This window comes from Botryllus schlosseri, chromosome 12, assembly GCF_051294905.1.
Source record: "Botryllus schlosseri isolate E-star chromosome 12, Bs_hap1, whole genome shotgun sequence".
In the NCBI taxonomy this organism is placed as follows: Eukaryota; Metazoa; Chordata; class Ascidiacea; order Stolidobranchia; family Styelidae; genus Botryllus; species Botryllus schlosseri.
In genome coordinates, this window is record NC_137247.1 from 3,581,147 (window position 1) to 3,653,235 (window position 72,089).

Below are 72,089 nucleotides of genomic sequence, written 5' to 3' on the forward strand. Positions count from 1 at the left end.
GATTACGATTACTTCGGAATCACGCGATTACGATTACAGCAAAATCAGGAAGTAGTCGATTACGATTACATTGGAAAAGTAATCACGATTACTCACGATTACATTTGTTTTGCTTTTTAGGACTATAATCTTAAATGATATATTGGAAGACAATACCAGGATTGCGATGAAAAGGCTTAATGAGATATCAACTCTCTTCATGCATCGTGCGTCATTTGCCTATTACGTCATAATATACCAATCGCCCAACTTTATAGTGGATGATTTATCGCATCCAACGATTTGCATTATTGCCAGGTCTTTACCTGCCGCACCCCAAATTCCTTAATAGGGTGGGGAGCGTGCTCGAAGGGGACTCAAAAGTATTTGGTAAACCAACATAAATTTTAGAGTATTTTCGAGAATTAATTAATTCTTGAAAATGTTCTTCGAGCCTTGCGATTCAAATGTCTCTATCCAAATGAGAAATTTGAAAGTTGAAGCTAGTTTCATATGAGCAGCAGTTGAACATGGGTCGGCCGACCCCAAGGAACATACGAACGCAGTCGCTCGGGGCATTGCTTGTCTTCGCCCGCACGCGGCGGCTCAACGGGAATCTATAGTTAATATTCCCGAGTCTCGACTCGGAGATTGGCGCTTCGGCGCGCACTGCAGCAACGCAACTGAGCCCAGAGAAGCTGGTGTGAGTCCCGGCGAGTGAGCGTTTTCTGTTCTTGGTAAGGGGCGGAAACCCGGCCCAGTGCTCTGTTTGTCTTACTCTAAGTGAAGAAATCCAACTGAACACGGATAAACGGCGGGAGTAAGCGGCAACCCGTTGGTCGTCGCAATAATCAGTACACACTACACAAGAAGTAGCTTGTTGTTTCAAAACGGTTGGTGACCCCTGCTCCAGTAGATAGCTGGGTTTGAAATGCATACCTCTTCCCCTCAAGAAAAAACAAACATAGGCTATTTTATGGGAGCAGGCATTTTGGAGCCGGTCATTACCGCGCCACGATCCCACAACACACCAAAAGACATATGCAGTTTCGGCCAACACGCAACTCCACGGGATATACCTTGGCCGAAACTTAGGGTATTCGTCCATTGTCACTAGCCGCACTGGGTGGGCGTGACTAATAACTCCTGTCCTTCCAATCTGGGCCCACAATGCAAATGCCACCCGGCGCATCCACAAAGGAATAAAGCCATGACAACTTGTGTGTGCGTCTCACAAAAGATATTGTTTTAGTCTGCTACGTTTGGGCGAGTACAATATCTTTTGATTATGCAACAGACTGGACGTCGCGAATTAACAACATACTATAAAGTAATTATAACAACATACCAGATGCTATGATTATGAATTACGTGCCCCAGCTCTACAGTTAAATCTGACACTCGGGGCTCAGAGAGGTTATAAATGAATAGTAATATAATGCAATTACCAATATTATTGACGAAATTCAGTTTTGAAAATTGACCAACGATTGGACAGGGGACGAATTGCTGTTTTGGCTGAATTGCTGATTCTAGCTACAACCCACGCTAACATGTCAGGCTATATAAGCGGATGGTTATGGCGGCAGGTCCAAATGCTAAGTAACGGACTGTGAAATAACGATTGACGCCCGTTTCAAGTAGTTATATGAGAATAAGATATAGTGAACATAAAAATTCTGCCTTCAACTTAATACATATACTGCGAGCTGCTGTTACGAGAAACGGCTAAGCACGGCTCGGTTATGATGTATATCAGCAGCTGTTTATTTGTAATGCTTCGTTGTGGAAGCTGCAATGTTTTATTCAACGAGTAAAAAATTACGGATCTTCGTCAGGTGCACGTGCGTAGTGCGTACGTAGGTCACCTGCTTGTCAAGCAGCAACGGTAAACTGCGTTTAACTGAGCACAACCAAACATCAATACATAAGGTAATATTTGAAACTATAGGCAGAGTGGTGATCAATATCCTGCTGCGAGGTAGGGGCTTCTGTAGTGTATTGATAACCTGATATACAACACGGGGGGTGTTCTTACAATCACACTAAAATGTCCATGTCCATCGCATGTTTGTTTACGATGTGTGGATACTTCTTACGCAATGACGAGCGGAGCTAATACTTCTGACGTAATAATGAGTCAGTGGCGTTTGAAAACAGACGTTGTGCTATCGCTAACGTGGTATATTATCTCATTCTTGTTCACGAATATTCAGTTTATGTCAGTCCTTGTACCAACAAAAAGTAATCGTTCTTTCACAAAAAAATCGATTAGATATGGGAAGTAGTCGATTACGATTACGATTACTTCGGATTTTTTTCGAATGTAATCGATTGCGATTACGATTACTTCAAAATGCTGTAATCGTCGTAATCGATTACGATTACTAATCGCGATTACTCCATGTCTGCTACCATCTGAAACATAAGCTACTGTATTCAAATAAATGCCGGGTTTCATTGAATATCCTTGTCATATCTAAAAAGTAAACACTGCGCGAGATCGATGTAATTGGAAAAATACATCCTTCCAAATTTGAGTAGGCTACTATATATTTAACATGTCATACAGCAGTGGTCGGGAACCTATGGCTCCCGAGTCATATATGGCTCTGACACATTTTTAATTTTGTACTTAATTTAGCAATATTGCAGCAACTTGATAGTAGATTTTCATAACGGTCCGAATAAATATTTTAGTGACAGCATAAATTTATGTCTTTGAGAGGTCAAGGCAGTGGGGTAACCAGGGTTAGGGACTCGACCCCCTGAAAATACTGAAATTTAAGTTGCTGTCGTGCCGGCAACTAACACCACTGACAACTTCGATCTAACCGCCATTGCTCCTCGAAATCTTGGATTGCATGATACCTTGACATGGCGACGCTTGTAGGACAATGCAGTTCAAATACACATTTTCTTCCTGATCTACGTCGATAAATAAACATCTTGAAAGTGACATTAACAATTACAAATTGAAATTAAAAACAACGCATAGCTAAGTTCTGGATTGGTACCGTAAGTAGCTTTCTAGAGCCGCCGAAAAATTAAGTTGCGTAGAGTTATGTGACGCCGAATACTTTAAAAGTCGATCAATATTAAGATTTTCGGAATCAGAGCGACAATCTCATTTGAATCATATCAGTGATAATAAATTCCAAGGTGTTTACAATGAGTTGTGCCGGTCTGTGCCTCATTTGTGCCTTAGCTTTCCTTTCGCGCCTTATTTTCGAACGATAAATATGAAAATTCTATGATTTTGGGAATAGAAATGTTTAAAATCTAATCATTCATAAACATCTATAAAACGTACCAATAAATCATTGAAGGTTTCACAATTTCCCCTCGCTCATCCCTGACGACATGTGAGGCACTGCCTCATTTCCTTTCCTAACCCAACGTCACTGATGTATCACACCCTGCAGTGGATACTGGGTATGCTGCTGTGGTGACTATGTTTGGCTCCCTCTACGCATGTGGGCACAAAACATGGTGCACACTACGAGTCCCATAGAATAGTGCTACCAAAACGTCACGAATTTTTCATTGGGACGTAACAGTTGATTGACATATATGGATCTTTCAGAGTTACAATTGGAAATATCGGGTCAATATGGCTCTTCGGTCGAGAAAGGTTCCCGACCCTGTCATACAAAATGCAATAATACGAGTTACAAATATTGGATGAATGGATGTAGAGCCAAGACTTAACGTTATAGCAAGTATGGCCACTAAACTTGACTAAAATCTGGTCTATATTATATTAGGGTTACCATACGTCATCTTCTAAGAGCATTTGCCCTCTTTTTTTTGAAAGCGTCCTCGGAGGACACCCTTTTGTCCTCTTTTTTGAGAATTTTGGTCAAATTCGCGGCCAAAGTCGACTGAAATGCCGTAAATCAGCACCGAAGTACCTACCGGCGGGTATTTCGGGAGCTGAGCCGGAAAGTTGACCTATTTTTAGACAACCGACCACGAGGTGGGAAAAATTTACCATATTTTCAGAATCCTCCACCGGATTTGCAAGTCTGAAAATGTATCCTCTTTTCAGAGTTCCATAATATGATAACCCTATATTATATTAGGGTTGCCATACGTCCGGAATTTCCCGGACGTGTCCGGAATTTCACTGTTCAAACTAGCGTCCGGAGGAATTTCTAAAATATGCCAAATGTCCGGAATTTTGAAGACTTGACGTAGGCTCATAATTTTTTCGTAAACCAACATAAAAACATTATTTCAGGGAATATTTATGCTGATGCAAGATATTTTTCTTCGCGCTACGCGCGATTTACTATCACATTTATTGATTTTAATGTCGGGACTACCAACCTCGCAAAACTGTAATAGAATATAGATAAAAACATCCTTCATTTACTGGAATAATCCAAATTGTAATCGCAATTATAGGAGAACGGTATATTCCTAGAGATCGTTAAGGCCGTTTAAATGCTTTATTCAAAGATAGTGGCTCCTCACGTGGGGGTCGTTTGCCTTCATTCTGGGGTTCACGACATATGTTGAACGTAATCAGCTTCCAAAATAGCCCGTGAGTAAGTCTGGGCGAAGGTGCTGAATTCTTGTAGTAATCAGCTCGTAAAGTTTTGATCTGGGCCATGGAACATTTTTTCAAATTCGAAATGGAGTTGCGACCATAAAATGTTGGGAACCACTGGATGTGGGGTGTTTATAAAGCTCCGTGGTGCGCACCAGCGTAAGGATGATAAACCATCTTATCGGTGGGACATGAACACGATTTAACGATGTACAATTACGCTCCCAGTATTTTCGAACTCATTATCCTCCACCAGCTCTACCGCTAACTCTGATCATGTGGGCGGAGAGTAGTAACTATATATAATAGTAATATATGGAACAACCAGTATTATTGACAGAATTTATTCAAAAAATTTAACGACCAGATGCATATAGAAACCAGATTCATTTAGCAAGTTCCCTCCCCCCTAGAAGTTGCATCGATTACCCTATGGTGGACTCAAAATCATTGTTTAATTGGGCGGGAATGGGCTGAAAAATGTGGTTCCGGTCCCGGTTACACAACACACAGCCACATACTCCTGAACCGGATCGTGGCCACCTCTGGTCTATGAGGAATGCTTTGCTAGTGTGACGTCATATTTTGAAATCCGCTAGTGGGCACTAAAGAGTGTCCGGAATTTAGTTCACAGAAATATGGTAACCCTAAAATTCAGGGTTGCCATTGTCATGGATTAAAAAATAAGGACAGTCGAAAAAATAGATTAACAATGAAGAACGTTTTCGTAATACTTTGTATTTATATGAGCCGTGGCATATCACATTCCATACTTTTCGCAAAAAACAACCTGCTCCAGCAACTCCTTGTTATTAGGAGGTAGCCTACTTCATGGATCTCACGACAGCTCAGGTCTATAGGTTACCTTTACTCGGGGCCTTTCGTCAGCCCCCTCCCAAATAAACGTTGGTCCGGGGCCCCCATAGGGTGATAAATCGGTCTTGGGTGATAAACCAAACTTCTTCACCTCGTTCTGATTATAGCCGTCAACCAAGATGGAAAAAAGGCTGTACATCAAGTTTAGACAAAATCATTTTCTGAGCGTATGGAGCAAGAACTCCAGGAACAATACTTGTAGTCTTGGTCCTGGCCGAGGAAAATTTCTTTGCCATGTTGGAATCGGGGAATATAGCTTTGAACGATTGAGATGTGCAATCGTTGTAGAGGAACTACTGTTGGTGTTTGACAGTATGCAATGCCCAGCAGCTGCCTTGCAGTCTGTGATCTTTGGTGCTGATCGACTTGTGGAAAAATTATTCATCGACTCGCTCGAATGAATCATTATGGCATACTTTTTGTATTTTAGGGTATCAATGTGAGTTGAAATAGCGGTCCTTCCTATGGTCTCCAGGTTAATATCACAATCGCAGATATTGCAATGTGCGAGACACTCGCCCTTCAAGCTTCCATTGATACCTTTAAATTCTTTCTCATAACTGTCACGAAAAACGTTTTAACGCCTGCTCATTTTAACTAATCAGATTTAGCCTTATTAGTAGCTAAAACTATATGTGCAATATAATTTATATTAATTTATCAATGATTTACAGCTTTACTACTTTTTAACCCAAGTGTCGACTGCACTGCGCCCTTTTCCAGTACGCAATAAATGATGCCCGCCACCACGGCTTATTCTGCTGTAGACTAGACAGCAGAAACCTGGTGCTTCTGTTTACTGCTAAAATGATGTCCGCTGCGATAGCTTGGTACAGTCGAAACTGCTATACTGCCCTAGCTATCTCACCACCTAGAAGTCAGATCCTGTGGTGTGTACCAGACTTGGACAACTAGAAAATTTTCAGCTTTTCTGAATTAGATTAGAATTAGAATTAGAGCTCCACAGTTTTTTTCAAACTAGATTAGAATTAGAATTAGAGCTGCACAGTTTTTCCAAATTAGATTAGAATTAGAATTAGAGGTACACAGCTTTTTCAAATTAGATTAGAATTAGAATTAGAGCTACTAAGCCTTTTCCAGATTAGATTAGAATTAGAATTAGAACTATACTTAGTTCCCAAAAACTTGGAAATGGAATGAAATTGTATATGGGAAATGAATACAGCAAAATGCAGTTCACATCAAATCACAGTGCGTGGTGCAAAAGGCCGTGAGGCGATAGGCGCCACATATTTTTGTTTAATAAACAACAACAATAGTGCATTCCCATAAACATGAGAATGGTTAACTTCTGTACACCAAGCTTGGCTCGATTTTTGCTATACTTTAATAAAATATTACTTCTTTTATGGTAACCATGGGCATCGCCCATGTTAGTCAGAAGGGCAATGTACTAACGTAAAGTTTTAGAAACTAGAATGCTGTTCGCAGACTACAAGCTACTCTAGCAGGCTATATTCGTCATAATATCTACTATGACTGCACGGTGTAAGTATTGCGATGGCGGCTTGGCACTGGATTTCCCTGCGCAAGCGGGATATTCCTTTTAACTCACTGCAATAGTGCAATATGCCTCGAACAAAGAGGCATTTTCAGGAAAACAATAATTAGATTAGAACTAGAATTAGAGAATACGGACATTTCACAAATTAGATTAGAATTAGAATTAAAGCATACGAACATTTCACAAATTAGATTAGAATTAGAGCATGGAAGCATTTCACAAATTAGATTAGAATTAGATTACTGGCATTTCGCTCTAATTTAGTGAAATTAGACAACTAGAATTATCTAGTTGTCCAAGTCTGGTGTGTACGCCACAGGCGAGCTCCTTTCATTTATGATGTCATAAAATCTCGACGCAAAAGCATAATTTTAGAATATTATGCCACACAGATATACCAGAGGAAAATGATCGAAGTTCTGTAGTTGTTGAAAATAAGACAAAATAAGGACCCATGTCGAAAAGAAGGACATTTCTTAGAAATAAGGACAGTTAAGTTTTCGAAGACGTGGCCTTTGAAAATAAGGACAAATCTTAGAAATAAGGACGGTATGGCAACCCTGCCTATATTATATATGCAAATGTTAAATTACGTTTGGCGTTACGCGACAGTGGTTGATCTTTTCAGGCTTCAAGTGGGGTCAGGCTGTGACAATTTTCATGAATATGAATTAATATTCATAACGCGATTACGTGCTAATTGATATATTCTTTCTTGAGATCAAATAGGATATATATATAAAAAATCAAATTCCTTGTTGCCTTTCGGTACATCAGCTTGACATTTGGTTGGGCCAGGGTTGTAATGACTCGACTCGAGTCACGATTTTTTGGTGACTCGACTTGTACTCGAGTCGTTGTGCGTGACTCGAACCAAGTCATTTGACTCGAGACTAGGACGGCCAAGACATACATTTCAATGTAACTTATTGAAGAATAGTAAAGTCACCACACTATTCGTATTTCGTCTATCAGTCCTGATACTTGAAAATAGGGCTATAAACTGTTAGGACTGAGGAAATTACGATTTACGAATGCGAGTCATTCTATATCACTAGAGAAGAGTTGAAAAAGTGGGTTGAACCGGATTGAACTCAAAACTCAACAGTGCACACAACACTATGACTCGGGGTCGAGCCTCTACTCACTGACTTGGACTCGGGCTTGACTCGGTGGTGAATTTAAAATGACTAGACTTGACTCGAGGGGCAGCTATAAAAGTGAGATTGACTTGTGACTCGAACCTTGTGACTTCGTTGCAACCTTGGGTTGGGCGAACATCAAGTAGGGTATAAATTTTTTTTTGACTTGTGATAATTATACGAAGCAACATGCGTCATCATTTAATGTGCAATGCAGAATGTAGAATAATGCAATGCAATCGTCGGTGGAATTAATATTCATCTGCTCAAAGCACACAATGTACATTGTACAGTGCGATACACACGACAAACAGCGATGTATTGAACAGATAGAATAATGTTGAAACCACCAAGTGAGGTTTCGCAATCGACTATCCACCTCGGCCTAATGCAGGCAGTGTTTGAGCTTGATCTTTCGGCTGTCTACTACATCATCATCATCATCAGCTCTTCCCTGAGTAAGAACGGCGACGAAGGCGAGGAGTAGTCCAGCTAATCCTTCGATACGTGTTACTGTCGAAACTTTAACCGGATTAACATATATTATATAAAGCCTATATGTTTAATGGGAATTTCCTGATCAATATGGAATCTGCCCCTAACCGTAAGTAAATTGAATGAGACATTTTTCGATTCACGAGGTTATGGTGAAACTTCGGCAATGCTATTTTAAAACGCAAGGAGTTTTTGAAAATATTTTCTAAAATTGGCTCTTGTGTTTTTAACAAAATACACTCTATCATCGATCGCTAGTGGCTACTCAAGTAGAATACTGTAATATTTCCTGGTAGAGTCGGGATAGTTGTCGATATTGACAAAGTAGGTACGCCCTACTAACAGTAAGAGCAGAGCAAGAGCACTAGCTCCCAGAGATGGCCACAGTCCGGTTCAGGAGCCGGAGCAGGATTTTGATGAATTTTACTGTGGCCGGATCGGAGCCGGATTCTGAAAATGCCATATGAGCCGGATTTGAACAGGATCTGATATTCATAGCAAATATTGGGTAATAAAGGTTCAAGATATCTTATATTCAATGAAATAATCCGCTTCGATATTATTTTCATAGTTAAATGCATTCATTGCTATGGATCAAGCCCAGGCTGGTTCCGACAATAAATGACAACGTTGAAACCGCTGATAGCGGTCCCGTCGTTGAAATGCGTAAGCAACATAAGTAAAGTTTCTGCAGTGATGAGATTACTGACTGCTGGATGAGATGAGGACGAAGGCAGGTTCCAGCAAGCGTGCTGCAGAAGTGTTTATTTTCGAATTCAGTTGTTCCTCAGATATTGATTCTTATGCTTACTGTTCATCAGCCATTAGGGTACTTGATATCAGTTGTCAGGATGACAGAAAAGCGGGGTGTCGGTGCTGTTGCAGCAGTAACTGGTGGTTCTGATTTCTGATGTCATTTGGAATGATTGTGTAGTGTGATAATGTATGAATATATGCTGGCATGGTCAATTGGTCATTTTTATGATTTCGGAAACACTAGAACTGAAGTACCACCGGTACTCTCTGATTGATTGTGCACATCATCATGCTGATTATATAATATTATATATTTCCTATTCATTGCTGCTCATAATCATTTTGATTGATTCATCCATTTTGTTTGATACATGTCTGTTCTGTGACTATGCCACTTCTTGTGAAAATTTAGTTCCATTCTTCAGTAGTACTATTGGCCTGGTTGTCTTGGTCACGTCACAATGCACAATATCTGATTTTGTTGTTGGCATCATGGCATGCCTGGGTTACTATGTTTACCCTCTCCGTAAAGCAACTAATATTGCTTTCTCTGTTCTAACAGTCTTTTTAGCTAATTTCTCCTGGCTAGTTCCTACTACCCGTATTTATATTCAAGATATATACCGTACCTAACATTATTGATTCGAAATGTGATATAAATAAACCCTTGTAAGGCATTACTTGATACTAATTTGTTGATTATAATGTTCATATCTGTTTTGCAGGCTATATTTAATGTGAAATAGCACTAAAGCAATAGCAGGATTTTTTCGGATCCTAATTTTGTTGCTCAACTGTCGGACTCCGAATACCTATTTGACTGTCGGATCAGGACGGATACGGATTCCCAAAAATTTGGAATCCGCCCATCTCTGCTAGCTCCTCGGTAGCAGAGATGAGCATGGATTAGGATTAGGTTTTGAAAAAACAGGATTTGTGAAATTTTGTCGGATTTGGAATGGATTTGGATTAGACATTTTTTTCAGAACGGATTAGGATTGGATTGACCTATTTTCTGGGAGATCGAAATGTCGTGTGGCGAATGGCGACAAACTTTATTCAGATCAGTTATTATGGCTACCAAGTTATCTTAAATCAAGTGAATCGGTGGTTGTGAAAGAAAATTTTCGAGTCCCTCCATTGCATAAATTAGTATTTTTTCTGAATTTCCAGTTGGAATCGGATTAGGATTGGACATGGACTTGAATATGTAAAAGTTATGGATTAGGATTTGGATTTGAAGGTTCGGATTTGGATTGGATTAGGACATAGAAATTTCAAATCCGCTCATCTCTGCTCGGTAGCCACCAGAGATGAGCATGGATTAGGATTAGGTTTTGAAAAAACAGGATTTGTGAAATTTTGTCGGATTTGGATTAGACATTTTTTTCAGAACGGATTAGGATTTGGATTGGATTGAACTATTTTCTGGGAGATTGAAATGTCGTGTGGCGAATGGCGACAAACTTTATTCAGATCAGTTATTAATGTACTTATGGTTACTAAGTTATCTTGAATCAAGTGAATCGTTGGTTGTGAAAGAAAATTTTCGAATCCCTCCATTGCATAAATTAATATTTTTTCTGAATTTCCAGTTGGAATCGGATTAGGATTGGACATGGACTTGAATATGAAAAAGTTATGGATTAGGATTTGGAGGTTCGGATTTGGATTGGATTAGGACATAGAAATTTCAAATCCGCTCATCTCTGGTAGCCACTAGCTAGCCAGACTAGAGCAAGAGCAGTGGTTTGAGTGACGAGAGCCGTGCACATGCAGGCTGTTGGCAAATTTTGTACTTTTTCAAGCTGTTTGGCACCTTAATTTTAAGTATAGCACGCTCGCACTCTCGGCTTTGTTTGACCATCACAATGACAACTTGTTTTCAGCTCATTTTATAGATAGCGGTGCTTCTTTCTATGGGTTCTAGCAACTAGGCTATAGCGTTCTCAGGCCATAATATTTGAGGTTCTTCAGAAAAAATAATGTAGTTCATCCGTGTGTGGCTACCGTGAAATGTGGATTCGGGCTGTTCCAACTCCACTACCTTAGGCGGTGAAAAATTATATAAAAAGTGAATTTCCCAGACTCTCGCGAGCTTTTTTTCTCTTGAACTGCTAACTCATTCTTATTTTCATAGGGATATTAACAGTGATCTGTCATCCCAGCCACTTAACGAAATATTTGGCACCGAGAGCCTTTCAGTAGTTGGTAATCCTGGTGGTTTTGGATTACAATCGTTTGAAGGAAAAATGTCGCAGAACTCCGGGAAACCATTGGTGTCTGACGATGGGAAGAATTCCGCTACGATCGTGTGTTCATTCTGTCCCTCTGTGATACTACGACCAAAGTCCGCAAAGTACGTCGTCAAGGAAGACGGGCTGAGCATCCCACAAATGGTAACCACAAAGAAAGGCGAAGAGACAAAATTCGAGAGCGATTCGGTGAAGGATTTTTGGCTGGTGTCCGACATGTATGATTTCGAAAACGTCGGATTTTGTAACACTGTGGACAGCTGGAAGTATTTGGCGTGCGCCGATTGTGAGATAGGTCCAATCGGGGCTCACAAAATCCAGACTAAAGAATTTTTATTGTCGGTCGAGCGTACAATGCAAAAGACCGCTGATTAGCAATTTATTGAAAGTTACGGCCCTTTTTACGAAGGAGTCTATCATTGCATGACAATCAACTTCTTATGTAGAACACTGTCGCTCCTGTGACCAAAATCATTGGTCGAGTGATATTTACGGCTGGGCATAATGATCCGAGAGTTCGAGTACTCAAATCTGAATCGAGTATCAATTCTGATGGTTCGAGTCTAGTGTAGTGACACATTATTGTGCCAGTGCCAGTATGAGTTCATTTATCAACGAAAATCACAATTTTGAACAATATTTTCCATTGTGGAAGAGTTGAAATCTCGATAAGCCATTCATTAGTCATAGTAGTATCAACCCACAGCATTGTAACACATGCTATGAAGTAGGCATGGAGGAAAAATACCAAATTCTCTTTAATGTGATGTAGAATTGGCACTATATTATTTTTGGCAGTATAAATAGTAGGCTACATATTTGAACTTTCCACATCTTGTATGTGACACTTACGACATCACGAGTGATACTCGAAGCTCAATACTCGATACTGAAGAATCACTCAGATACTTGATTTTGCCCATGCCTACTGCTCAGTGGTATCAGTAAACTGAACTGATCCCTATCTATAACAATCTAGCTAGGATGATCCAGTACCATTCTATGATGGACTCCAACATTTCCCATATTGGTATGGACCAGACCACCGTAGACAGCATACTCAAAAATTTGTATTTATGTTAGAAGGAATTTGTTGAAAAACGACACAAATATTTCCTACAAGAATCCCAGAATCTGGCCCTCACGAATCGCTATGCTCTCACTTATGTGATGTGATATATACGTATTTTTTTCAACGGTTGTGCTGTGTATGTCTTCATGTACCTCTATCCGCAATCGTTTCTACTCATCTAGATATGCTTTGTAATGTTTATTAAATGTTCGTCTGTCATATAACCTTGAAGCTACAAGAAATCCAACACAGGTATTTATAAATGTTGTTGCAATAAAACGGTGAAAGCAGCCAATTGCTTCACTGTAATATCACTATCAATCAGAGTAGCTTATGTCCATTTTTCAAATTCCAAGAGCTTCTTGGAGGTACAGAACTTCAATATACGGTTGAATAGTATATTCATATTGAAATGAACCGGAATATTTTCGGCTGACACACGTCAGGGGTAATCGTCGGCAACTAGTAGAGAATTGGAAAGAACATTGTATACGATTGTTTATATACAATGTTCTTTCCAATTCTCTACTAGTTGCTGACGATTACCCCTGACGTGTGTCAGCCGAAAATATTCGGGTTCATTTCAATATGAATATACTATTCAACTGTATTTTCAAATTCAGTGAAAATTTTGTTTTTCTCGGCCATATTTTGGCGGTACTGTTACATATGGCCGAAAGTGAACGAAAATTTAACATTAATTTTATTTTGTCAAAATGTGTAAAATGCTACTTTTGATTCCACAGCGACGCAAACAGAAAATAGTTGCAAATTATTCGATTCACAACTTTATCCGGCAATAGCACGGCAGATTTTACAATTCATTCAATTTGGTCATCAACCATGTCAAATAACGCTACCTGAAATCAATCGTTTTTCTTGTCTCTGAGGTCGGATTTTAGTTTCAATCTTTTGACTTCAATCATTTCATTGGAAGTCACGTAGAGCATTCTCAGAAGCAAAACAATCAGGTTTATGATAAGCGGAAACGAATACACTATAGATATAAAAAGACCGGACGAATCAAAAAATTGATTTTCGTCTGATATCACTTTATAGTTCCGGGCCGCGATTTCATTTATCCACTTTGCACAATAGACGGCGAGACAAAGCAGGCAGAATACCCCCCACATGAAGTAAGTTCTCGTCCATGAAATCACAGTTAGAAGTATGCAAGTTGCGTAAAGTGTTATTAATATGGTAGACAGCCTGGTCTCCTCTACCCAATCCACAGAACTGATGATTGAAAGGAACACATCCGTGTCACCCGGTTCAACTCCATGTTGTTTTGTAAACATTTTGTTGTCTAGGAATTGGATCTGAAAGCAATTAATTCATTTACAAGTAGTCGTGTTTTTCTTCATGAAAACTCATTGAGCTACGGCGGGGCGACTCAACTATTTTTAGCAAAGGTTTGCTCAATTCTGTTACAACTCCTGTGAAATAACTAAATAACTTACAGTCATCTACAAATGTAACACGGTATACAAAATACGGTAAAGCGGTATTAGAAAAAGCAATAAATGAAATGTAGTTAGTTATGGTTTTGTTAGTCATAGCTACTGGGAGAATAGGCATTTATTATTTCTTGCTAGTTCTTCAAATCTTTTGGTTCTAAAATATCCGCCAGTTGAGTCACTCTGAGCTAGATAGCGCAGGTTGTGGGGCCGAGTTCACTGGTAATCTAACCATATCGATAGAAAAGATTGACAGGTGCGGGTGCAACAAACCTTGTCGTCGATCGAAGCGTTCCGAAACAAATTTCCGATGAACGAAATTGCATCCATATGAGTCGGAGAGCCGTGCAATCAGCGCCGAACGTATCTCGAAAATGATGACTGTCTCGTATTGTTGTATAAACGACGTGAACGACGATGAGAAAATGCGAGGTCGACGAAGCCGACGGGCGGACCAGATTCGGACAAGCCAGTATCCGTATCGGTTTCAATAATAATCATGTGAAAGCACCACAAGATTGCGATACAATGAAAAAATATGAAGGTGTCGAAACGACTTGGAGTAGTCTTTGAAATCAGACACCGACCTGAGGGACGTAAATATGAGGCATGCACAAGTGCACTCGATGGAAAGAAATAAGGGGAATAATTAGACGACTAGCGATGAAAATGAGTGACACAAGTGTCGATAGGCGGGGTTGATGTGTCAGATCGATGTCCGGTAATCTCGAGGGCTCACCAGTATGAATGAAGTGATAACGAGTCGTGGAGCTAAATACAGTGAATGATGTCAATGTTAGGGCCAAGCAACCATTGCTATATGGCTACTGCTAATATAACAATCGACCACCGAGGCGCTATGTGTTAAATTTCACGTCAAGAGGAATATTATTTAGGTTCTCGTTTTTCCATATAGGATTATTATTAAAGAAATCAATCGTCTCGTCAGAATTGACATTCAACCATAGCCTTTATAAGATTCACATAGCCTTTTCTAGTTGAGTGGCTTTGGTCAGAATGACTTTACATTTTACAGTATTACTAAATACTTTGTAATGCACATGCAAAATATCACTTCGAAGATCCATATGATGTACACACGATATATGTATCGCGATTACTAAATTTAGATGATATTTGGGCATTTGATACATCCACTTCCAATAGTTCCTATAGTTCAATGGTTCTAATCATAGCCTTTACAAGGCTATGGTTCTAATCATCTCACATTTGGAAATCGTAACATCACATTGGATGATCATACTTACTACCAAGTACCAATGTAGTAGCACCTCATTTGTCTTTTGTTTACTCTCTTCTCCTCTGTCGCTCTAATACATTTTCTGAAGTTGGTTACTGGAGTGTTCTGTGAAGTTGACCTAGGATTCATACCGCACCGGTCCATTAGGCCTTGTTAAAGAGTTGTTGCAGACGTTGCTCGAAATATCATGTGCTGACTGATCATTAACGGTAAGTCTCACTCAGATATACTCGCCTTCCCTTTACGAATATGCGACGTTTGTATCATGAAGCAGAAGCGCAAGGTCGAGGTGGAATATAAATTGACAGGCCGTACATTGTACGGGTACCGACAGTACTAACGCTGATTATTGACTGATTGAACCTAACCTAACCTTACCTTAACCAGTTACCCTGGGATTGTGCAATCTTAAGTTCTTAACCATAACACAAGCTGACCCAAGCTAAGCTAACACTAAACACTAACCCTCAATCCATCATCGTAACACAATCTAATAAGCCAAACAAATATATACTGTATCAGACTCAATATGCACTGTGTAGTTGGAACAGTTGACTTGAATCTTCCAGCCTTTGTATCTGTGAAGATGGTTCCGCCTAAAGGCCAACAGTTAACTTTGTGCATCTAATACATGGTTTTCTTATAGCATGCTCTGCCATGTGGCGGGTAATATGCTGCATTGAAGAGGAGGAAGACAAAAAGCAAGCCGGTGAGGCATTTTGATTACAATTTGTGTATCGTGAAATACTACAATACCCTGGTTTATTTCAATATGAATATACTATGCAATTGCATATTGATATTGCATAGTGTACACCTCTTCAAATTGGTGTATCATATGACTGTAACCTGATCTAGAACAATTGAAGCTTTTTGTTAGTTGATCAAAACATTACCAGCTTCAATCTTATCATTGGTTCAAAACATGAGAAGATTGTGATACGGTACAGTTGAAAGGAAACTTGAGAATAGTCTTTCAATCAAACACCCTGGCCTACGGTTATAATATAGGAACATGCCATGCATAATGAATAACATGAAATGAACAAGCGATGAAAAGTAAGTGGCTTGTGTCGGCAGGAAAAATCGATGCCAGATCTTTGTCCGATAATGTTAAGTGCAAACTAGTAAACGGTGTGTGACATTGATACTGTAGTGTTGAATCAGCGGGTAGCGGTACCAGTTTCATCACTGGCAGGCCTAGTGTGCATAAACTGGAGCTAATTGAACTTTCTGTAACTGTTACATGTTCAATATTGCCACTGTTAGAAAGCAGGATTGGATTTTGACAAATCTTTATACCCTGGCATTGGTTTCCATGCAGACTACATTACTCTCACATACTTTGTACCAAAAATAGTAGGCCTACCGGTATTTGAAAATATGTTACCTAATTATTTGTTTGCGACAGAGGTGATCAAAGTAGTCAGAGTTTTTACTCAAGTAGAAGTAGCGTCGTGAATTTGTGCTCAAGTACGAGTAAAAGTAGTAGTGATTTACAAAACATGGCAAAACTATACTTCAAGTTAGGCACGTAGCTAGGGGGAGGGGTTCGTGGGTCGACACCCCTCCTTTTGAAATGCAAAACCCCATCCTTTTGAAATGACCGTTCTGACGCTAATATTCAGTTGCAATTCAATAAGTCGTTTTATATATCAGTGTTGCGCGCGGCCGCAGCCAATTAGCAAAAAACGTGTTACCAATTAGCGAGATCCGTCGTCGCTGGCCTTATTTATCCCGTGTCCAGCAATCCTAGTTGCGCTGGCTTGAAGAATCGCGTCTGCAATAGATCCGGTGCGCACTATACCATCGCTGGCCTGCACAATCGCATATGCTTTGCCTGGTGCGCACGATGTCATCGTAGGCCTGCACAATCGCATCTGCAATAGGCACGGTACAAAAGATATCATTGCTGGCCTAACTGTCGCGTCTCGGGCCTAGCATGTTTTGGCTCTTATCTCTCGATGGCTTGCAGACAATGCCGATGAGTGCGTATGCTGATTAGCGATTGTGATTAACGAGTGACATCGCGAAACTTAATGACATTGAATGTCCGCAGACATGTGCGATGTGGGTGCGTACGTGGGTAATTGATTTCCGCTAGTGCTTAAACATAACCATCAGAAGATGTGTGTCAAGGCTTGAGTTATAAACGACGAGAACTGTTTGAACCATATGAAATCGGTGCCATTATAGAGCAGATTCCATAACAACTCGGACATTTTGACTTCAAGCGCAAATCGTCGTCGAGGCGCCTACGCACGTGTTGATAATCGCGCGTATTTAATTGTTCACGAGAGATCGGGGACTAGCTTATTGACAGCACTTCCGGACTCGCTGACAAGCTTATCATACGTGTAAGTTCGTCAACACGAAGAGATTGCATGATCGTCATTTACGCATGTACTTAACCCTTATGAATTGATTCTATATTAGTAAATTCGAAAAAAAATCGAAACCCCACTTTCATTTCCCCCCCTTATTTTTCGGCTGGCTACGCGCCTGCTTCAAGTGGAAATTAAATTGGATATGACATTATGTATTTTTGTTCTTGGTGTTTTTGAGGTATATATATATATAGCAAATGCATGGCCGGAAAAGTAGTCAGGAGGGTAGTTTCAGAAGTTGATTTCGTCGAGGGGTCGCAGTTCATCGGAGGTTACTAATTTTGAAATTGCATTGTGTATCTTCGTGACGAATGCGAAATGATTTCTGGCGCTACGAACAGAATGTGCAATTTTCGAATAGATATTTAGATTTAGCTACCGACCTACCGACAGATGCTATATTCACACGTTATAGGACAATTTCACGCGTGATGAAAACATGTCTCGAAAGTACTTTATACTTTCAAAATCCAAATTGTAAAAGTAGTTGAAACTGTCGCAGTAGCAGTGGAAGTAGTCTTCAAACATAAAGACTTGAGTAGTGCAAATCAGCAAAACCTAGTTGAGTTCTCTGAAAAAGTATTTCAAGTGCATTTTGGTTACCCCTAATTACATCCTAAAGTGGTTAGGGTTTTAGACTACTACTTCTAGGCCGACAAGATGGCGTGATGGTGAAGCGTCCGGCTTCTTGGTCGGTAGGCCGTGGCTTAAATCCCCGGCCGGGTCAGACCAAATACCTGATCAGTAACACTGGTGTCCGTGGCTGGCATCACCGCTTAGTGCTCAGTATCACCGGAATAGCATGGAGGGCTTTGGAAGGCTATTGGAGGGCTATTGGAAGGCTCAATACTAAGAGCTCTCTCTCCCCTGATTATTCGAAATTTCATGCCGGTGACGTCGTGTTTTGTGATACGATTGTTGTACCTCCAAGAAGCTCTTCGGATATGTCATTGTGTATCTATCTACTACGTGTTTCGTATGTTGCGATACGCCCAATCAAGGTTCACATCCTTCCGCAGTGAAAAACAGTATCGAAATTACAATTCTGATCGTTAAATCAGCTCTTAGTGATAAGGGGCATAAAATTTCAGTACTTTAAAAATTTATCTTTTACTACTCTACTCGACTCGAATCATTGAAGTGAATACTCGATTCAGATTCGAGTACTCCAATCTCTGTGCCAAGCTCTAAATTGAATCTTGATTACCCATTTCAGCTCCGCGCTCCTGCAGTTTGTCCCGTCCACAAGTCGATGCAGTCTCCCAGAAAAATGGGAGCAATGCCTACGGCGATCCGCCTCCGTACACGGAAAAGGATAGTTACACATATTCATAGGCAGAGGATGTTCTCCGTCTGCTATGCTATAATTAAATCCGACTGATTCGACTTAAACTTGCTGAGATTGGAGTGATTCGAAATTTGCGATGATGGACGCGCAGTCAAACCTGATGGAGCAGTGCGTCCTGACGAAAAAATTTCTTCGCCGAAATCGAAGCAACGGTTAAGAAGGATCAACTCATTCTTTAACTAACTCTTGTCATTTTTCAGTATTGCTTCTTCATTTCCTTCGAACACTTGTTCACCGTTCCGTCATCGCGTTCATATGATTAAATATAACTGATTTAACTTGATTTGATTGATCCGGCGTTTTGATCGGTAGGCCGTGCGTTCAATCCCCGACCGGGCTAGACCAAAGACAGGATCAGTAAAACTGGTGTATGTGGCTACCCCGCGTGGGGCTCAGCATTACCAGGATAGTGTGGAGGGGTGATGCAAGACCTAGAAAGCCTCACAAGAGTATTTCTGCACCTTCCGGGTCCAGAGGTATATGCAGTAATGCGCAGATCGTTAATTAGATGTCTTGACCATAATTTTGTGACTCTGTATCGATCACCTACAACAATGTCGTTTACTTCACACCAGTGGTTCGCAACATGCGGTACGCAGGAAGAGCCTGTCTTGTTAAGTAAAATGACAGTTTTGTCAAATCGTAATCGTAACGTAATTTTGCGTTAATATAGGAAAGGACTTCGTCGAATGCATGGATAAATAAATACTTTATGGGTGATTCGACTCGGTTACACCCCGTCTAGATCAGTTTGCCGAGAAGAAACAATTGCAACCATCATTAATTTTGCCTTGTTAGTAGGTGTAATAATAACCAGGGGCGGAGTAGCTCGGGGGCCGCATTTGTTTTGAAATTTGCGGGTCGAGAGTTAAGTTGAGTTTTTCGTGAACTGTCGGTACGCGAAAAATCAAGAGAACCTCGATGTGGTACGCGGTAAGAAAACGGCTGAGAACTGATAGTGCCAGAGCGACAAGTTTTGGATGCTGAGATACGACTGAACAAGGTTTCAACGCTCCATTGATGGGAAGAAGGTATCGAAGCTACATGTACTCCAGGTAATCGCTTCATATGCACAACATAAGCCAGTTTTTTTTCCGTGGGGTGCAAATGATTCACGATGTGGACCGAAACCGCCTGTGAATAAAATGCGCTTTCGATTGTGTCATACCAAAATTTGATGATGATTTCTTAGCCTCTATTTTTAGTACGTGAATATATTACAATATAGACTAGGCCTACTACACTCCGCATGAAAAACATTTTAAACACGAAAACAGAACCTACTAAACTACACCGATGGGATACAGCCTATCACATAAAATTCATGTATTTGACTTATATTTACCCATTGGAATGGGCGTGAAAGCACAATTTTGTACCAAAGAAGTCTGTTCTCCTGATTTCGGCTACCGAGCGTGATAGTGTAATGGTTATGCGTCCGGCTTCTCGAGGGGTAGGTCGTGGGTTCGATCCCCGGCTGGGTCATACCAAAGACTCGGAAATTGGTATCCGCAGCTATCCTGCTAGGCGCTAAGCAATCACGGATAGCATGGAGGAGAAAAAAACGGGGGCGCAGACTAGATGACCTCATGGGGCCGTATCGCAACTCCGTCGTCAAAGCATCTCAATGGTGCAGGCGAAAAAGAATATCATATCTCTCTCTCTCTCTCCATACGCTACGTGAAAATGGGCGAAATACACGACTTTCGTTTGCAGTTTAGGCTTTCATATGAGCGATTGCAATGATATTTGAATAGTGATTATCTTCACCGGCGGTCACAAAATAACATGTTTCAGCAAAGTAATTATTAACAATGGGCTCGTACGAAGCTAACCCTTTAGAAACGAATGAATACGCAGTCTTGACCGCGTAACATGAGCATTTGAATTGGCTGTTCATTGCTGAGGCCACATGTTTTAAACAGTGCTTTAAACAGGGGCCTTATGTTCTATGTTCGAGCAACCAACAGGGATCGCATAATAGCTAGAAAACTTTACTACATACGGAATCATCTTTATTATTCGATGAAATAAACCAAATAACATTGATGGAAAATAAGGTTGGTTCCTGTGTGGGTGATATATGGGAAATCTGAGCTCCTCTATAAGTGGATTTCTCATGTTTCAAGATGATTTGATGACAAAAACTCAACAAGTAAAACCCCCCCGAGTTCAAATTGATAGGTACAATGAGAAGAGACTTATTGCAATCTATACCTGGGATTGGTATGGTATAACCACGCATCTTTATGAATGGAAATCCCGCTTGGTTTCGATGTGGGTTACATGTTACTAACCCATTCCGATTATCCATCCCACCTAACCACTTAAATTCCACCTGGATACCAAGTGGGCGTGCTAGCTGTTTTTTTTTTAAAATGTGTTTTTTTAAGTTGTAAAATTTGCCATAATTGTGTAAATACTCTCCAAAAACATGTTGTATGAGCCTACGGACGATTACCACCCTATACAGCCGACGCATATCGATATGAGATGGTTGCAACCCTCAAAACAGTCGATTCAACATTAATAGTAAAGATATTTCATCAAAGGCACTACATTTACCCTAAATTTTCAATTGTCAATGTCAATGCGCTATGACGCCACAATCTAATATTCGTGACGTCATGGCTTTAAAAAACAAAAAACAGTAAAAAACATGTTTTTAATTAGGGTCATGTTTGAAACATGTTTGATTTAAATTGATTTTTGTTTTAAATGCAACCCTAGTTACCATACGCCCTCTTTTAAGAGGATTTTGTCCTCTTTTTTGACTATTTTGAAAGTGTCCTCGGAGGACGCCCATGAACGGTCTGGCGGGCGTTTTTTGTAGTCAACCAACTACAAACTCGGACTAAATTTACCATTTATTCCCGATGTCACTCCAGTATTGTGAGTCTGAAAATTTTGAAAAAGTGTCCCCTTTTCAGATTACCAAAATATGGTAACTCTATCAAAAGGGCTTATGGATGCGTAACTGACAAATCGCTACTCAAAATATTCGGTGTTCTAGACTAATAATAAATGCATTATTATTGACAAAATTTATTCATTAACTTTAATATATTTTCACGCGTCGCGCGGCAATAGCACATCAAATGCGTGATAATTATCTGATACTAATATATAGTCTTTGCCTTTGTGAATTGCGTACTCCAGGGCATTATTCAATACAGAAATAGTGTATTTGTTTGTTTGTGTATAAAGAATGGTTATGAAATAACTGGAGAGTATCGCCCTAAGTGTTGGGGGCTTATCGAGATCCCTTTTCGATATGCTGTTTGCGAATGGAAACACAGCTCTGCGGATGGTTTGCGTCGTCTGCAAATTAATAATAATAAACCACCTAGACTAGTCAACATACCCGTTAACTGGCGTTCTGAATGGAGCGTGGATTAATCATTCCCTATGAAATTGGAGAGGAGAAACGGACAATATTTACGCACATTGCGTGGTTCAAATCCATAAAGGGCTTTCATAATGGCCATTCTTATGAGTCACACGCCATCGTCTTACTCATCTCCCTTGTGTTTGATCAGAGATGTCTAGTTCTATATATCTAGTTTGAACAATGTCTGATATTTCAGTAGGCCTACACTTTTTTCGAAAATTATGAAACTGTTGAGCTTGGGCAGCGATTGTTAAAGATGACAACTTTTCTAACAAACGCGTTCATAATGCTAACGCGAACAAAATATTGCGATTTGAATCGAAATACACCCATCAAATCTACCTATAGTGAATCAATGAAAAGAACACAATGTAAATGAAATCAATACGGATATATTCATGATCCGGACTGTTTTTGTATTAACAACCTAATAAGTGAATATAGGCCCTATCGTGTTTGGCTTGTCTCGTAGATACACGATTCAGAGCCCAACTTCGATTGCCCTATGCTCGTAGTGTATTGCGTGGATTATATGTTGTACTGCGTGATGGGCTACAGAGGAATGGGTAAGTGCAATGAAATTTGAGCAAATATATAAACTTGCTTCATCTTCTTCCATCAAATATTAACCAAGATTCATCCACGCGCATACAAATGGCGGGGAGGTGTGTGGAATATTCCTCGGATTGCCATTGACCAGTTTCAGAAGTGTGTACGCAGGAATATACTAGTCAATGGATGTTCAAGCTATAATATCAGCATAATATCAGAGATCATATTCGCAAGAGAAAGTCCAGATCGTATGGTTATGTAGTAGGGCCTATAAGTCGTTTCGGTTGACTGCAGTATTAGTGCGAATCGAATTTTTAGGACCTTCATCAATATACAAATACAGTTGAATAGTATATTCACAGTGAAATGGATCCGACTATTTTCGGTTGACACTCGTCAGGGGTAAACGTCAGCAACTAGCAGAGAATTGGAAAGAACATTGTTCATCAGCAATCGTATCACAAAATATGACGTCACCGGCATGAGCTTTCGAATAATCGGGGCGGAGAGTAGGCTACGCTTATGCTCAATGTACTATTTTAGATGGTATACAAACTGCTTCTGTAGGCACAGGCTTGTTTGGCGTATTTTGATAAAAGTCGACTCCAAGGTACACAAATGAAAATATGAACGGCCTCTACCGACAACACGGAATCTGTCGTTCTTATTTACGGCCATTGACAGTTTTTAATCAAGCTTCAGGAGCGAGGTTTAAATGCCGAGCATCCTGTGTTACGGCCAATCCGTGGATTGATGAACCCCGTGATAAGTCAGTGGATGATCCACCGATCAGAAGATGATGTGCTCGAAATTGTAGTTTGTTGCGTTGTTGCGTCATTCTAACAATAACTATGTGCTCAGCGCTTAGAAAAAACTCGCGTATGTAGCCTACATGTACATTGTATGTACAACAGTGTTTGAGTAGGTGTGGTCCAGAACTCTATAATGACATGCATTTCCACTTTCATTCAGATTTATTATATATAGACAATGCGATCACTAATCTCTTGTTATGCGATATTTATCCTTTCTCTCGCTTGGAACGTATCATGTCAGCAACATCAGCAATGTCCTTTCGGACAGTACACCAAGGTGATTATCAAGTTTCTTCGACGTATACAGAGTAGAGACCGCATATAGTTGAAAAGAGAAATGTTCTGGGTGTGAGGAATAAATTTGGCACACATTGTTTTTCACCTAGCGATACACTGCCTTACAGATAATTTGGTATTTTACGACCATACCTATTAACCAATATTTCATTGCAGTTTGTGACAATGCTGTAGTTGATCACAAAAATGTCATTTGCAGTATGTGCGTAGCTTTATGCTATAAATGTTTCGGATGCTGTGATACGATCAATCGAGCGTTTCAAGGTCTCCTTGATGGCCATAGCTGTCGTCTGTCGACACAATTATTCACGTTGAAAAATTGGATGAAAGGAGCGCGTAATTTCAGTGACCGATAGAACCGTCTCACGTCTCGAATCATTACAATATTACGCGATTCGGATTATAGTACTCGAATCATTGTTCAATACCAAGCAGATTTCCATTTCCACAGCCTGCACCTACTCCCGAGACTGGAATGAAGGCATGCAAACAATATTCTTGCAGCAGTTGCTGTACTTCAAATCTAACTGAAGAGTTAGCAGTCGTACCTCTCAAAGTTGTAGGCGGAATGGATTACAATCAATGCGGTGGATTGTCCTCAATGTAAGTATAAAATTCCTCTGTAAATTGTTGTTAACGCTCATGGTGAATGTATAATACTATCTTCAGATGTTCGCAGTATATGGCGTATATGCAATGCTTTTATCAGTGCTCCCCAAATCTCTCTCCATGGTTGACTCAAGTAGGGAGATTGGACAGAATGCCGCTGTGCGGTAGTTTCTGTGATGAATGGTTCCGTGCATGTATGGTAAGAACTAAGAAGTACAAGTTATTATTTTGATAGGTTAGTCAATCGATGTTCTGCAATGTACAAACGATGAAGATTGATTTCATGTAGTTACCGGTCCAATATCAAAATTATTAATATTGTTATTGCCTGGAAAGTGGCGATTATGACCGATCAAGTCTGTTGTACCTATAGGGTCGCATTCAAAACAAAGATCAATTTAAAACAAACATGTTTAAAACTGGTTTTATTGTGTTTTTTTTATAGCCGTGCCGTCACGAATCCTTCACTGTGACGTCACAGTGGATTGACATTGACAATTGAAAATACAGGCTAAATGTGGCTCCTTCGGCGAATAAGCTTCCCTAAAACTAAACATATCTTTAACCGGAACTACATCGTTATGCAGCATTTTTATGGTCGGTGGTAGGCTCATAGGCTCATAGGCCGTAGGCGAGGGGCGGGCAAATTCTCCAGTCGGCGGGCCGGATATAGGAAAATGAAGTACTTGGCGGGCCGGATTCCTAATTCGATACGGTAATCGCGAAGGCCAAAAACAGTTATTAAGGAATTTATTGACGTAATATACTTCAATAGCTGGTGAAGTCAATGACATCTATGGTCGATCAAAGTTTTCGACAAGTTCTTTAACTCTGGTCGCATGTCAGACGTAGAAACCCTTAGTTAGATTGGAACACAGCTTTATCTGTTCATTTTCATGGTCGCCTTTCTCCGACCGCGGGCCGCATTATCATGTAAGACCGAAAACTCTCTGCGGGCCGCTTAAAATCCCTTTGCGGGTCGGATCCGGCCCGCGGGCTGTATGTTGCCCGCCCCTCCCGTAGGCTCATACTGCACGTTTTTTCACAAGCATTTACATAATTATGGCATAATTGTACAACGTCTGAAAAAACACAGTTTCGTTTTATTAAAAGGCAATTTTTTGAAAACACTATAGTTGTATCGGGAGCGTGATAACTGACATAGGTATATTTCCCACGCTATATGACGGTTTCAACGACGAGTTTACCAATTGGGGTGTGGCGAGAATGTTTTCAAGTGAAAATACGATATAGCATGATTGTCATTGTCGATACGCCTGGCTAGACAATATTTAACTTGTGATGAAAGTATACTATAGTTATTGATACGCATGAAACGTAGCCATCATTTTCCTTTTGCGCGGTGTAGATTGTAATTGTTTTGTTATTGCGGCAATATAGCTTGATCACAAAAATGTGTACACCCTTGTATTATAATAGTGACTAGTCGGTTTATGTCAGAGAAAGATTTTTCTGACATTTGCTTTTTTGAAGCTCGCACCGATATCACAGTAATTTTTCCCCACTATGATTATGAAGATCATGCATTGGAGAATTCCTTCACTATATGAGATGCATTAATGTTGATGATCAATTTAATTGGTATTTTTCAGTACGATAACACGTGCGTCAGGGGAACGAGTTGGGCAGGTAATAATGGCTACCAATTGGTCGATGATCCAAATAATCCAACCAAAAAATTGCTGGAATGTTGGCCTGGTGAACCATGCAGAAACTTCTCAGAGGTATCTTTTCGTTGGATCGATGAAATTTGTTTAGTTTTTTACTTGTATAAACATGCTTTAGTCGTGAATTTTTATTGTGTAACATATAGTACAATGCATTGACTACGAATTTCCATAACGCTTGAAATGCAGGCTCAGTACTATGTATTATACATATACGGAGATCATACTTATAGAAATCAAAACTTATGTCGCCCATCACACAGTGCACAACCTGATATTGAAGGTAGAATTGTATATATACGAACGACATGTATGTTTTGTTTAAATATGACGCGCCCTTATGCTGCCTGGAAACTCAGATTTAAAGCCAACGGAGTGTAGTGTATCAACCGGCAATCACTACACGTCATTTACTGAACGAACTTGAAATGTGTAGATATTCATTAGAAAATTTCGTTGACAAGATAGATATGTCTATGCATATAAAGTATAGTAAGCTGTACGTGTGGTCCTCAGCATCCTAGGATGTAGGATCTAGGATAGTCGTGAAATAAAGATTTTCACAGACACACACTCAGACCTAACCGTATTCATAAGGCAGCGATCGAGTACCATCTATTCAAAAAATCTTCTTGTCGGTACATTGTAGGTTATATTCTACCCCCAAAACGCATATGTACTATGGTTAAAGATGGTTGATGAATAAATCGGTTCAATGACAACATCACCGTCTATCGCGCGGGTGAATGTGTGCTGATCGTAGTCTAAACTACTTCACTCGTTACATTACGATGGCAGCAAGAAATTAAATTGAACAAAAACAGAAACCTTGTGACGTCATGAATTATACTGATTTATGTAGATTTTCTCGTTATTTCAAGATATTTTAGTGGTTAATAATCAAATGCTTAGCTTCCACCACAGGTATTAGCATTGTGAAGTCACGTTACATCGTATGGACGTGTGTATGCCTACATTCGTATTCAATGAGAACTTTTCATAAATGTTCTTGTTATCCCTAGCCTTTAAGTCGTTCTTACCATCCTCATTATCACAGATGTTGCCATCTGCTTACAGCTATGTTGTTAAAACTATTTCAGATATACCACGACGGCCAACACTTCTGCACGGAAATGTGGCCGGGCTCTGTAGTGTACGAAAAGGACGAATCCAAATGCATGAATCCAGCCGCCCAAGACCAAGCATCAAATGAAGCGGTTTACGCAGCGGCGGCTGGTAGCTCGCACGAATATGTTACCTGCGCTGAAGGTAATGAATTTGCAAACGAGCGATTCGTTCGTTACAATGAGGGCTGCATTTAAAACAATTCATGTTCAAACACATCAGGGATATATAGAATTATATATCCCTGTAAAACATATTTTAAACAGAGATTGAGATTACTGGACATGGACAACGATCTGATATAATCGACCTCGCCACCCGTCACATTCCACTTGGTTTTGTCGTTTTGTCTTTCTATGTTATCTTCTATAACTTTTCATTCAGTGTGCACGCCTTCTCTTTACTTCGCCTAGGCCCAGGTGGGTGTCTGTTCTGAAGACTACTCCAAGTCATTTCGACACCTTCCTATCTTTTCATTGTATCGCAATCTTGTGGTGTATGGATTGGATAAAAATAATAATAAACGGAACTGAACCATATCCGTTTGAACTTGAGTATATTATTCTATTATATATATATTAAACCGTAAAATATTTACTTGACGCCCGATGGGGCGATGGTGGAGTTCATGAGCGAAGTACATGTCGCAACCTCCGAGAAAATTGCGCGAAAGTTTTTTTTCGAATAACGATGCAACTTTTGCAGTGACTTACATTGACACTGGCGCTGTGATTGGTATCGTGATCGGATGTCTGGCCGCGCTAACCCTGATATGCGGTGGGATTGTGTACTTCTACAGGAACAAACAGAATCCCAAAGAGAAAACTGTTACCACAACCGCACCGAAAGGTAACTGTAACGAATTCATATCATACGACTGCCGCTGTTCTGCCATCAAACTACTACTACTAGTACTACTACTACTACTACTATACTACTACTACTAGGCTACTACTTATGACATATACAGTAGGGCTCTTCAAAAATGACTGTTTTTCTCAAATCGTACTGGTTACTTGATAAAATTGTTAGGCTGCCTAATTTAAGCCTACACACAAAATTTGGTTCAATTCCAGCCGGTAACCGCTGTGCTACAAGAGAAGAAAGTCTCTATTTCTTATATAAAAATAAATAATAAAAAATTTGAAAATTTTCTGTTCACCCCATGAAAGTGTTAGGCTGTCTATAGAAACGATGCTCACCAAATTTGGTTCAATTCCAACCAGTAGAAGCGAAGTTATTGCCTTCGAAAAATTTGAATTTGAATAAAATAGTATTAACGGTGAGCACAACTATAATAAATAAACAAAGAATCGGTCACCGTAAATACTATTTTATTCAAATCCGAATTTTTCGATGGCAATAACTCCGCTTCCACTGACAACACTTCTGCGAAATGTTCGGAAACTTACGCACGTTTCATTGAAAAGAAACCTATTAGCCCTTCTATGAATATGAACGCGAGTTGACATACACGTCGACAACCGAAATCAAGCCATCAATAACGGGAACAGGAACATTCAACACGTAACTGTAGCTTCCCTGCTGTAGAGCGACAATGGCCTCTGCCGTCCTGGTGACAAGATCAATCATGCGGAGAGGCCTACATTATAGTGTGCATATAATTTGAGGGAGCTAGACTGTGTTCATGTTCATACGTTAACTTGAAGTGGTTGCTGTGCAATTTTATACATTTGTGTGTGCATTCGTTGCAGTAGGTTGGGTGATAGTAGCTATCCTCCTCCGACAGTTATATAGATCTACGACCGAACGGCTCCACAATCAATATGCCCCATTTCAGATGCCGCAAGAGCGGAGGAACTGCAAGAAATGAATCCATCGAGCCATCCTACCCTGGAATAAAGCTCCATACCTACAAAGATGTAACTTTCTGATACGCACCCGGTCGTTTCATAAGACTTTGACTACATGTCTGCGTTTACCGGAATGAAGCTCGGGATTAACGGCCTTGTTGTCGACTTTTTTTGTAATTCGCAATACCGTAATAGAAGTTCTCGCATACTTTTGTCATTTTGTACTTAAATCAACGTAATGCGATGCAACACAATACACTTCTCCAAGAGACGAGCGACGTTATGACGTACTGGGAGGGCTGTTTCTGCTAATATAATTGCACTTTGACTTTACTCGGTTCGACTATAGTAGATATCTGTTTTTGATTATATATCATTGATTGGAGCGAAATAGGGGTCTCCACCACGCGGTCCTTGGCAGTCCGTGCCAAATTGCTCCCAAACGCTGATATGTTGTTATTAATATTTTGCGAAGGGGTTTTTATACCGCTTCTTCCGCCATGAACACAATCTCATGATTTGGTGTTGGTTAGTAACGCAAGGCGTAAGTCAGGAAACAGAGAGCCTGGTAGTTTCTATAGGTATACTTGATCACGAATATAATGTGTGTATATTGTGTGACTCGGATTTTCACTGCAGGATATACCATTATAGACCGATTTTCATATTTTTGAATTCTCTCATCAACAGTCATAACCTTCCATGCCATCTAACAATCTGTTGGGGTTGCTAGCATCCAGTGTTGGGATGACTCGAGTCATGACTTGACTCGAGTCAGACTCGAGTCACCTTTTTCGAATGACTTGACTTGACTCGAGTCACTTTGCTAAAATGACTTGACTTGACTTGACTCGGCGTATCAGAAATATGGATTGACTCGTGACTCGGAGCAAAATTCACGAGTCAATTTCAAGTCATCAAGTAATCGATGTCGATAAAAATCACTGAATCTTGCATATGTTCGGATTGTTCGAGAAACGCTCGATTATAGATAAAAAAAAACATTGGCATGAATGGCTCTTATCACAACTAAAGGCTTTTTGCTCCACGGACAGGAACAACTTACACGGTACAGAATGTTCATAATATATAAGGGAGATATAGGTACACATGTGCACATAAAAAGGTTTTACAATATTCCTCACGTCGATCTAACATATTCAACAACATATCGCAGTACTTGTGAAACTGTCAGTAGTGTCCGCATGTCGAAATTTACCTTCTTCGACTCTGCATGGCGACGTAAGCATTCTCTTTGATAGCGGTATTTTCTACAATTCATGAGATAATGCTTTACGGTTTCATTAATACCACATGCTTCGCACAGTTGCGAGTCGATGCATCCAATCTTGTTGAGATGGTAATTAGTCTGCAATGCGTCGTTCTTAACCGCAGCATAATCGAGTTTCCGAACCTTGTGTCCACTTCAGATAGTCTGTCATGTACTGAGGGTCGCAGATCTTTGTACGCTCTCCCAGTATCTGTGGATTGCTAGATTCGGTCCCACTCATCTTTGCAGCTCTTTAGCAAGTATGACCGTACGTCGGCGAGTGGTATGACATGTTTTCGGCGTCTGAGTGTAGGCCTATTAGAGGTTCCCACCCTTGCTAATTGATCTGCAGATTCATTACCGCGTATTCCGGAGTGTCCAGGCACCCTTACAAACGATATGATGATTTCTGCTGTCCGTAACTGATGATTCAGCTCAACATTGTCATTCACCAGTGCCGTGTGATATAGTCCAGAATGTTTGATCGCGTCCAATGCACTCAAGGAATCGCTGAATATTGCAACTTTCGCGAAACGCTGATGTAACCGTGAGAGCGACCAATCACTTAATGATCGTGCGTTTTACTGAGCCTCCATTGCTCCCTCACAAATAAATTGATCGCAAACGAAGTGATCGAAGCTTACAGCTTACGTTGTCGTAAACTAGTATAGTGAAGTAATTAATCTTTGTTTTTACCTTAACCAAACTTCTTGTTTTATTGGAATTGAATTCGAATATACTTTATATTGTCCTCAACCATTGGCGCAGGCTCGAATTGTATCATATCGATTTGCAAATGGGTAATGTATTGCTTCCTATCTATTCGTATCTATTCTCTAATTTGACTGGTAACTATAAACTGCGGTGTAGCAGTATTTCGTATATGTGAGCGATACAGCGCTATCTTAAGTGTATATTTAACTCTATATTGGTTCATCGGTTCAAAATCAATGACCACCCAATCTGTATTTCAGACAGCTAGCAAAATGCACTGACGTTATCATGCCCCATACTTCGAAAAGGCAACTTGACTTGAATTGTGACTTGACTCGTGACTTGACTTGACTTGACTCGACTTGACTCGAGTCACCTTCAAAAATCGAGTGACTTGACTTGACTCGAGTCACCTTTGAAAATCGATTGACTTGACTTGACTCGAGTCAAAATGTGCAATGACTCGAAATGACTCGTGACTCGAAGGTAGTGACTTGATCCCAACACTGCTAGCATCCCCGTTGGATTTTGTGATATGACGATAAGGGGGGCGCGAAATTTTTCACTATCATAAAGGGGGGCGTGACTGAAAAAAAGGTTGAGAACCACTGGTCTATATAGTAAGGGAATCTTATGAAAATCTGTGAACTATATTGTTACCAAACAATTTCTTCACCAATATGTTTGTTAAGGTGTGTAATAACATGTGTTAAAATGTTGAAGTTCAACTCTAGTGGGAAACCACCCAAAAAAGCTGTTAAATTTGACGAATTAAAAAAAAAAATTAGGAAAAAATTAAAAAATCTTTACCGCCCAGAAGTAACTTAAGACGTGTTTAATAATGGTTTTCCATGATTCTCAATTGATTGTGAACACTTATAATTCACTACAGCAGCGGTTCTCAACCGGCGTTCCGCGGACCCCTGGGGGTCCGCGAAGCAATTTCAGGGGGTCCGCGAGACCTCTAAATTTTCAAAATGGTTGATAACGTAATTTATATTTTATTTTTTAATTTGAGAAAGGATGAGGCAGTTTCGCACCACAACTGCTAAAACCTCATGACTCATATCATCATAATAATCGTCTGACATGAACTATCGTAGTGTGGAAATTCATTTTCATTGCCAATTTTCCAATAACCTGCTGATACAAACATATTGCTGTTTAGAGACGTTTTGTTGGGGCTTGTTGACAAAATAAAAATATGGAGATAGTAACGTCAATCAGGGTGACTTCGTATAATGTCTTGTCGATTTGAAGTTGTCAGTCTCATCAAATTAGTGAACAGTCGTTTGAAATAAAAATTTCCGAAGTATTTCCCTAATTTGTCCCAATGCAGGAATTGAAACCTCGCCACGAAATCCATTTTATCCTGTGATTACATAACCACTATTTGAACAGTTTCTTGGAGGTACAGAACTTCAATATACAATTGAATAGTAGGTTAATATTGAAATGTACCCGAATATTTTCGGCTGACACTCGTCATAAATAGGACGATGATATACCTGCTCTTGAAGCTCGGCTATCAGATTTGGCGCATTCTTCTTAACGCGGATGCCCTATCGACAAAGCTGATTTTTTTTATGAACAAGGAGTGTTTCGTTGCTATCAAAGCATTACGCTCCAACCCTAAAATTCATGTCACCAGTTATATTGGTATGCAGCCTTGTCTTGTTAATGTTCAATTGTTCATGGTCCAAAATGTTTGCTCGTAAATATATATGTAAACCCGAACAGAACAAGTCGTTTCGTGACAGTCTTTTTCAGGTTGAAAAACTTGGTTCCATTATTTGGCGCATAAAATTTGTCTATACTATTAGACTAGGATTTCACTTTGACAGTGGAAACTCTCTGCGGGCCGATCAAAATGCCGTCGCGGTCCGTATGTTGCCCGTCCCTGCGCTAGATGCTGGACGTGATATCTTCATAAAATATATGTTTCTTAATTTTGGTGCCATAAATGTTGCAATCACACCAAAAGTATCGTCGGAAGCGTTATGCGTTAATACTGCATTAGCCTCCACCTATCTTTGCGGAAATGGTTTTCGGCCCTCCTCGTTCATATCAAAACGAAGACGCGGATTTTTAAGACACGACCACGTACTTCAAGAAATACAGCAGCAAAATTAGCTTTGAAATAATAAAAGTCTATCCAATTTCTACATAAATAGGATGATGTTACTTTCAAGAAAAATCGTGATTTTGCTGTTTATCACAAGCCTACAGTTTGAATTTGCACAAGACAGATGAAGGTTGCACCATAATAGAGCTAAAATTGAACAAAAACTTGAGGGGGTCCGCCAGGGTCCGTGGCGGTCAAAAGGGGTCCGCGAAGCCAAAAAGGTTGAGAACCACTGTTGTAGACCTTTTATTGGGGTTTGTGGAAAAATTAAGATGTGGGGATAGTATCGTCAATCATGGTGACTCAATGTCTGCGAAACCTTCTCGATTTGAAGTTGACAGACTCATCAATTTAGTGAACAGTCGTTTGAAATAAAAATTTCCGAAGTATTTCCATAATTTGTCCCCATGTAGAGAACAGCTTCTTGGAGGTACTGAACTTTATAACACAATTGAATATAGTATGTTCACATTGAAATGAACCCGAATATTTTCGGATGACACTCGTCATAAATCGGACAACGGTATACCTGCTCTTAAAGCTCAACTATCAGATTTTGCGCATTTTTATTGCAGATGCCCTATCGACAAGGCTGATTTTTTGATGAACAAGGAGTGTTTCGTTGCTATCAAGGCATGACGCTCCAAGCCTGAAATTCATATCACCAGTTATATTGGTATGCAGCCTTGTCTTGTTAATGTTCAATTGTTCGTGGTCGAAAATGTTTGCTCTTAAATATATATGTGAACCAGAACAAAACAAGTCGTTTTATGACAGTGTTTCTCTGGTTGGAAAACTTGGATCGATTATTTTGAGCATAAAATTTGTCTATACTTTTAGATTAGGATTTCACTTTGACGGTAGAAACTCTCTGCGGACCGATCAAAATGCCGTCGCGGGCCGAATCCGGCCAGCAGTCCGTATGTTGCCCGTCTCTGCGCTAGATGCTGGACGTGATATGTTCATAAAATATATGTGTTTCTTCATTTTGGTACCATAAATGTTGCGATCACACCAAAAGTATCGTCGGAAGCGTTACTTGTTGTTGTTGTTTATTAAACATAAATAATGGCGCTTATCGCCTGACGGCCTTTTGCGCCACGGCCAATAACATTATACATGAATAATGGCGGAAACGGAATGAATTGGATGCACCCAGATCATAACAGGCGGTATCACAAGGACACGAGGGGGCGTTACTTGTTAATATTGCATTAGCCTCCACCTATCTTTGCTGAAATGGTTTTCGGTACTCCTTGTTCACATCAAAACGAAGACGCGGATTTTCAAGACATGACCATACGTGCTTCAAGAAATACAGCAGCAAAATTAGCTTTGAAATAATAAAAGTCAACTAATTTCTACATAAATAGTATGATGTTATCTTCAAGGAAAATCATTATTTTGCTGTTTATCACAAGCCTACAGTTCATATTTGCACAAGACAGATGAAGGTTGCACCAGAATAGAGCTAAAATTGAACTAAAACTTGAGGGGGTCCGCGAGGGTCCGTGACGGTCAAAAGGGGTCCGCGAACCCAAAAAGGTTGAGAGCCACTGCACTACAGGCTCTGCTTTGTGAATTTGACGAATTAAAAAAAAAATAAAAATAAAATAAAAAAATCTTTATCGCCCATAAGTAACTTAGGACGTGTTTAATAATGGTTTTCCGTGATTCTCAATTAATTGTTAACACTTATAATTCACTACAGGCTCTGCTTTGTGAAAAACGCCACACCCACTTTTATATTCATGCACAAAATCGCCTTTATTTCGCATAGCTATGTTCACTGAAGAGGTAGCCTATGCACAATATCAGACATTTCAACAGGCATTGCCTATGCCTTCTTCGGACTCAACATCATCGTAAATGCAGTTATTGCATTATAGGGTCTTTACATACTCCACAGGCTGAAATGCAGGTGACCTCATTGTTCTTGCAGCTGTATATTCGGTTGTTGCAATCTTTATGACAACGATAGCTTCTGAACTGCAATAGCTCATTAGGCTCATATCTATGCACGGCATCATGCATCTATTGCGCGCCTATTGTCCATCCGTAATCGCTGGGGTCCGGAGACAAGTTCTGTAAAAGAATCAAATCCCGAGTCTGCATGTACTCGCGAAGTGAACATTATGAAGCTGCAACCTCTGTTAGAGGTAGTGTCTCTGGTTTTATCACCCCTGTCGCTGTCTTCCTTGAGAACATGTTGCATGTTTTGGTGAACTGCTGTATCAAAGACCACAATAACATTCTGAAAGCAACGGCCCAGATACTGCACGTAGCTTTGGTAATTGTTGGCAATTCCCTGTCATGTCTGACGTTGACCCCACTTCACCATATACAGAAGCCATCCACCATCAATTATGAGGGTCCAACATGGTTGATTAGTCAAATCAAGTGGTTCAGTTAAGGCCTACAAGGTTGTATTCGAACATTTTGCCTTGGTAGCCTTGTTCATCTTCTGATTTTTGTTGCTTAACAAGGACAGGGGGAAAGGAGTGAACATACTGTAAGCTTGTCGCAACATCCATATCCCGCTGGGTGAAAATGATCAGTCGGTTGAACAACTTCAATGAGTCAATGTGAATGTTTTACTCGTAAACCTTAGGACATTTTCTTTGCGATGACAGGGCTTTTACCCATGCAGGGTTGTAACCAACTCATAAGGCTCCGAGTCCCAAGTCAATCTCAATTTTATAGTTTTGACTTGAGTCAAGTCGATTCATTTTCAATTCACCACCGAGTCAAGTCCGAGTCCAAGTCAGCGAGCAGAGGGTTGAGTCCGAGTCATGGTATTATGGCTCAAGTCCGAGTCCAAGTCATTGTGTTGATACTGCTCAGTTTTTAGTTGAAGCCATGTTAAATCCCCTTTTTTATAACTCTGTTTGGTGATATTGAATGGCTCGCATTTCGAATAGGGGAGATGTGGTACCGATGGATCAAAAATTGGAAAATGATCGCTGGCCCCAAAATGTTCAGCCGAAAACAGCAGGTCTTTTGCTGGCTCAGCACTTTGATACAAGCTCTACCTATCGCGCACATATACATGAATATCCGTCTTTTCAAAAAATATTTATGGACGTTCAAAATTTGTTGCTCGAACGTGTCATCGGTCCCCACTCGGTGGGTCCAATGGCACACGACCCGGGGACCTCTGACACATATACCCTAAATACCTCAGATGTGACAACTTTTCTTGCTCAGTATTATAATCTAAGCTACAGCAAGCCAAAGAAGAATGCTTGATCGCAACCGTCAAAACATAGAATAAATATTAACTCAAATGTTGGCATAAAATCACATTTCGATCCAGGCTCGGACTTATAACTATGAGGGTACATACATATAGCCCGAAAATCGACTGTGTGACTTCCAAATACCTCGTTTTAGCGATAAAACATCATATACAATTATTACATAAATATTTTCTGTACGTAGGCATGTATCATTTGTTTTATGATTAGTATGCTTGATTATTTTGCTTGATTTGGCTATTGTATCATCGGTCCCCACCCTACGAATGTTATGCGTGAATCGAAAAAATTCCACTCAAGGAAAGTACTGCAAAAATAATAGGTGCCATTATATAGCCTGATACAAGACCTACACTTCACAATAAAAATGATTGCTGGTTTGTTCGTGTTGAAGGTTACAAAGAAAAATGTATATGTCGATATAAATTTACTTTACACCCCCCAAAACAAAAAACATCTGTGAGAGACCCCATAGCTCGCGCTCGTCGAATTTTTTTGTATGTGAGGAAAGAATTCGCCAGCAAGCAATTGTAGACAAGTTCACGGAGTGTAATCATGGAATAATCATAGAGAATTTTCAAAGTATTTTCGGTCCCAGTGATCCACCGGTACCACATCTCCTACTAGTTTTCCTCACTTTCAGCAGTTTCTGGTCGCATTTTCAAGTACAAGTACTATTAGACGAAATCCCAGTAGTTTGGTTACTTTGCTATTCTTCGAAATTACCATAAAATGTTGGTCTTGGCCGTCTGAGTCTCGAGTCATACGACTTAAGTTCGAGTCATACGCAATGACTCGAGAAGTCGAGTCATACACAGATCCGTATTTTTAGAAAATGACTCGAGTCAAGTCGAGTCATAAAAAATCGTGACTCGAGTCATTAAAATCCTGCTTTCCCCTTTGACATGACAACCATGGTCGGCGTCACTGACTTTTCATCCAGGTTGATCTGCATGGCCAATGGCCATCCTAAATTCAGCTGCTCCCTCAGTATTTCGACTACGTCATCAACCGTAGGCTATATACTTGTGAATCCAGTTGAGAAATACATGAGCAACCCCTTTTATCCATTGTTCACGAATGGCTTCATTTCTTCAAACCATTTTAGGACAAGTTCAATGGCCCCTGCATCTCGCTTCATCTGTGTCTTGGTAAGCTCTCTGTGAACGGGTACATGTCTACTCTGACGTCCTCCTCCAATCGCCGGTTGACATCTGACAGATGACTGAGAGTGGGCACCCAACATCTGTGGCCAGAAAAGCTTTTGCTCATTCTTCCTCTCCGGGTTCACTAACGTGGTTCCCGTGGGCGGCAGACGTTCTAATGCAGTGGTTCTCAAACTGAGGGGAGGCGCGAAGCCGCCCGAGAGAAATGATTTTCTTGAACTCGGAATGAGTTTAATTTGTGCTGAAACCTCCAGTTTCAACAATGGAAATAATCCTAATTAGGCCTTTCGATTTGAAAGGTCATAATTCCGCCGTACCATCCACACACTGATGCTAGAGATTTTGAGTGATACCGAATCTTGCACTAATCAGAAGATGTCCCTGAATGAAGTGTAACTGGTAAATGCGTGTAGCTGCCATTGATTTTGGATTTAGGCTGTGGTCAGGTCCGTTCGAGCTAAGATCAAGTGGGTTAATAGAAAGGGTTAGGCACCAAAATCGCTAAAATATTGATGTGCTACATGCTATCATTGCACATGGTTATGTTTAATAAAGTATTCAACTGCAACTACATATTTGAGAAGTGTCACAACAGCCATAATACCTTCCGTGCCACCAAACAATGCATTGGGGTCGCAAACATTGGTTGCTCTTTTTAATACTTTTCGATATGACGATAAGAGGGGGGGGGGCGAATTTTTTATCAAGGGGCGTGCCGAAAAAAGTTTGAGAACCGCTGATGATGGCTTGCAGGTGTGAGGCATCTTGGTAACAATGCAGGACAGATTCCCATTGTGGTCTGCGAGTCACTCGGTTCTGGTAAAGACATTGGGCATATCTACCATGTAGTGGTACTCCACCCAGAGTGCAGGTGTTCTTCCTCTTTTTGCGAATCGATTGAACGTCACTTCAAACCTTCGCTCAAATACTCGCAATACTGGGTTACAGTGTCTGGCTCCCATTTCCCCACCAATAACCTTTTCCATGAAGGACTTCATGTCACTACGCTTATCCTCAGTAAAGGCAATTTCCATGGTATGTTGATAAATAGCTGCATCGACGAGGAGGTGAGGAGGGATTGCCTTGTCAAAACATCCTCCATCCATGATGTGGATGGTTGTTGTGCTTCCAGCATAGATCAACTGGATCACATCTAGTAGCCCAGAATATTCCATGTTGTCACCAATTGGTCCAAGATAAGATTTCAATAGGTGAAAACTACTCAACCTTGGAATGAATGGTAAAATTTGTCTGCTTCATTATATATTTAGCCTTCAGTCGAATCGGAAGATCGACGGTCACTATAGCTCCTCCAACGCGCTGTGTGCACTCTTTAAGACTGGCGAAGAAGGTTTTGAGGTCATCAGGGTCTCCCTCAATAACTGGAAGGAACTCGATTTGTGCGCGCTGTTTTGCATCATTATCATTGATTCTCTTCATCCAGCCATTCCAGTTGGAATGTTGAAACTCAGGATCGTTGGCTTTATTAACCCAAACCACTGCTCATAGTGTGTTACCTGGATAGATGGGCGTCTGATCCAAGCTGATCCATATGCCAAGGATCATAAATTATGGTGAAACAGCGACGAACCATTCAGTAACATTTGATAATGAACTCACACAAGACCGTGCCGGATTCATAGCCGCTTTTTTACTTCGGTACAATTGCGCCCATCTTATAGAACGGAATGACACAGAAAATACCGTTTTAGACCTTGCTGCATGGCTTATACCTGTATTTAAGCAATTACTGAACTGGTTTTAAGCCTATATATGTGCGTGTTACGCAGTTATTACAGTATACAGAATTTGTTGAATCTTTCGGTATCGAATTACTGAACGTTGTACTTATGACTAGATAACTATGCCATCAGTGCCATTACTTTTACATAGGCCTATATTTCCACAAAACAGCCTGTAGTAAAATGTAAATTTTAACAATCAATTGAGAAACATGAAAAATCATTATTAAACCCATCCTTAGTTACTTATAGCCGATAAAGATTTTTTTTTTCAATTTTTTTATTTTATTTTATTTATTCAAATTTGTCAAATTCAACAACCTTTTTTCTGGGTTTCCCAAAAGAGTTGAACTTCAACATTTTAACACATGTTATAAGAGACCTTGACAGACATATTGGTGTAGAAATTGTTTGGTAACAATATAGTTCAATGATTTGTGGAATATTTCATAAAATGCCCTAGCACTAGCACTCATCAGCGAATGTGGTCTGAGCACCATTTTTCGAAATGGTAACCCTAGTTCATATAGTCTAGGGTTACCATATTTTTGTGAAGCAAATTCCGGACACTTTTTAGTGCCCACTAGCGGATTTTAAAATGAGGTGTAACTCATTGACCGTGAATATGACGTCACACTGGCAAAGCATTGCCCATCGACTGTACACACTATACACACAGGAATGGAGTGAAACATAGGTCATGGATTAGGCCATCTGTAATGTGAGCTCTGGTGATTGCTACTTGCTAGGGTCTGCAATAGATTTCTCCACGGGCCGGATGAAATCATCTGACGGGCCGTTTCTGGCCTGTCAGGATTGTGATTGGCAGTCCTGCTATACTCTTAGGTCGGTGGGCTATCGGTATATGTGTTTTAATCATATCCGAAACAACACTTTTTTTCTCCTCCACCCCCCACCCCCGCTCCTTCCGCCCAAAAAAGCACTGATCTTGGGCCCACCACAGGATAGTCGATGTAACTTGTTGGGCACATACTGTATGCATTTGGCTGTTAAATTTTATGTAGGAATTCTGTCATTAATATTGATTCTTCCATATATTAGACTGCTATAAAATGCAGCAGCAGGTTGAACATCCGGTGATTTCCAACCTTTTATGGTTGCGACCTCATTTCCCACTCGAAAATGTTCCCTGGCAAAGCTCAAGATCATCGCGATCGCCAGATAAAGGCGAACGACCCCAAGATTTGGAACCACTGTCTGTGATTGAAGCATCCAATCGGCCTTAACCAACTCTAGGAATATACCGTTAGCTTATAATGGCGATTACAATCAGACTTATTTAAGTAAATGATGGTTATTTATATTACTTTTGATTGCAATTTTTGGAGAGGGTGGTGCCTGGTGCCCATACTAATATCATTATACGTTGCATTAACTCGCGCGCGGCGCGAAGAGCAATTTTGAATAGCATAAATCTGCTTGAAAATAGTATTGTTTATGTTGATTTACGAAAAACTTTTGAGCCTGCTTCAAGCCTTCAAAATTCCGGACATTATGCATATTTTGGAAATTCCTCCCGGACGCAGATTTTTCAGTGAAATTCCGGACATGTCCGGGAAATTCCGGACGTATGGCAACCCTAATATAGTCACGTGACAAGAACGCTATGTACTGTCACAAAGGCCCTTTCCATTTTTCCCTTTCAGTCTCATGCCTTGCCTCAAGCCGGAAACATAGATCAAACATTCAAATTGAAATTTGGGCTGATTAGTGTAATAATAAAAATTAAAGGCTATGGGTCTCTACGTTCAAAGAACTTGTTGACAACTTTGATCGATCACAGATGTCTCATTGACTGCAATAGCTATTGAAGTACTTTACGCTAATATCTCCAGCAAACACTGTTTTGGTCTCTATTATGCTAGAAACTCGAGGTTTACATTGAAAACGATTTATTCCTTGTATAGGTGGATTTGGCTGGTTTATTTCAGGCCCAACACTGGTGCTTTTCGTCTATTATGTTAATGTGCTCTACGACCATAACTTTTTAATGTCAATGATATTTGCTTTCGTAATCTTCCGGACGACTTCCACACCTCGTGCGCGTCCAACATCAGTCACTTTCGTTTTGCGTGCGGCCGGAACTTTATCTTTGCTGCAATGTTCCCTCTAAGCTGATCACGTGAGCAATTGCGAAGTGCTGACACGGTCACTGCGCACAGAAAATCTAAGCTGCGCACAAAAAATCCGAAGTGATGACCTTTTTTTAATTTTGATTTCAGTCGTTACGCTCTGTTGTCCAAGTGACCGCGCAGTGAGTTGGTGAGTGCGCGAAGACTCGTGAAAAATTAGAGGGAACATTGCTTTGCTGCCGACATTTTTGACTCGGTCACATTCACCCTGGGCGTTTTCGAAACACTGGTAATGCTGTGAGGTTAGCGACGAGGAGCCCAGATAAACGTGACTGAGTCGAGACTCGTACCAACAACCATATAGGAGTCGTGACGGCGTTGCTTAGCACACTGCGCCACTCGCTTCCCGTATAGGTGGGTAAATACGCGAATAATTTATTTATTTAGGGCAGGGCCGGCCAACCCGTGGCCCGCGGGCCACATGTGGCCCGCGAGAAGGTTTTGAGTGGCCCGCGAGGTAATTTACGAAATTTCTAATATCATCAAAAATGGATTGCACGGATTGTGAACTTGCAAGGCGAACCAAAAATTTGATTAGTCTGGCTGCAACACTAGAGATGTGATGACTAAAATATCAGTTCCGACGCATTGACGGATCCATCAGCCATTCACATATTGGTATATCTTCGTACACTAAAGCAGAATAATTTGCGATAGATTTATCAAAGTTAAAATTTTCTACAAGCTTGGCGCAACATGTTGTCACTCGATTTCTTGTTTTTAATATTGTTGCCCTTTTGTGAATATGGAAGAATACCGAATGTATCAGATTGAGTCGAACTATATTCGCGATTACGAGACAAAGTGTCGCTGAACATATGCGACATTGCGTTTGCGCTCGCAGTAAGACCGTCGACTATGAAACCCAGACACGAAATGATTGACGCATGTTGATCGCAGCTTTCGATATCGATATGTCCATGCGCCGAATAGCCCAGTCCTCGCAAACTTAGCCCAGCGATATACAACATGCCCGCAATATAGTCAAGTGAAAATATTATTGACCTATGAATTACAAACAATTTTCGCGCTTCGCGCGGCTAGTGGCCCGCACGATAGTTCGTCACTCGAATGTGACCCTTTGGCTGAAAAGGTTGGCCAGCCCTGATTTAGGGAATCCGACCCGCCAAGTAGCCTACTTCATGTTCCCATATCACGCTCGCCGAAAAGGGAAGGTGCCCACCCCCGCTCTATACGTATAGACTATCTCCATACCAGATCATAATCTTTAGTTTTTTGATAGGGCCCTTCTCGGCCCAAGGCTGGGGAACAACTTCTACCACCCGTAGACTTTCTGTTAGATTACACCGGGCGACATGATTTTTGCTTTACGCTGATTACGAATATGAAGTCGCTTTTTTTCTATCCCGTCAAGATTTTTTAGAATCTGTGATTTAAAATTTTGCATTTCAGTGCTAAAAACAGCCTGTTTTGTGACATATTCGTTGCTGTTGCGTCGAGGCTATGATCATTGTGACGTCATCAGATGTGGTCTAAGTACTCACCATATGTATTCAAGTTGAAGAAGAAGTAACGGCGTCAATTGCTACTCAAGTAGAAGTAAAAGTAACTTTTTATAAGTATATAAAAAAGTAAGTATTCTAGGCGTAGTTTTTGATCTCAGTATCAATTTATCAATATTCAATTCCATTCAAAACATAACAAGACTTGCGATACAATGAAAAGATAGGAAGGCGTCGAAACGACATGGAGTAGTCTTTGAAATCAACCACCCACCTGGGCCTAGGCGATGTGAAGGAGAGGTATGCACTGCACATTGAATGCGAAATAAAGCGACACTGAGGCCGTGAATCATTTGAAAACAAAAATCTTCAGCATTTGGTGTGCTCATGGCTTGCAGAGAGCCACATGGACATGGAAAAGATGGTTACTTCTGCTCATGAGTTTTTTTTGTTTATTCAATGTCAAAAATCAGCATAAAATTCGATATCCGATTTGACTTGTGCATTACGACCGATTCCTCATGGGTCAGATATCACAATTCCATTGCCTTCAAAAGTTTTACCAACAGGCGAGGAAGATTTTCTCGGTGAAGAGTCTTTGTCTGAAGAATGTTCTCAGCATGAGTGTGATGGAGATCAGCAGCACTATAAAGTTGAATCAAGCTGAGCTAAATAACTTTGCCAATAATTTGAATTTGCCAAATGAGTCTGCTCTTATTGTAGGTTACGGATGGCACTGATACCACTTTTGCTTGTTATATATGCATCGTGATAGTGAATACACACGCTTCTTTGCCTCGGAAACCTCTTTAGTCTATTGTGTCGATGTTAAAGGTCTCATAGAGACCTTGGGAACTGTGAATTGCGCCTCTTCATTCATGCACTAAGACTAATCCTAACAGCTGTTTTGTCGCACAATACAAATCAATGTGCTTCTATCCATTAGGGATGGTGTGAACCTCTGAAAGGTTCAGGCTCGTGTGAGTGAACGCGAACCTTTTTGAAAGGTTCTGTGTGAACGCGAACGTGAACCTCATGACTTCACGTGACGTCATATTGCTAATTCCAACTCTACATTTCGTTGAAGTGATAATCTATAATAATGTAATAATGTACACGATACCTAGCGAAGACTCGGGCCACATAGTGCCCCAATGTTGAAGTACTTATTGACGTTTTAAACGTCGCCAAATGTATCAACTGGGGCAATCTAATGATATAATAATCCCATAAAATCAATATCTTCCGTCGCTTTGCCAACAATTTCGACCACAAGTTGCAAGGGAATATATGATATGTGGCACTGGAATATATTGTCGAGTACTTGAAATTCCAAAATGCCGTCGCGGGCAGCACAAAATGTTCTCGCGGGCCACATGCGCCCCGCGGGCCGCGTGTTTGAGACCTCTGCTCTAGAGGCTAGCCAATGGGGCCAATCGTTTATAGATCCAGGTAAACTTCAGATGTATTTTTAAGAAGGCAACTGTCACGAGTTGATTGTAATAGAAATAATTGCTGGTGCCAACTGCCAAGTAATATTTTCTATATTTGCCATGACGGAATGTCAGTATGAAGCCAGTTTTTGCATAGCACACCACTACAAAAATGTCAGACAAATTTAGTCTTGAACAGGGTTGTAACTAAGTCACAAGGCTCCGAGTCACAAGTCCATCTCACTTTTAGAGTTTTGACTCGAGTCGAGTCATTTTCAACTAATCGCCGAGTCAAGTCCGAGTCCAAGTTATCGAGCAGAGGGTCGAGTCCGAGTCATAGTATTATGACTCGAGTCCGAGTCCAAGTCACCATACTGACATATCAGTTTCTAGTTAAACCCACTTTCTATAACTATGTTTGGTAATATCGAATGGTTCGCATTTATAGTAAACCAATTTTTCTCACTTTCAACAGTTTCAGGTCGCATTTTCAAGTACCAGTACCAGTATACGAAATCCCAATAGTGTGATTATTTTACTGTTCTTCGAAGTTACAATGAAATGTCGGTCTTGGCCGTCTGAGTCTCCAGTCATATGAGTTGGTTCGAGTCATGCGCAATGACTCGAGTCCAAGTCGAGTCAACACAGAAATTGACTCACGTCAAGTCATTTCCGTATTTTGAGAAAATGACTCGAGTCAAGTCAAGTCATAAGAAAATCGTGATTCGAGTCGAGTCATGACTCCAGTCATTACAACCCTGGTCTTGAATCATTATGTTAGAAAAAGAAGTCTGAAAGACCAATTGGTCTAACCAAGTAGGCTACTTTCTGTCTAAAAATAAGACCCAAATTGATGGAAAATAGTAGTCCTAGCAATGCTGTGGGGCCTGTATGGAATCTGTGTCCTGTGCTCACGCAATTCTTTATTTATTTACTTTTTATTAAATTACTTCAACTTGGAGAATCATCGCTGCTCACCAGGGTTGTAACGACTCGAGTCACGATTTTCTGATGACTGGACTTGAATCGAGTCATTTTCTCAAAATACGGAAATGACTCGACTCGAGTAAATCTGTGCATTGGTTCGACTTAGACTCGAGTCATTGCTCATGACTGGTACCAAGTCATATGACTCAAGACTTAGGCGGCCAAGACCGACATTTCATTGTAATTTCGAAGAATAGAATGGAATTTCGTCCATTGGTACTGGTACTTTAAAATGTGACTAGAAACTGCTAAAAATGAGAAGAATTGGTATAATATAAATGCGAACCATTCGATATCACCAAACAGTTATAAAAAGTGGGTTTAACAAGACTTCAACTTAAAACTGAGCAGTCAAAACAATGACTTGGACTCGAGTCACAATCCCATGACTCGGAATTGACCCTCTGCTCGATGACTTGGACTCGGACTGGACTCAGTTGTGAATTGAAAATGACGCCACTTGGCTCGAGTGAAAACCATGTTCCCTCCAAGCTGCGCACGAGCGCAAATGCGCAGTACTGACAGCCTGACACGGTCTCTGCGCACAGAGAATCTAAGTTGCGCACAACAAAATCCTAAGTCACGACTTTTTTTAGTCGTTACGCACATTTGTCTAAGGGTTTACGCAGTGAGTTAGTGAGTGTGCGCAGACTCGTCAAAAATTAGAGGGAACATTGGTCGAAACCATAAAAGTGAGATTGACTTGTGACTCGGAGCCTTGTGTCTTCTGCTTACAACCCTGCTGCTTACAACCCTGCTGCTCACCTGCGTGAGAGACCTGAGTTTGCAGTGTTGGGTAGGGTTACCATATTTTGGAATCGGGAAAGCAGGAAACTTTCTCAAAATTTTCAAACTTAGAATACCGGTGGAAAATCCTGAAAAATAAGTCAATTTTTCTCACTTCGCAGTCGATTGACAAAAAAAATCAACTTTCTCGCTCAGCTCCCAAAATACTGTTTGTTCCTTCATCACTTTATCAGGTGGTTGACTAAAAAAGAGGTCAACTTTCGCTCAGCTTCCGAAATACCCGCCAGTCCCGTCTGAGCGTCAGTTCAGTGCTAATTTATGGTATCTCGGTCGAATTTTGCCCTGTATTTAACCCACAATTCTAAAAAAAGAGGACAAAATCTCAAAAAGGCGTCCTCGAATGATATTTTCAAAAACCCGAAAAAGGAGGACAAATTCTCCTGTAGGAGGACGTATGGTAACCCTAGTGTTGGGATACCTACGCACAACATATCCGTGGTTAGGAACTTACGTTTGACGTAACAAATTTGGCAAGGGTTAAGATCAGCTACCAAATTAGTGTTGAAGTCATAAAGTTGTCAGGCAACTCACCCAATTGGTATGCATCGTTTGGAGATTGTAATCTACCTTTTTAGCCGTGCTCTGTTTACAAAACCACAGAAAAAAGAAGCTAAAGGTTTGATTGACAGCGTTCCGGGAACCCATCTGCGCCATTCGTGTTCATACTCTGTCGGTCCCGTAAAAATCTCCGAAAATAAGCGCGTTCATGCCGCCCCATAAAACCACTGTTATGTTCGCACATAGAGTGGTGCCGGTAAACATTTTTGGGTAATGTTATTCGCGGAACCCCGGTATGAAAAGCGCCTTATGTGATAGCACAGCTCATCGTTAATAGCTTAGAATTTGTAATCACTGATATTAATCAAATTTTAATGTCGGACCGTTTCCGAATATCTAAATATTGATCGACTTCTCCAGTATTCGACCAACAAAACGTTGCGCTGCACGCCTACATTTTGACGGCGTTACTAGAAAGGTACTTACCAATCAAGAAAATGGATAGTTATAGCGTTGTTTTAAATTTGAATTTCTAATTGTGAATTTCACTACCAAGGCAGTTCATTTCTCGGCGTAGATCAGGATGAAAATGGGTATTTTAGAACTGCATGGTCATATAAGCATCGCCATGTCTGTTATTCTCTTTAACCAATCAAGGTATCGTGCAATTCAAAAATTCGAGGTGCGTGATGTCGGGTAGATCAAATTGACGAGTGATGGTAGTCGCCGGTCCGACAGCAACTTAAAAATTTGAGGATTTTGAAAAGGGTGTTACAAGACCGTAACCCTGGATACCCCACTGTCTTGACCTCTCAAAGACATGTTTAGGCCGCCATGATAATTATTATTCTATAGACCAGTGGTTCCCAAACGGTGGGGAATTCAATGGTTTTTGGTGGAGAATAGACGCATTTGTTCAAAATTATATACAGGACAGTCTACATATTAACGGAGACACATGCGCAGTTACCGTTACCAGTTAACTGCTCTCGAATGTATCTATCGAAAATTACATTGCGTGTTGCTCACAAAACCTCATTTTTAACTGTTAATGGCCTATGATGGCGTCACAAACGCATCCAGCACGACAGTTTGACGTGTAATAACGCTTTCGCGAAATTTTGAGCATTACTGGTATCGGTTCACAATACGTTTTATGTTGCAGTTATAGGCGATTGTCTTGCGTACTTGCGTGGTTGTGTGTCTTGTGTAGTCAAACCAGCAAATAGCTGCTATGTGATGATAAAAGTGTTGGGTATTCGGGAACAGGACCGTAACTGCCGCACCCCAAACCCCCCTATTGGGGGAGGGGCGAGCTCGAAGGGGCCCAAAATTATTTCGTGAAGTAACATAAATTATAGAGTATTTTTTGGAAGTTCAGGCCACTTTTTCAAAATAAATTATGCGCTGGGCGCACGATTTAATATTGCCGAATATCTGATTATTGTGTCCCCTTTCCCCACGAAAATGCGTAGAATTTATAGAAATGGAGACTTCGGCGTCGGCCATTACTGCGCTACGACGCACTAAGGCATATGAAGTTATAGGCCATGTAACATGCGACTCCGAGAGGTGTGCCAGAACGATCAGCAGCGAGAAGGAATGCCCATTTGGTGAACAAAAACTTCGATAATACAATATACGTACATGTTTAATTGTCCATAGGCGGGAAAATGGCTGGAGACAAATGTTCCCGTCCTGGTGATCTGAACCCCACAGGACAAATACCATCCCTCAGGGGAAAATTATTTGCCAGTAAAGCAATACCAATTTGAAATCGTGTGTGCCTTTTAGTTTTGGCGATTTCCAAATCTTTTGACATAGCAGATATAAGGGGTCACGAAATAGCATAATGTAACGAAGTCGGGATACCAAAGGGTCCGCTCGAAGATGTTTAATTCTTATTTAGTGGTCCTGCCTTTTCCAACACATCTCACTCAGCGCTACCGGTAAATCTGATTACGTGAGCAGAGAGGAGATAAGAAATTGATAGCAAAATATATGCAATTGCAGATCATATTGACCGAATCCAACATGAATTATATCAATTTCTCGCGCTTCGCGGGTTTAGTCGAAATAAGGCGACGTACTAAACAGTAGACCCAATGTAGCTGAGGGGGTCCGAAGCCCCCCAGAAGTTAGGTTTATGACCCTGTGCGGGACCCAAAGCCAACGGTTTTTTTTCGGGGGGATAAATCTGAAGTAGGGAATGAAGACAAAAAGGTTGGGAACCACTGTTCTAGACGTAACGAAAATTTACTAACAAGTTGGTGCACAAAGATTAAATTGGTACAAAATAAAAATTTGTTAAAGAGCCATATCTTATATCCAAAAGAGCCATGTACGGCTCGCGAGCCATAGGTTCCCGACCACTATAGGAAGTCCAAGGACTATATTTTGAAGGCTAAACAAATATTAGGACCGAGTCTAGAATGCCGAGCATACTGTATTACGGCGAATCCGTGGACGATGAGCCCTGTGATTAGTCAGTGAATGATCCACCGATCTGGAGATGATGTGTTCGGAATTATTGCTTGTTGTGTTGTTGCGTCGTTGTAACAATAACAATATACTCAGCGCCTGAAAAATAAACGTGCGTATGTCCTTCTACATCGTACGTACGGCAGTGTTTGAGTAGGCGCGGTCCAGAATTCAATAATGACATGCACGTATTTTACAGATGATTTTAAGTTGAGAAAAGTATTACTGACATTACATACCTTTGAATAATTTTTTTTTGGCTAAAAACTAGCGGAAAATATCTACATTTGTTCTCGACTTGCAACCCAACGGCGCTCTTCAATGTACGATCCAAAACAAGCCGATGTGAACCGTGTAACCAATACATGCTTCCAATGAACTTGATAAACAGGTTGTGCACAGCAAAACTGAGATGCATGTGGCCTTTATAGAACTGCATCTAACTACAATTCTGAAAACATATCTGTTCTATGGCAATATCCCATCGGTGACATGGTCAACACTACAGATCCAGCAGTAATGAGAAATGCCCCGTGGATCTTTGGGGGCTTTGAGGAAGGACGTTCAGGATGAAAATGACCAAAATCGTTTGTAAAAGTGTTTTTATGTACTAAACATCATTTGGAATTACGCAAAACAAGTTTCCAAAAAAAAACCGTCCAAATCTGAACAACCCGAATGTACATTGTACGTGTAGTGTATAAGTAGGCGAGGTCCAGAATTCTATGACATGCATTTCCACTTTCATTCAGATTTCCTATTTATAGACAATGCGATCACTAATCTCTTATGCGATATTTATAGTTTCTGTCGCTTGGAACGTAGCATGCCAGCAACATGCGCAATGTCCTATCGGACAGTACACCAAGGTGATTATCAAGTTTATTCAACGTATATAGAGACTGCATATAGTTGAAAAGAGTAACGTTCAGGGTGTGTGAAATAAATTTGGCACACATTGCATAATCTATCACCTATACCTATATACTGCCTTACAGATGATTTGGTATTTTACGACCAGGCCTATTAACCTATATTTCATTGCAGTTTGTGACAATGTTGTGGTTCATCACAGAAGCGTCATTTCCAGTATGTTCGTAGCTTTATGCTATAAATGTTTCGGATGCTGTGATACGATCCATCGAGCGTTTCAAGGCCTCCTTGATGGCAAAAACTGTCGACGCTATTATTCTCGTTGAAAAATTGATGGAAAGGAGCGCGAAATTTCAGTGACCGAAAAAACCGCGCTCCTTACACGACTCGAATCATTACAATAATATGGGATTCGGATTATAGTACTCGAATCATTGTTCCCATACCAACCAGATTTCCATTTTCTACAGCCTGCACCTACTCCCGAGACTGGAATGAAGGCATGCAAACAATATTATTGCAGCAGTTGCTGCACGTCAAATCTAACTGAAGAGTTAGCAGTAGTTCCCCTCAAAGTTGTAGGCGGATTGAATTACAATCAATGCGGCGGACTGTCATTTATGTAAGTACGAAATATCTCTGTAAATTGTTGTTAACGCTCATGATGAATGTATAATACCATCTTCAGGTGTTCACAGTATATGGCGTATATTCAATGCTTTTATCAATGCTCCCCAAATCTCTCTCCGTGGCTGACTCGACTAGGGAGATTGGACAGAATGCCTCTGTGCGGTAGCTTTTGTGATGAATGGTTCCTTGCATGTATGGTAAGAACTAAAAAGTATAAGTTATTATTTGTAATAAGATATTCAATCGACGCTCTACAATGTACAAATGATGAAGATGTACAATGACCGGTTCAATATCATTATTATAAATATTGGTATTACTTGGCAAGTGGTGATTATGACCGATCAAGTCTGTTATACGTGTACCTTTAGGGTTGTTTTTAAAACAAAAATCAATTTAAAGCAAACATGGCCCTTGTTAAAACATGTTTTTTATCGTTATTTTTAGCCCTGCCGTCACGAATCCTTAATTGTGATGTCACAGTGGATTGACATAGACAATTGAAAATAGAGGTTAAATATGGCTCCTTCGACGAAAAAGCCTCTCGAAAACTGTCATAAACTATAGATAACTAACCTACGGATAGATACGCAACACCCGTCGTCACGCTTGCTTACCCGGAGGAAATTACTGCTCAGCAATCTGAACGCAACATAATTGCTAATCCCATAGCTGACGACCCGCGCGCTTAAATTCAATAAAGTTGGTCTTATTTGAAGGCTACTGTCGCACTGATTCCGAAAATATACATTAAAATGTAATCAGGGCAATGAAACCCCCTTGAAATACACCTCAAAGTCTGAAAATCGGCATTGTTCTGAACAATTGCAACCACGCAAGGGTCATTGTTATGGTCATTGTGTTGGGCCGCTGCGATTGCTTAGAACAATGCCGATTTTCTAGTCGGTTTATGTCATACAAAGATTTTTCTGACATTTGTTTTTTTCTGAAGCTCTGACTCACGTGGATACGCGCACCGATATCACAGTAACGTTTTCCAACTATACGATTGTGACGACTATGCGTTGATGTATCCCTTCACTCTATGGGATGCATTCATGTCTTATGCCTAATCCTACATAAGCCGACATATGCCGATAATCAATTTAATGTTCATTTTTCAGTACGATCAGACATGCGTCAGGGGTACGAGCTGGACAGCTGATAATGGCTATAAAGTCGTCGATGATCCAAATAACCCAACCAAGAAAGTGCTTGAATGTTGGCCTGGTGAACCATGCAGAAACTTTTTAGAGGTATCTTTTCGGTGAATCGATGGAATTTGTTCATTTTTTTTACTCGTATAAATCTGCTTTATTCGTGAATTTTTATTGTGTGACATTGGACAATTCATTGACTATAAATTTCCATAACGTTTCAAATGTAGGCCTATTACCATGTATTTTATATAACGGAGGCCATAGTTACAGGAATAAAAACTTATATTAACCAGCACACAGTGCATGCCCTGATACCGAAGGTAGAATTGTATATATACGCACGGCATGAATGTTTTAATATGGCGCGTCCATATTCTGCTTGGAGCCTCAGATTTGAAGCCAACGGAGTGAAGTGTATCAATCGGCAATCTCTACATGTCATTTACTGAACGAATTTGCAGCATGCAGATATTTATTAGTAAAAAATTTCATTGACAAGAGAGATCGGTCTATATATGCATATAAAAGTGTAGTAAGCCATAGGTATGGTCCTCTACATCCTATAGGAAGTAGGATCTAGGACAGTGGTTCTAAACCTTTTCGTCTTCGCGGACCTCCTTTGGACCGTCATGAAACACGTGGACCTCCAAGTTTAAATTTAAATTTACCTCACTTATCGTTCAACCGTCATCTGTCTTAAGCAAATATTGAATGTGGGCAAGTGATAAACAGCAATGGAATGACTTTTCTTGAAAGTAACATCATACTATTTATGTGTAAATTGGGAAGACTTTCATTATTTCAAAGCGAATTATGTAGCCGTATATAGCCGTAAATATGCGGCCGGGTCTTGAAAATCTGCGCCGTCGATTTGATATGAACGAGTCCCGAAAATCCATTTCCACAAATATAGGTGGAGGCGAATATAATAATAACGCGTAACGCTTCCGACGACACTTTTGGGTATGATCGCCACAAAATATGGCACAAAAATTGAGAAACAAAACATATTAACGACAAACCTAGGGAGTTCTATCTAGCAGCTCATCTTGAAGTTAAGATTTTCATACACACTCAGAACTAATATGGTCTCCATAAGGCAATCGGGTACCATCTATTCTATAAATTTTCTTGTCGGTACATTGTAGGTTATCTTCTACCACCAACACGCCTCTGTACTGGTTAAATAAGATTGGTAAATAGATCGGTTCAATGACAACATCACCGTCTATCGCGAGGATGAATGTTTCCTGCCCGTAACCTTACCTACTGATTTACATAAGCCAGACCGGTTCATATGTATGTATGCCTATATCCTAGCGCTAGCCCAGTGTTGTTTTGTTTGTCAAGTTCTGTGTCGCGGTACATTAACTGTAGCCGGAACTTATTAACATCTACCTCTTATTAATCTCTGAAAACTTGAAAAATCTGATATGCTGTACGGGGCCTATATATTTAGATAACGGTTCGTGCATGCATTACTATGCGATGGTTTAAACCAGGGATGGCCAACCTTTTCGGCCAAAGGACCACATGAGATTTACGAACCATTGCGCGGATCACTTAAACGTTGATGACCTTTTTTAGTCTTCCGATAGCAGCGAACCGGATTAGGTAACGGTGAAAACAATGCCTATAATAATACGCATCAAAGTCAATAACAATTATGACATGGAGATCCACGTGCATCCATGACGTAGAGCGAAAAATTTTCGAAGGTAAAGAATGAATTCGGTCAATAATTATGTTACTTTCATATATTGCGGGTCGCTTCCGCATACAGCCGGTCTCATTTGGGAAGGACAGGATTATTCGGCGCTTGGACTTATAAATAAAAAAGATTTCGGCTAATATATGCGAAATACTGTACTTTATGGTCATATACGATGATCTACGAAAACGTGGCTGGCCCCTGGCTACGCCAAAGCGTCGGAACTGATATTTTACTCATTAAAACCCACATCTCGCGGTTAGGCTTATCAAATTCTGGTTATTTGGTTTCGGTAATTTATTTTTTGATAATATGACCAATTTCCAGAATTACACCGCGGGCCACGGGTTGACCGCCCATGGTTTAAACGTTTGTGTTCGGTATGCGAACGTTGACATATAAGAGATTCACATTCACGAACTGTGTTTTCTAGTAATCCTAACATCCATGATCAAAATACACACTACACAGTGTATTTCGACTTCATATCACCCGTTACATGACGATGTCAGCAGGAAAACAAATCGAACAAAAAACAAGAGAAACCTTGTGACGCCAAGAATTACACTGATTTATGTAGATTTTCTTGTCATATCAAGCTATTTTAGCGCAGGTCAGTAATAAAATGCATTGTTTCTGCAACTGGAATTGGCATTGTGAAGTCACGTTTCATCATAGGGACGTTTGTAGGCCAACGTTCTTGTTCAATGAGAACCTATCATTAACCTCTATCACCCAAGCCTTTAAGCCACTGGTTCCCAAACTGTGGCAAGCGTACCACTATAGTGGTACGCGGGCATATCAAATGGTACGCCAGTAACTTATTCAGCGAACCTATAAATTTCTTAATAATTGAAAAGAAATATTCAGATCGAGATTTCTAATTTGCTTTGCATCCAAGCAACGGTGGCCCCACCAAACTAGATCGTACAAGTGAGGCAAGAAAAATCTTCATGTCCTCAGTTACTGAGAATCTTGAATGCAATAATGACCTAATGACACAAGCAATGTAGTATGTTCGATGACTCACGGCTCAATGGCGGTCCGTGGTTGAAAACAATGAGACGCAGGGATGGTCACCATTGCGCAACTGCAGGGCAAGCCAGGAGAGATCCATATACTATCAAAAGCTCGGAAAACTCGTAAAAAAATTTCATTCGCTTTGCTGTACCGGGGTTTGTTAATCATCAAGCCTTGTCACAATTTAAAAAGATTGCATTCCAGATCATCCTATACCCAATCTTGCCTTCACAACAAACCATTTTTGCCAAACAGATATCGGTTGAGCTAGTAACCTGTGTTCCGGTCGTGGGCTCGGTAGAAATCCTCGAAATGGTACAAGCATACAGAAAGTTGGGCAAGCACTGCTCTGATCATTCCTAATTATCACTGACGTTGCCATCTGCTTTCAGCTCTGCTGTTTAAACAATTTCAGATATACCACGACGGCCAACACTTCTGCACCGAGATGTGGCCGGGCACTGTAGTGTACGAAGAGAACGAATCAAAATGCATGAATCCAGCCGCCCAAGACCAAGCATTTAATGAAGCGGTTTACGCAGCGGCGGCTAATAGCTCGCACGAATATGTTACCTGCGCTGAAGGTAATGAATTTGCAAGCGAGCGATTCGTTCGTTACAATGAGGGTTGCATTTAAAACAATTCATGTTCAAACACATCAGGGATATATAGAATTATATATCCCTGTAAAACATATTTTAAACAGAGATTGAGATTACTGGACATGGACAACGATCTAATATAATCGACTTCACCATCCGTCACATGCCGCTTGGCTTTGTCGTTTTGTCTTTCTATGTTACCTTCTGTAACTTTTCATTCAGTGTGCACGCCTCGTCTTTACGTCGCCTTGGCCCAGGTTGGTGTCTGTTTTGAAGACTACTCCAAGTCAATTCGACACCTTCCCATCTTTTCATTGTATCGCAATCTTGTGGTGTTGATTGGATAAAAATAATAACAAACGGAACTGAACGATATCCGTTTGAACTGGAGTATATAATCTACTATATATGTATAAATTAAACCTTAAAATATTTACTTGACGCCCGATGGTGGACTGGTGGAGTGCATGAGCATTGAGCAACGTACATGCCGCGACCTCCGATAAAATTGCGCGAATGTTTTTTTTTCGAATAACGATGCAACTTTTGCAGTGACTTACATTGACACTGGCGCTGTGATTAGTATCGTGATCGGTTGTCTGGCCGCGCTAACCCTGATATGCGGTGGAATTGTGTACTTCTACAGGAACAAACAGAATCCGAAAGAGAAAACTGTTACCACAACCGCGCCCAAAGGTAACTGTAACGAATTGATATCATACGACTGCCGCTGTTCTGCTATCAAACTACTACTACTACTACTACTACTACTACTACTACTACTACTACTACTACTACTACTGCTACTACTACTACTACTACTACTACTACTACTACTACTACTACTACTACTACCTATAACATATACAGTTCGTTCCTAAGACAGTAGGCTATATTTGATAAATCTACAACAAACGCAATTATGTATGCTAGTAAAAGAACTGATGAGCTGTTCCGGGCTCATTGCCTCAAACGTGGAGACTATAGTCCATTATTATTTAATACTATGGTAACGTGGGCGGTACCACTGCCACACACCATCGCGTTAATATGCGCGATATATAGTGAGTGTAGTCTCAATGAAGATATGATTTTAATCGAAAAAGGTCAAATAATGTGTAATTGAGAAAGAGGCCAAGGCAAGAACACACTTGGCCATAATATATAATACTTACAATAAATTGAGGTTGCGGGAAATAGACTTAAGGCGGGCCTATTAAGTTGATCATAACGTCCAGAATGACGAGGTCACGATTTTGAAATGAACAATTGGGATCAAACTACTCTTAGCCCTCTCATGGTTAATAACCATTGGTTATGAATGTTGTTACCGGTTATGGTGGTAATACATATAAATCAGATTCAGCGCATGTGTGTATGGTCAGGGCCGTAACAGCACTTCGTCAGCCCCTCCCCAAAACGTTGGCCTTGGCCCCCCCATAGGGTGATAAACATAACTTCTGGGGGGCTTTGCCCCCCAGACCCCCCTTCGGCTATCCGCTTTTTGACGCTATTTGACATGAGCATTGGGTGTCCGTTTTGTGGGTCAGCTTTTCCCGCCTAGACGCGCGAAGCGCGAAAAATTTCAGTAAATCATGATTGAATCGGCCAATATGATCGGGAATTACATATACTGCTATCAATTTTGATCCTCTCTCTACTCACGCAATCAGATTTACCGGTAGAGCTGAGCGAGGTCTGTTTTAAAACGTAGGACCGCCCAATAATAATTAGACATCTTCGGGCGTACCCGTTGGCACGAACGAAACAGCACTTCGTCAGCCCGCCCCCCCACAAAAATTGGGTTTTGGGTTCTCATAGGGTGATAAACATCACAGTGTTCGCTTTTGCCACGAAATTAGCTGCACTGTTTAGTGAGCCAGCTCGAAGCGCGAAAATTTTCGATAATTCATTATATAATCGGTCAATAAGATCGGGAATTGCATAAATATTGCTATCAATATCTTGTCCTCTATGCTCACGTTATCAGATTTACCGGAAACTGTAGGGCCCGTAAATAATAATTAAACATCTTCGGGCGGGCGGACCCGTTGGTATGACTTCGTTACATGATTTTATTTCGTGACCTCGTGTCTGCTATATCAAAAATATAGAATCGCTCAAACGTACTAAACTAAAAGACGCACACGATTTCAAATTGCTATTTCTTCACTGGCATATATTTTTCCTGCTGGATGGTATTTGTCTTATGAGGTTCAGATTGCCAAGGCAGGAACATATGGCGCCAGTCATTTAGGCGCCTATGGACAATTAAACCTATTATTTTGTATATATAACGAAGTTTTCGGTCTGCGTAAGGGCAGTCCGTTTCGGCCAAGCTTTTCGCGCTGCCGATCGTTCTGGCACACTTCTTGGAGTCGCATGGAATAAGCTCTAAATCGTTATATATATTGGTGCGTAGTGGCGTGTTAATGGCCAACGCCGATATGTCCATTTCTATAAATCTTGCGTGTTTTTTCTTGGGGGAAGAGTACCATATAATCGAGATATTTGGCAACTTTAAATCGCGCGCAGCGCGAAAAATTTTGGAAAAGATTGCATAAATTTTCAAAAAATACTCTATAATAATTTATGCTAATTCACGAAATAATCTGGGGCCCCTTCGAGCTCGGCCCCCCCCCAATTGGGGGGTTTGGGGTGCGGCAGTTACGGTGCTGTGTATGGTGCGAATGCCACCGTCGTTACCAGGGCAGCATAGATAGCCAACTTAACGTAGGTCATAACCCCCAGAGGGCGATACAGAGCCGAAATAAGAATAAATTTGATACAAGATGATAACATTATCGAATGTTAACATTGTTTACATTCGATAATAACACTTCTGCGAAATGTTCGGAAACTTACGCACTTTTCAGTGAAGAGAAACCTATTAAAGCCCTTCTATGAATATGAACGCGAGTTGACATACACCATACACGTCGACGACCGAAAGCAAGCAATCAATAACGGGAACATTGAACACGTAACTGTAGCTTCCCTGCTGTAGAGCCACAATGGCCTCTGCCGTCCTGGTGACAAGATCAATCATGTGGAGAGGCCTACATTATAGTGTGCATATAATTTGAGGAAGACTGTGTTCATGTTCATTAGGGCTGTTCAAAAATAACTTTTTTTCCTGAATCTTGCTGGTTACTTGATTAAATCGTTAGGTTGCCTTAAAAAACGACGCATACCAAATTTGAATTCATTCCGACAAATATTCGCGGGTTACGTAGAGTTTGAAAATTTTGGATTTGCCCAGAAACGCAAAAAATTTTTTTTTTCAAATTTTTCTGCCAACCCCATGAAATTGTTGGGCTGTCTTCAAAAACTATGCAAAACAAATTTGACTCAATTCCAAGCCGTAGAAGCGGAGTTATTTCAGTTTTTATTCGATAATTCTGGGATTATCCTTGATTGGGGGATAATCCAAGAATTATCACCGAAAAACTGGAATAACTCCGCTTCTACGGCTTGGAATTGAGTCAAATTTGTTTTGCATAGTTTTTGAAGACAGCCCAACAATTTCATGGGGTTGGCAAAAAAATTGAGAAAATATTTTTTTTGCGTTTTTGGGCAAATCCAAAATTTTCAAACTCTACGTAAACCGCGAATATTTGTCGGAATGAATTCAAATTTGGTGTGCGTCGTTTTTTAGGCAACTTAACGATTTAATCAAGTAACCAGCAAGATTCAGGAAAAAAAGTTATTTTTGAACAGCCCTAATGTTCATACGTCAACTTGAAGTGGTTGCTGTGTAAGTTTATACATTTATGTGTGCATTCGTCGCAGTAGGTTGGGTGATAGTAGCTATCCTCTTCTAACAGTTATATAGATCTACGACCGAACGGCTCCACAATCAATATACTCCTTTATAGATGCCGCAGGATCGGAGGAACTGCAAGAAATGAATCCATTGAGCCATCCTACCGAGGAATAAAGCTCTATACCTACAAAGATGTAACTTTCTGATACGCACCCGGTCGTTTCATAAGACTTTGACTACATGTCTGCGTTTACCGGAATGAAGCTCGGGATTAACGGCCTTGTTGTCGACTTTTTTGTAATTCACAATACCGTAATAGAAGTTCTTGCATACTTTGTCATTTTATACTGAAATCAACTTAATGCAACACAATACATTTCTTCAAGAGGAGAGCGACGTTATAACGTACTGGAAGGGCTGCTTCTGCTAATATAATTTCACTTTGACTTTACTCGGCTCGACTATGGTAGATATCTGTTTTTGATTATATATCATTGATTGGAGCGAAATAGGGGTCTCCACCATGCGGTCCACGAGGTCCGTGGCAGTCCGTGTCAATTTCTTCATAAACGCTGATATTCACCCGTGGCGAGATAGTGCAGTGGTGTAATCCGCGGCTACGACACCAATGGGGTGCGGGTTCGAGTCCGACCGAGGTCGACTTCTGAATCCCGATACCTAAGTGTAGGAGGTTTACCTAGGCTCCTCCTCGCCACCTCATCCGCGTCAGCGGTGTCTTACAAAAAGCCTAGAGGTGGGCCGTGCTATAAGTCGGCAGTTACGGGAAATAAGAAGAATATCGGCCCGGTGTAAATGACAATAGTAGTCGACAAACACCATGAATACCCAAAACAAACAAACAAACAAACAAACGCTGATATGTTGATATTAATATTTTATGAAGGGTTTTTTATACCGCTTCTTCCGCCATGAACACAATCTCATGATTTGGTGTTGGTTAGTAACGCAAGGCTCGAGAGCTACTGCGACACTGATTCCGAAAATACAAATTAAAATCTTGTCTGGGATATGGAACCACCTCAAAACAGCCCTCAAAATCTGAAAATCGGCATTGTTCGAACAATGGCACCGCCGCAACACGATGAACGTAACAATGCCAATTTCGTCAAGCGATTGTTCAGAAAAATGCCAATTTTCAGACTTTGAGGGATGTTTTGACGTGTTTCCATTTCCCTGACAAGATTTTAATTTGTATTCTCAGAATCAGTGCGACAGTAGCTCTCGATTAAGACCAGTTTCATTAAATTTCCCCCCTTGGGTCGCAAGTTATAACACCACCAATTATGCTGCTTTTAGATTGCTCAGCAATACGTGTAACTGCTGGCCGGAGCGTAACGACGGGACTTGCGTATCTATCCGTAGGTCAGTAATCTATAGTTGAACACGCACGGTTAGCCGACTTCCCACATGTATAGTCTGTTTCGTTCTTGCTATTCTGTGATTGCGTGCAAATCTCACACCAGAGAGTGACTAATTATTCATAAACGGAGAGCTGAATAATCCGAGCAAACCTTTAAGCAGATAATTTCTGAAATTGTCAAAATACATGGTCGTTTAGCGCTGTTTAGTGCTGCCAGCGCCATGTGGAGAGTGGCCTGAAGTAGAAAAGCGAAGTATTTCAAAGAAAGACGTTATAATGGCGTGAAAAATTGCAATGCACGAAAAAAGTGCACGGTGCAGAACCTACTAAGGTTCGTTTGTGAACGTAAACCTCTAAATTGCAGAGGTTCAAAGACAGAACACGAACGTGAACCTCACATTCACACCATCCCTAGTTTCTACGTTCAAATAACTTTAATCGACCACAGATGTCTCATTGACTTCTACAGCTATTAAATTACTTTACGTTAATAACTCCATTAAACGCTGTTTTGGTCTCTATATACTTTAAACTTTAAGTTTACATTAAATACGATTTATTCCTTTTACAGGTGAATGGATACGCGATTAACGTATTGATTCAGGAATCCGGCCCGCCAAGTAGCCTACTTGATTTTCCCATATCACGTTCGCCGAATGGCGAATGTGCCAGCCCCTGCTCTACACCTATTTCTCTGTACGTTATCATAATCATTAATTATATGTATTGAGCTCTTCTCGGCCCCAAGGCCGAAGAACGACTTCTGTCACCCATCAACTTTCTGTCAGATCATGGATTAATTTTCCAATTCGCCCACATGTTGAAAATTACTTAACATATGTCCGACTATATAAAAGGAGTAGATGTAGAAGGATTAAGCAGCAATCAAAACATCTGCATTGTCGGTCAATAGCGATCAAACTAAATCAGAGTAAGGACGGGTCGGGTAATCGAAAGTACGTTCATACTGAGCCGACAATATCGCGATCGATGCCATTGTCACACGGTTACTTTCACAATCATAGGGCTGATTTCACTGACAACGTATCGATATGCACATTGCGATCAGCCTCCATCGAGTTGTGAAGTGTCGCTTCAGACTCTAACCGCAAGAATGGACATCTAGCTACGCAGCCCGGAAATATGCAAACGACCTCACATAATGAAATGAAATCGACTGCAATACACTTACACTTCCCCCTGGTGGCGCCCATTGCTCATATTCATGAGCCGGCCATGGAACTTTAAAACCTATCGTTTTATCACGTACCATAATACGTTAATGTCCGAATTGGATATATTTCCCTGTAGATGGATCATTAGGAGCGTCGCAAGCCTGATCATTGATACAGACAAACAATATTATTGCCTTCGATCCAAAAATTCGCAACCAAACTGAAAATTGAACAGAATAGTACAAACAACTGGACCATGTACACTTGTACAGTAAAGTGACAGGGTATAGTCACCGAACAAAATGGAATTCGCGATACGGACCTTTAGCCAAAATAAATTAAATAATTGTCAATAGGTCATAAACAAATAACAAAGTAACATTGAGCGAATAGAAGGCTCATTTAATAAGCCTACGTCCAACATGAAAATATTTATCGAAAAGAATCAAGCAATATTGAAACATATCGTCATGTTTAAAGCATATCAGATCTGCAAGCATGCAGGCTCCATCGCACAAACTGTGGTTGTGGTGATCCATCCGTGAAGTCAAATGTGGTATGAACGGATTTGACGAGTTTAAGCATGAGGTGATTTACGGACGCGTACTTCAAGGGCATGGAATTGTTCACACGCTAAAAAGTCGATAAGGTGAACCCAGGTCACGTATCGACTTTCTGTCGATAAATTCAGTGAAATGGATAATATTCGACAGAAAAATCACAACCTTTACATTGATTATACAACCGTCCTCTCGGGTATATAAAAAGAAGATGAATCAGTCCTCTCCACAATCCGTTCCGACACCAACTATTGAAGAGCATCATTCGCGATCCATTCTGCAGTTACGCTACCGTGATGTATCCAGCTGAAGATGAATATCCAAACCTCTGCAATCACAACAACCATATGGCTAACTGCCTGACTTTGGACATGTACGAGAGACTGAAAAGCGCCGTGACTCCGAACGGATTTACGATTGACGAGTGCATCCAAACCGGCGTCGATAATCCGGGTTTGTATTTTGCAGTCACTTTATGTAGGCCTATATGCCTATACTCTCACTGGCGTATGCCAAAACAAGTTCATAATCAATGTATATGTTCTTTGTAATGCTTCATTTATCCAATGATTCATTCAGATAACACCTTGGAGTGCTTAAATTCCAAGGCACTCGACCAAACGGTGTGGAACAGTACATCCTTTACTTCTGATATTACTGCCTACTTCGTAAGTGAAAATCTGCTTCACCCGGTTAGAGGTGGTAAAACAGTTAGCTTTGCCATTCAAGTAGGAGTGAGTGTATTGCCGTAAACTCCTACTCATTTATACGAGTAGAAGTAGCAATTTCCAAGAAATACCAATGCTACTTCAACTATAAGAAGTAAAAATAAAAGCTATGGAAAACACACATGTACGTAGTTTCAAGAGCTTCTTGGAGGTACAGAACAGAATATATTCAAATCACGCGTCAGGGGCAATCGTTAGCACAGAAAATAATTGGAAGGAACATTATACATCAACCAGCATCGTAAGTATACTATAGTTACAAAAAGCTGTTAGTTGGGTTGAGGGTATCCATACTTTTGGGAGTGAATCATAGGTGGCTGTACTTTCTTGCAATTGCATATTTTTGACTAACGACTCAAAACGACTATTGATAAAATATATTGAGGCGATGGCTATTTCACGCGGTTTTTATGACGATTTCACACATCAGGGTGATGTAAAGGTGAACTTATCGTAAAAGTACCCTCTACTTTTCGAAATCCAACGTTTAAAAAGTAAGTTGCTTTGCCTGAAAGCTGTTCAAGTGTAGGTGAAAGTATGTGATAAAATCATTACCGTTTGAGTAAGTGGCGAGACTACAGGCCCTACCTACTCGGGTACCACTACTATACTGGAAAGTTAATTACTGACTACCTTAGCTTTTCAAGTTATACATTTGCAAGATATTGTATGGCAATTTTTTAAAAATATAATCTAGATTCCCAGCATTGCAATTACATCCTTTTGCGTGACATCGTTATGTTTGTGACAGATTGATGCGAGTAACTTGTAGGATCCCATGGTGGATACTGTGATTGCATTGTAGGTAGCCTACTATACTCTAATGACCAAACCGCTATAGCAGTGGTTCTCAACAGCCGTGCCAATTGGACTGCTCATGGGGTGCCGCTTGAAAATGTGGTAAATGACGTCAACGTATAAAGAACATTAAGGAAACCAAATTATGACTGTGGCATTGTTGGTGGTCCTATTATTTTACACGCTCAGGACGCACACACAATATACGATGAGAGTCGTTTAGACACCATCCTATCTTATCATAGCGTCGCAGTCTTGTGGTGTATTGAATGACGAAATTCTCAATATTTAATTGAAATTGAAATGTAATGAAAACACAGGAGAATTTCGAAACGACCAAGTACGGTATTTCCATCAGGCATCCCCTCAACCCCCCTTAGCCTATTGCCAATGTAGCAGGTTCGATCTTTGTATTTATTGAGGCTTTCTCGCTCTTTTTCATTCTTCCTTGATCGGGTCTTTTTCTGCTTTCTTAGCAACGACACAGCGACGTAGGGGATGTGCGCCACTGTCAACAGCATTGTAACGCCAAATCGCCCGAGTATCATAGCATCTGGGAAAGCTGATAATTAAATAAAGGGTCACGACTCGGGCAATCTCACCGTGATAGTGAGATTTTGTCGAAGATGTTGGTCTTTTATCTGGTCAGTCCATCAAAACCAAGGGCTAACATGTGCACACTAGTGTGCCGCGAACTATTTTTCCCTTTGAGAGGGTGCCGCGAGGTCGAAAAGGTTGAGAACCACCGCGCTATAGGGTCCGCTGTGCGCCTCAATATCGATTTATATAGTTCAGTGCATCACTCCCCTCCCCATTAATGTCAGGTGATCATGCGTAATCAGTGATCACAGAAAACTTTGTATTGGGATAATATAAATTTATACAACAATAACCCGGTTATTTACATTCCATAAAGGTCACCCTTTCATAATGACGGTCGGCTGCGTGGCTGGCGACGAGGAATCGTACGAAACCTTCGCGGAGTTATTCGATCCGGTGATTGAAGCAAGACACAACGGTTACCTCAAAACGGATCTGCACAAAACCGATTTGGACCCTACTCATATTCAGGTTTAATAATATAGAGACTGTGGTTACTTAACCTTTTTAGCGCTCGTACCCATTGAGATGCCTTGAAAGTACCTCATGCTCCTACATTAGCCGAGGCAAGGAAATTGTAATAATAGGAATTAAACTAAATGTATTTGATGAATAAGTATAGGTATTGAATGTATGCAATAAAATAGTTTTGTTGAAGTTCAAATGTATTTACAGCACACGAAACAAAAGTCCATTTACTTGTCGCATTTTTTCTTGCGTTTCGTCAATGTCACAATGGGGACTGCTATCACCTTATCCATCTGTAAATGGCGTGACCAACCCGTTCTAGACTAATACAAAGTTGCTTGCAACGCATTCTTGACCAATGCGCTTGAATAGCAAATACCTTCTCACTGCATGCCGTACCCCTACTCTTATATACCCCTGGTTAAGGACTCATGCTTTAAATCTACCTTAACCGGCCTTGCATCGCATAATATGCAAGAGTAACGCGACACACGGTGTGGCAACGTTTCCTATATACCGCTAAAATGTTATGATTTCGAGCGATTTGAATTGCGTAACAGCTGCAAACCACGAAAGCTGACTTAAACCGTCGTTGTTTGTTGATATGTTTATTGAACACGTAGAATTTTCACTTGCATGTCAACAAATACTGGTGGCAAGTGATAGCAAGTGATATAGGTAGGGTTGCATTCAAACAAATGGTTGTTTAGAACTCATTGTTTAAAACATGCTTCAAACAGTGTACAAAGACCTGAAAAAAATTGTGTTTTTTAAGTTGTATAATTATGTCATAATTGTGTAAATACTTTCCAGGCTAATACACGTTGAATGAGCCTTGGACGACTATCACCCTATAGCCGACGTGTACGATATGGGATGGTTGAAAACCTCCAAATAGTCGGTTAAACAGTAGGGTTGTAACCAAGTCACAAGGCTCCGAGTCACAAGTCAATCTTACTTTTATAGTTTGACTGGAGTCAAGTCGATTCATTTTCAATTCACCACCGAGTCAAGTCCGAGTCCAAGTCAGCGAGCAGTGGGCCGAGTCCGAGTCTTGGTATTATGTCTCGAGTCCGAGTCCAACTCTGTTTGGTGATATCGAATGGGTCACATTTATAATATACTAATTTTCCTCCCTTTCAGCAGTTTTTGGTCGCATTTTCAAGTACCAGTACCAATAGACGAAATCTCAATAGTGTGGTTACTCTACTATTCTTTGAAATTACAATGAAATGTCGATCTTGGTAGTCTGAGTCCCGAGTCATATGACTTGGTTCGAGTTATGCGCAATGACTCGAGTCCAAGTCGAGTCAATGCACAGATTGACTCGAGTCGAGTCGAGTCGTATCTGTATTTTGAGAAACTGACTCGAGTCAAGTCGAGTCATCAGAAAATCGTGACTTGAGTCGAACTCGAGTCGATTCATGACACGAGTCATTACAACCCTGCTAAACAGCTATAGTATGTACATATTTCGTCAAAGGAGCTATATCACCCTATATTTTCAATTGTGAACGTCAATCCACTATGACGTCGCAATTGTATATTGGTGACGTCGTGGCTTAAAAAAAAAACAATAAACCACACGTTTCAAACAATGGCCTTGTTTTAAACATGTGTGTTTTAAATTGCTTTTTGTTTTGAATGCAACCCTAGATATAGGCATGAATATAAGTCACCTCGGGATACTGAATAAACCAATCAGTTGGAAATTAGTTGCAGTGATTGGTCAGCGCCTGGTTGCAATTAGTCAGCTGTTGCTCGATCGAACTGCAAAATCTTATTACGGAAAATTGATTTTGTGCACAACGTACTTGACTGCACTCTGCTTGAATCCTTAGAGACGTTTGCGATGTTTTATGTTTTTGCGAATAATGGAGTCGATTCTAAGGGAGGTGACAATTTGGATCCGAAGTATGTTTTATCAACGAGAGTCCGCACCGGGAGAAGCATTCGTGGATTCTGTCTACCCCCTCACTGCTCCCGGGCTGAGAGAAGAGAAGTGGAAAGAATCGCGTGCTCTGGTGAATAAAATGCCTTTAACCTGTGGTTCGCAGATTAATTATACAATATTATGACCCATTCTCTCAATAAGCTCTCGACGATTTAACGGGCGATTTAAAAGGAAGATACTATTCACTGGATGACATGTCGAATGAGGATCAAGAAAAGCTGATTGCGGATCATTTCCTATTCGACAAGCCGGTTTCTCCGCTTCTTCTGTCGTCTAGAATGGCGCGAGACTGGCCCGACGCGCGTGGAATCTGGTAATGGCAGAACATTGCATTGTAAACAGATTAGTCGTGCGCAGCGCATTTTGGTTGAGTTCAAATTCCATCCGAAACCGGCAAAGCGCTACTCTGTTAGAGACGATCGGCTCACAACCAAACGGTTAGGTTCCAAACATGTGATCTTGGAATGCGACAACGTTTGAGCCCACTAATATCGGGATGGAAAGGCTTTCTCCATGTTCATGCTAATTGCGTATCAGTGCTCATAGTGATACAATTTAAAAATACGACCATAGTGTCCTATATGGCGTGGACACAAACACATCTCACGACTCAGTGAAATCGGTCAAGGGCAACATTTAATCAAAGGCAACTTTACGGTCATTTTTTACCGGCTTGCCGAGCGCTAAATTCGATAAAACGGGTATCAATGGAAAGCGCTGCTGTACTGATTACGAAAATATAATTTTTTTTCTGCTCATGGTCCTGGAACCCCCCAAAATCAGCCTCGAATTTTGCATTGTGATCGGGTTGTGACTGGCTCTTTCTTCTTAGCTCCACTCTCGGGTTGCCAGACGGAATGGTTGCGCCACAATGTCAAAACTCGATCACAATGCAAAATTCGAGGCTTATTTTGGGGGGTTCCAGAACCATGAGCAGAATATAAATTATATTTTCGTAATCGGCACAGCAGCAGCTTTCCATTGATGCCAGTTTTATCGAATTTAGCGATCGAGAAGCCGGTCAAAAATGGCCGTAAAGTTGCCTTTGACCAAATGGAAACTGTGGCATAGACCATTTTCACTGAGCCGTGAGAGTTGCTTGTGTCCACACTAGGGATGGTGTGAACGTGAGGTTCACGTTCGCGTGTGCGAACCTCAGAAAATTAGAGGTTCACGTTCACAAACGAACCTATTGGTAGGTTCTGCACTGTGAACCTTTTACAAATATTACAATTTTCACTTCATGCGAGCATGCACCTTCACAATCTCAAAAATGTTACTTGCTTTGTTACAAAAATTTGCTCGAAATATCCAGCTTTCCGTCTGTGAATATTTAGTGACTCTCTGCTGTGAGCTTGACCCGCACTCACACAGCATCATGAGCGAAATACACTGCATGTAGTCATCGAATGATGCTTATTTAACCAATCAATGAAATTGATATCGTTGTCTGATGTAAAAATGTAGCAGGCGTATGCGGTAAATCTTGTCATCATATGTTTATTGTATCATAAAATCCAAATCCGTGCGATCAGGAGTGTTGGCTACTGGTGTATAACTTGTTAATGGGGTAATATCGGTACCAAGTATGGAAACCCGTTTTACTCTATGCTCAATATCAACGTAGCAATACTCAGACACCGGAAACATTTTCCGGTCTGGCTGGCCTAGACCGTCAAGTCCTCGTCGAAATTGTTGGCAAAGCGACGAAAGGTATTGATTTTATGGGATTATTATATCATTTGATTGCCCCACATGCAGTTGATACATTTGGTGACGTTTAAATCGTCAATATGTACATCAGCATTGTGGCATTATGTAGCCCGAGTCGTCGCTAGGTATCCTGCACATTAATATAGGCTACCACTTCACTGAAATGTGAGGCGGGAACGGTGGGAATTAACAATATGACGTCACGTGACGTCATGAGGTTCACGCTCGCGTTCACACAGAACCTTTCAAAAAGGTTCGCGTTCACACGAACCTGAACCTTTCAGAGGTTCACACCATCCCTAGTCCACACCATATAGGACACTATGATACGGCATTCCGTGATGTTACTTCATTCTCAATCTGTTTACCTGCTGTAGCGTTCCAATTTGCGACAACCCCACCTCCTGGCTTTTTGAAAGTTGCCTAATGTCAATCTACAAAATTTTTAAACGGAAATATTTGAGTCGCTCTATAATTTTGGATTTCTCGCTCCGTATAGTGTCTCCATTCGATTTGGAATTGTCGCATGGAAATACTCTCATACATACCTTTCTTTAAAAATGGTGTTCTCTTACCTGACCAATCGAGTAGTAACCAACCAAGATATATTATTTCACGTTACAAATTAATGGGAAAATAGGGTCGGACCTAGCACATTCATGGTGTTCCTACTACATTGTTCATTTTACACATTAAGGCGTGGGTAATATTTGTTAAAATTTATGATCCGTCGACACTTTTATCACGGCAGACTTCGTTCTAGGCTTTTGGAAGACACGCGGACACGCGGCGAGGCAGTGCACACAAACCTTCAAAACTTGGAAATTATAATGGACCTAGAATAACCTCAATTTCGCAACCTGTAAAACGTACCCCTACGCTATCTCGCCACTTCGAGCTAGTTGCGAACTCCACTATTTCGAACATCTAATACACTTTCAGGCATAACAGCGACAAAAATTTCCTGGTTTGGGTAAACGAGGAGGATCACCTACGAGTCATTTCTATGCAAAAAGGCGGCAATATGAAAGAAGTGTTCACTCGCTGGAGCGAAGGATTATCCGAGGTATAAACAAAACGCATGCATCTAGATCGCATCCGAGTATATAAACCTGTGTGATATTTTGGTAGAGAGCATTCCGAAAAACATCAATGTTTATAATTATATCCATCAATCTCTAAAGTTACAAATTGCATTTCTCGAATTTCTCTGGATTATGCAACTGCATTCATCTGAGTGTTCAAAGATAAGTATGGCGTGAAAAGCAGCCAGTTGCTGGCGATTACTCCTGGCTAGTATTCGCCGTAAATACCCGGGTCTATTCACTTGTATATTGAAGTTCTGTGCCTCTAATGCAAGGGTGCTTTAACTATTTTGGTGGCGGGCCCCTTCAAGTTTTGTGGGCGGTTGCGCGCACCCCTGAAATTTCAGAAACCGATTACTAAAGTAAAAGAAAAGGGTCATCACATCAAGTTCATCTCTATTTACATTATGCCATGTCTAAAATAGGCTAACTAACGACGATAGACAAGGCAGACATAGTCCCTTTTAAGGCGTCATTGCAGAAATATCATTTTCTGGTTTTGCAGTTTCTTGATGATATGGCTGAAATGTTGTCCTTTCACGGATCGCCTAAATCTAATTCATGAACCCCTGTGTATGAACCCCGCTCTAATGCAACAGTAATTACGATATTTTAGATCGAGCAAAACATCCAAGCCAATGGGCACGAATTCATGTGGAACGAGCACCTCGGCTTCATCCTGACTTGCCCCAGCAATTTGGGAACCGGCGTACGCGCTGGTGTTCATTTAAAAATTCCACTGGTATCAAGACATCCTCAATTCGAGACATTGTTGAAGAAGTTACGCTTGCAGAAACGCGGGACCGGTAAGAATCAGTGCACGATAGCGTATCGCTGCATGGTGCGGACAATAAAAGACTTGGAATTTTCTCAGGTGGGGTGGATACGGCCGCGACCGGAGGCACGTACGACATCTCCAACGCTGATCGGCTAGGTTTTTCCGAGGTTGAGCTTGTTCAGATGGTTATTGACGGCGTGGAACTTCTAATTCAATGTGAAAAGAAGTTGGAGAGGAGAGAGTCTGTTGATTCGATTATTGCGAATCAAGCACAGAAGTGAACGTGTTGTAATAGTCATTGATGTTGTATTTATTGAGTAATGAATCCGTACCTGTTGTTGGACACACAGCCAATAAACGAATGACATTATATTCGAATGCGTCATTAAAATCCGAGTACTGCGAAAGGTGGTATTGGATACGAAGTACCTTGAAATACAACATACAGGACTTCGAGAACCTTGAGCGACAATTCGAGAATGCGAGTATATCAAGCAGTCCCGTAAGATATGATTTCCAACGTGAAAGCGTGTATTCGAGCTGTAATTCGTCTTTTACGTCGAGCGCGAGGGGGTTCCAGTTTCGAGTATATCTCGCGTCGCGGCAATTGTTTTGCTGATCATAATCTGGCAGTGATTCCCAAACTGTTTGCCGCTAAGGATTCTGAGGCGTGCCGCGATATTTTCTAGAATTTTGGATCAGAACTGCATAATATGGCAGATGAAGCATGCAGACAAGCATATCCGATTTGAAAGCGGTCCTCTTAAATAGCAGATAAATAGACACACGAGACCATGTCCATGGAACCAGTCGTCCATTGTCGATGAGTACGATATTGTTCACATCACAATTGGGCTGCTGTTTCTCGAATAAATTCTTTGATTCATTTCAAATTAACTCATAAACAAAAAATGCGGGTATGTTTGTCAAAAATTTACTTCGTTTGAGTCGTATATACGTTCGTATAGACAAGTATAGCCATCGCATTACCACGTGAATAGTTTTTAAGTCACTTTCTTGTAAGTATGCCGCGAGGATTTTATAATTTTTTATGAGCGTCGCAAGCCTAAAAAATTTGTGAACCATTGATCTGACTGGATTGCACTTTTCAATCAACGTTCGCATAGCCTTTGTGGGAAGGAATGTATTCCAAATTTAAGGCATTTCCCTCACAAAAACAAAGTGTACACTTTCGCGCTCCAATCAAAATGACTGTCACAAAAATCTGACTGTGAGCACGGGAATGCGGTTACGGCACCTATGAGCGCAAAACAATTTAATTCAGAGGAGGAGAACGGGCGTCGGGTCGTCAAATCGGGAGAAGATAAGGTGTTGGGCATATTTGGTAAAAAAGAGAGAAGATTGCGAGAGAAATAAAAACGAGAGAATAAATTACTGTTTTGGTAATGAAACATAAGATTTGCTGCCATACGCAGGGCAAGTAACATTTAACTCCCGAATGGCAGTCCGTCATCACAAAACTGATATAAGCCTTCAGTACGCGTCAGCATTATATTGAGACTTAATTTGGAATCGGATCGAATCTGATACAGTTCGGGGATTCCTTCCTCCATATAATCGTGCAAATTTAG

The 72,089-nt window shown here is 40.7% G+C and overlaps 5 protein-coding genes and 1 long non-coding RNA gene across 6 annotated transcripts; 5 read left to right on the forward strand and 1 right to left on the reverse strand.

The window, feature by feature from the left end:
• The first annotated feature begins 10,427 nt into the window (after nucleotides 1-10,427).
• Nucleotides 10,428-12,879, forward strand: LOC145452176 (guanine nucleotide exchange factor MSS4 homolog). Its single transcript, XM_080330406.1, has one exon. It carries the CDS (start codon nucleotides 11,581-11,583, stop codon nucleotides 11,956-11,958), a length of 378 nt encoding a protein of 125 aa, XP_080186532.1. The 5' UTR covers nucleotides 10,428-11,580; the 3' UTR covers nucleotides 11,959-12,879.
• Nucleotides 12,839-14,707, reverse strand: LOC145452175 (transmembrane protein 18-like). Its single transcript, XM_080330405.1, has 2 exons — nucleotides 14,386-14,707; nucleotides 12,839-13,974 (listed from the first exon to the last, which is right to left on the reverse strand). The coding sequence occupies exons 1-2, from the start codon at nucleotides 14,440-14,442 to the stop codon at nucleotides 13,522-13,524; spliced, it is 510 nt and encodes a 169-aa protein (XP_080186531.1). The 5' UTR covers nucleotides 14,443-14,707; the 3' UTR covers nucleotides 12,839-13,521.
• A 714-nt stretch (nucleotides 14,708-15,421) lies between these two features.
• Nucleotides 15,422-19,391, forward strand: LOC145452177 (uncharacterized). Its single transcript, XR_013919226.1, has 3 exons — nucleotides 15,422-15,582; nucleotides 16,020-16,082; nucleotides 18,977-19,391. It is a non-coding gene; the product is annotated as an uncharacterized LOC145452177 (long non-coding RNA).
• Nucleotides 19,392-24,016: 4,625 nt separating this feature from the next.
• LOC145452396 (riboflavin-binding protein-like) lies at nucleotides 24,017-29,670 on the forward strand. The gene is made up of 7 exons (XM_080330589.1): nucleotides 24,017-24,143; nucleotides 24,615-24,766; nucleotides 24,833-24,971; nucleotides 26,386-26,517; nucleotides 27,561-27,729; nucleotides 28,291-28,434; nucleotides 29,387-29,670. Exons 1-7 carry the CDS (start codon nucleotides 24,042-24,044, stop codon nucleotides 29,446-29,448), a joined length of 900 nt encoding a protein of 299 aa, XP_080186715.1. The 5' UTR covers nucleotides 24,017-24,041; the 3' UTR covers nucleotides 29,449-29,670.
• Nucleotides 29,671-50,230: 20,560 nt separating this feature from the next.
• LOC145452397 (riboflavin-binding protein-like) lies at nucleotides 50,231-59,708 on the forward strand. The gene is made up of 7 exons (XM_080330590.1): nucleotides 50,231-50,364; nucleotides 50,839-50,990; nucleotides 51,057-51,195; nucleotides 52,123-52,254; nucleotides 55,305-55,473; nucleotides 56,044-56,187; nucleotides 59,370-59,708. Exons 1-7 carry the CDS (start codon nucleotides 50,266-50,268, stop codon nucleotides 59,429-59,431), a joined length of 897 nt encoding a protein of 298 aa, XP_080186716.1. The 5' UTR covers nucleotides 50,231-50,265; the 3' UTR covers nucleotides 59,432-59,708.
• Nucleotides 59,709-62,591: 2,883 nt separating this feature from the next.
• LOC145452398 (creatine kinase, testis isozyme-like) lies at nucleotides 62,592-70,869 on the forward strand. The gene is made up of 7 exons (XM_080330591.1): nucleotides 62,592-62,826; nucleotides 64,816-64,970; nucleotides 66,859-66,991; nucleotides 67,063-67,234; nucleotides 69,577-69,700; nucleotides 70,336-70,525; nucleotides 70,594-70,869. Exons 1-7 carry the CDS (start codon nucleotides 62,670-62,672, stop codon nucleotides 70,776-70,778), a joined length of 1,116 nt encoding a protein of 371 aa, XP_080186717.1. The 5' UTR covers nucleotides 62,592-62,669; the 3' UTR covers nucleotides 70,779-70,869.
• Nucleotides 70,870-72,089: the final 1,220 nt, after the last annotated feature.

Bases quoted from the DNA above. Each gene is read 5' to 3' on its own strand.
- LOC145452176 (XM_080330406.1), top strand. From the start codon at position 11,581: ATGTCGCAGAACTCCGGGAAACCATTGGTGTCTGACGATGGGAAGAAT.
- LOC145452175 (XM_080330405.1), bottom strand. From the start codon at position 14,442: ATGGATGCAATTTCGTTCATCGGAAATTTGTTTCGGAACGCTTCGATC. The intron at 13,975-14,385 runs GTTTGTTGCACC...AATTGCTTTCAG, and splicing joins ACGCTTCGATCGACGACAAG to ATCCAATTCCTAGACAACAA.
- LOC145452396 (XM_080330589.1), top strand. From the start codon at position 24,042: ATGCGATCACTAATCTCTTGTTATGCGATATTTATCCTTTCTCTCGCT. The intron at 24,767-24,832 runs GTAAGTATAAAA...TACTATCTTCAG, and splicing joins TGCGGTGGATTGTCCTCAAT to ATGTTCGCAGTATATGGCGT. The intron at 26,518-27,560 runs GTATCTTTTCGT...AAACTATTTCAG, and splicing joins CATGCAGAAACTTCTCAGAG to ATATACCACGACGGCCAACA.
- LOC145452397 (XM_080330590.1), top strand. From the start codon at position 50,266: ATGCGATCACTAATCTCTTATGCGATATTTATAGTTTCTGTCGCTTGG. The intron at 50,365-50,838 runs GTGATTATCAAG...CATTTTCTACAG, and splicing joins CTATCGGACAGTACACCAAG to CCTGCACCTACTCCCGAGAC. The intron at 56,188-59,369 runs GTAACTGTAACG...ACTCCTTTATAG, and splicing joins TACCACAACCGCGCCCAAAG to ATGCCGCAGGATCGGAGGAA.
- LOC145452398 (XM_080330591.1), top strand. From the start codon at position 62,670: ATGTATCCAGCTGAAGATGAATATCCAAACCTCTGCAATCACAACAAC. The intron at 66,992-67,062 runs GTGAATAAAATG...TCTCTCAATAAG, and splicing joins GGAAAGAATCGCGTGCTCTG to CTCTCGACGATTTAACGGGC. The intron at 70,526-70,593 runs GTAAGAATCAGT...GAATTTTCTCAG, and splicing joins CTTGCAGAAACGCGGGACCG to GTGGGGTGGATACGGCCGCG.